At 51.7% G+C, this 71,304-nt stretch overlaps 2 protein-coding genes across 3 annotated transcripts; one reads left to right on the top strand and one right to left on the bottom strand.

Moving 5' to 3' along the window:
* Positions 1–11,222: 11,222 nt before the first annotated feature.
* On the bottom strand, positions 11,223–29,353 carry LOC142917275 (basal cell adhesion molecule-like). 2 transcript variants are annotated; one of them, XM_076061899.1, is made up of 11 exons: positions 29,265–29,353; positions 24,408–24,541; positions 23,849–23,974; positions 23,345–23,472; positions 22,335–22,551; positions 21,365–21,429; positions 19,993–20,077; positions 19,408–19,590; positions 14,278–14,489; positions 12,798–12,951; positions 11,223–12,022 (listed from the first exon to the last, which is right to left on the bottom strand). In XM_076061899.1, exons 3-11 carry the CDS (start codon positions 23,904–23,906, stop codon positions 11,727–11,729), a joined length of 1,398 nt encoding a protein of 465 aa, XP_075918014.1. In that variant the 5' UTR covers positions 23,907–23,974; positions 24,408–24,541; positions 29,265–29,353; the 3' UTR covers positions 11,223–11,726. The 2 variants fall into 2 exon arrangements, with proteins under 2 accessions (XP_075918014.1, XP_075918015.1); XM_076061900.1 differs by having other exon boundaries at positions 23,345–23,469.
* A 274-nt stretch (positions 29,354–29,627) lies between these two features.
* On the top strand, positions 29,628–70,409 carry LOC116937332 (adhesion G protein-coupled receptor L3-like). Its single transcript, XM_076061872.1, has 16 exons — positions 29,628–29,880; positions 34,938–35,209; positions 40,018–40,594; positions 52,477–52,580; positions 53,135–53,297; positions 58,160–58,263; positions 60,868–61,047; positions 62,139–62,348; positions 62,723–62,943; positions 63,281–63,347; positions 64,587–64,663; positions 66,540–66,708; positions 67,455–67,571; positions 69,073–69,193; positions 69,915–70,114; positions 70,242–70,409. Exons 1-16 carry the CDS (start codon positions 29,712–29,714, stop codon positions 70,407–70,409), a joined length of 2,919 nt encoding a protein of 972 aa, XP_075917987.1. The 5' UTR covers positions 29,628–29,711.
* Positions 70,410–71,304: the final 895 nt, after the last annotated feature.

The raw sequence follows: 71,304 nt of genomic DNA, 5'->3' as shown, positions 1-71,304 counted from the left end.
AGCCATCGGGCCATCTGCCCCCGCGGTTCCTTGAAGGTGAGGAGGAACTGCAGAGCATAATGGTCCGTGCGCACTCGACATTTCCTGCCGTATAAATACGGCCGAAACTGTTTACACGCGAAGATCACAGCGTACAATTCCTGACGGGTCACACAGTAGTTCAGCTCGGCCCCGCTCAGGGTCCGGCTGGCGTACGCAATCACCCGTTCCACCCCTTCCTGCACCTGCGACAACACCGCACCCAGCCCGCTGCTGCAGGCGTCGGTGTCCAAAATAAAGTCGGTGGTAAAATCGGGGAAAGCCAGTGTGGGGGTGTGTGTGAGGTGGTCTTTGAGGGTGGTGAAGGCCGTCTGGCAGGCCTCCGTCCACTGATAGGGGTTCTTGGGGGAAGTGAGTTGGGTGAGGGGGCGTGCAATCTCGCTGAATCCCTTTACAAATCGACGGTAATAGGTGGCGAGCCCCAAGAATGACCTTATCTCCGACAGGTTTCTTGGCTGTGGCCAATCCACTACGGCGCGTACCTTGTCCGGATCGGTGCGCACCCCCGCCTCGCTGACGCGATGTCCGAGGTACCCCACCTCGCGCTGTGCGATGTAACACTTACGCGGCTTGAGCTTGAGATGAGCCGCTCGCAGTCGCTGGAACACCTCCCGTAACCTGGACCAGTGCTCAGACAGAGATCTACTGAACACGATCACATCATCCAGGTAAATCAGGCATTGCTCCCACTGCAAGCCCCGCATCACCAACTCCATCAGCCGCTGGAACGTCGCGGGCGCGTTGGTGAGCCCGAACGGGAGTACTCGAAACTTGAATAGCCCCATCGGGGTGGTGAATGCGGTTTTTGGCCGATCCTCCTCCGTCATCTCCACCTGCCAGTACCCGGACGCGAGATCGAGGGTGGAAAAATACCGCGCTCCGGCGAGGCTGTCAAAGGTGTCGTCGATGCGCGGTATGGGGAAGGCGTCGCCGAGGGTGACTGCGTTTAGTTTGCGGTAATCGACGCAAAACCGGGTTGACCCGTCCTTTTTTGTTACTAGCACCACCGGGGCAGACCAGGGGCTCGCCGAGGGCTGAATTATGTTATCGCGGAGCATGTCCCTGACCGCCTCTTTGATCTGAGCGCGTTCGGGTGCGCCCACGCGGTACGCGGGGAGTTTTATGGGTCGGGCGGCCCCGGTGTCGATTTGGTGCTTAACGAGATCTGTGCGACCCACGTCTGAATCGTGTTCGCTGAACACGTCGGCGTACTCCCGCAGTAACCCGCGTAGCTGATCGGCCTCCCCCTTGGGTAACTCTGCCCAAGGTACGTGTACCGCGTCAAGAAGGGGGACGACCTCGGCGTGGGGAGTCGGGCCGACTCGCCAGGCCAGGTCTTGTTGGTCCTCGGGGCGACCGGGGTCCTCCGCCCAGAGTGCGAATACCGAGTCGCTGGAGTGGCGCGCGTGTAGGGGGTGCACGGTGGCTACTGTGGTGCGCCGTCGTAGTATTGCTGGGGTGCCGTGGGGGTTAAACACACGCATGAACAATCGGCCCCCATCGGCGTTTACCAACGTGGCTGACCCCACAACCCCGTATCGTTTTGCCAACTCCGGGTGAGGAGTTAGCATTACCTCCCCCGATGGTCGGTGCGCGGGGTCGGTGGAGGGTGTCGCCACAGGTACCAGCATCTCGGCGAGCGGCCCGATGGTGACGGCCGTCGTCAGGGTAGCGGCCACAGGTGTGAAGCGGGGGCGATTCGGCTCCCGTCCCAGGAATGGAATCCGTTCCCCGCTGCCTTCCACGGTGGCGCACCGCTGTCGGGGCTGCACGTTGAGCCCCAGCTTTTCCAGGAGGTCGGTACCTGCGATACACTCGTGGCACAGCACACTCGAGACGTAGAACTCCTGAGTGCACACCTGGTTTCCGAGACGGACCTCGAGGGAGATCCTTCCCAGCAACCCCATCCCGGCTCCGCTCGCTGTGTGCAGCGCGCAATCCGGGGCCGGCAGGCGGCTCACGTCAACCCCGAGCACGCTGCAGTGCGCGGCGCTCACGAGTGAGGCCACGGCCCCCGTGTCCAGTAGGATCCGGGTGCGCTGCCCGTTCACCTGTCCTTCCACCAGTGACGTGGCCCCCGTGATTCCTGCCACCAGCTCCCGTAGCCAGTCGCCCGTCCTCACCGCGTCCTTGGGTGTTGTGGCCGTGACCTGTGTGGGTGTCACTTGCTTACCATTATTATTATCGTCGTTTTGTTTCGGGACCTCGGTGATTGCACCCCTAGGTGGTCCACTCTCTAGGGGGCGTTGGCGTTTAACCCTTCGGTATATCTAGCGCGGGCGATCTGTGGGCAGTCTCTCATGAGATGCCCCTGACGGCCGCACATATAACACGCCCGGGGGGGGGTGGCGGCTCCATAGTGGGCACCCTGCCCGCTCCCTCTCCCCCCCGTGCGCCGCTGCCCAGACTCTGCTTCTAGTCGGGCTACCCTCCCAGCTAGCCCTCCCAACTCGGTCTGAATCGTCTCTACCGTAGTCTGCAGCGTAGTCATATGTGCCCGTACTTGGGTTACGTTGTTGTCGATCCCCCCGATGCCCGCCTGTATCCCCGCTACCCATCCCGGGGTGGTCTCGCGGGATACCGGAGGCCCCCTTTCCCGACCCCCTACCATCCTGGTGAGCTCCTGTTCCTCCTCTTCCTCCTCGGTGGACAGACTTGCGATGGTGCGCTCCCGTCCCAGTCCTCGGAGCTGTGCGCGTTCGCTAGAAATTCTTTCACATTTGCGCGCGCGCTCGACAAGGGCATCAAAGGAGAGGCGCGTACAGTTCACGTCTGGCTGCCACCACGCCGTGCGCATTAAGTATCGCTGGATTTTCTCTGTGGCCAGCTCCTCAATCGCTTCCGTGGTGTGCCTCGGGCGTGCGATCTTTGTTAGCTCACGCACATCCTCGGCATAATCGCACAGGTCCTCGCCGGGTTGGCGACGGCGTGCCTCTAAGGCCGCTTTTGCCTCCTCCTCATCGCGCGTACCGAAGCGCAGATCAAGTCGGCGCATCAGCTCCTCTAGCTGTGTCTGCGCGCTTGCGGGTAGGGCTTCCACAAAATCGGCTGCCCGCCCATCCAGATTCATATTAAGTTGACGTAGCGTCTGCGCGTCCGTCCACCCATTAATTTCCTTAGCCCCTAGGACGTTGCGGGCAAATGCTCTCCACGAAGGTGTACCCCGGCCAGTGAATATATGCCTTATTTTCGCGTGGGGTAACGCGGGGGTTCGTACCGCTTCTGACACCATATTGTTAGGGTCGCCGGCCCCCGGGATCTCCCCTGCCTGCGACCCTGTCCGCGAAGTACCGACGCTCCCAGACTCTCCACTAGTGTGGGAGCTGCCGCCGCCGCACTCCTCCCCTGGCGGGGAAAGGTCGTCGCGCTCCTGTTCCCCCCCCTGTGCCGTCCCCCCTCGAGTCCGGGTCTCCTGCCGGTGGGGCATCACCCTCGACCTCCCTGGGACCCGCTAGCGCTTCGCCGGCACCCAAACGCGACGCTCCCCGCCCGCGCAGTCCCACGCACCAATCACACGCGGGTAACAGGGGGTCAAAGGTCGGAGGGTAAGCGACGTCGTTCGTGCTCACTCCGACGCTTGGGGGGGTTGGTTTAAACGGGTTTAAAGGGCTATGCGATGGGCATGCGTGCGAGACGGGTATCCGCTCGCAACGCAGGAGTCCGCAGCCGACGGTTCGTAGCGCACACAATCCACGCGGTGCCGCTCCACACACGCGGCGACCACCGAGAACAGCAAGCGAACCCACGCTTCCACTCTCTTTCCACACCCTCGCAAAAACCACCACACCAGTCTGTTATGTAACGACCACCGCGACAGCAAGCGCACCCACGCTTCCGCAATAACCACACCAGTCTGTTATGTAACGACCACCGCGACAGCAAGCGCACCCACGCTTCCACAAAAACCACACCAGTCCGTTATGTAACCGCCGACGATTTATTCCACCGCGTCGGCGAGCCCTTATTTAACCGAGTCAGTCGGGATCAGCGGGGCAGGACCGATCTATCTCTCGATAGTCGGCACTACACTCTACCTGTCCTTCTCCCCTTTACCCTCTCCGGTTTTGCTCTTAAGCTAAGTCCCAACTCCCTCTCTCTCTCTCTTACTCACGGTTCGTCGTCACTGCTGTCTGGTCCTCGCGGCGCGTCGATACGTCCCATGGACGTTCGCGCGGCTGGACTCGGGAGTTGACGGGCCTGGGGTTGACTCGAGTAGCCAGAGAACCTTTTTCCTTCGCCCTGACCCGCTTTATTCTTTCTACATCAAAGGGGCTACCTGGTGCCGACTCGCGGGCCAATCAGCTCGCTGGGATCACCCGCCAATCGGTAGGCCCATCTGTACCCCAGCATCCCCCGGGCCGTTGCTTTCAGCGACGTCCGCATCTAAATTTACCTGCTCAGCGACCCTCCAGCCAGAGGGCGACCCTGCTTTCCCGCCGCTCGTGGCTCTGCCCTCCTACCTGCCTGCTGACCCGTGTGTGTTGTGTGTGCTGTCTACCCGCGGTGGCTCGGCAGCCCCGTCGTGACCATGTAATTACAACCAAAGTCACGGCGCCGCGGTGGGTGTTAGCGTCGGGGGAGACCGTCCAATTCCCTGGCTGCAGGAAACCGTGAAGATTATCCCTTTACGAGGGCTTCTGGGTGAAAACCTGTCGGCCAGGGTGTCTCCCCACGCGCTCTAATGGTGGGGGGGAGTGCGTGCGTGTGTGTTCCGGTGGGGGGGGGGGGGTGGGGAGGTGGTGGGGTGGAGCAATGTCGGCCTCGCCGCGGCGAGATCGCAGGTGGGCCGCCCGCCGATCGGCTCCGTGGCGGCGGCATCACAGCGGCACCTCGGGATAGAGTCATTATGTTGGGTGACTTCAATGCCCGAGTTGGCCATGATGCTGGCACCTGGGCTGGAGTGATTGGAGGGCATGGGCCAGATAAGCTCAATAATAATGGTAGGAGGCTGCTAGATTTTTGTGCAGCCCATGGGCTTGTAATTACCAACACGCTGTTCCGGCATCGGCGCATCCACACAACGTCATGGATGCATGCCGGGTCCAAGCAAGAACATCTGCTGGACTACATAGTGACGGACCAGCGGATGCGAGCCCATGTCCTTGACACCAGGACCGACCGTGGAGCTGATCTGCCCTCTGACCATCGATTAGTCATCTGTCAGATGCGCCTACCATTCTTCCACTCCGGTGGTGGGTGTACACCCAGGACCCCATTCCAACCTAAAGTGGTCTGGTCTCAGTTATCTGATGAAAGTTGCAAGCGAGAATTTCATCATCGCGTGTGGCTGGGATTGGCATTGTCCCCGAGTCTTCCTGATGTCGAGGGTAAATGGGCGACGTTTAGGACTGTGACTCATGCAGCTGCAATGGCTGCTTTGGGTACGCGTTCCAGACCTCCCAAGAGACCCTGGCTGACAGAGGAGGTGTTCAGGATGGTTGAGAAACAGCGACAAGCCCACTGTTATTGGCAACAGAATTCCACGTCCCTCGGAGGTTCGGAGAGCCGTGAGGCGCTGCAAGGATGGGTGGTGGTCGCGGGTTGCTGAGGAGATGAAGTCTGCCTCAGTGGCCCGCGATCACAAATCTCTATTTAACTCCATCAAAAAAGTAACCTGCAGGGCCACACCTATTACCATCATTAGGGGAAAAAACGGTGATCCAATCTCCGACCCCCAGGAACAGGTTTGTAGATTTTCTGAGCATTTCTGTGAGGTCCTGGGGGAGGGAAAATGTGGGGGCTACCGTCCCCCGCCATCACTGAATTGTCGGGGCCGTTGCCTACCGACTCCCCCGTTCCACTCATACCGCTACCCCCCGGCTGCTCTGTCAGGTCCAGACTACCGACCCCTAATGCCTCGCCCCCCTGTACCTCTGCCTGGGATGTCGACCGCGTTTGCGTAGCTTAATTAGCGGCTCGTACGCTTTACGCTCGCGATGCGCTACCCTGTTGAACGGCGGCGTGTCGCGGTGAGCGCACTCGCAAAGTAAAACCCTGTCCTGCACGGGAATAAACAAGCGCGGCGCGCCCCCGTGGGATTCCCTCCCACCCACGCTCCACGCACTTAAGCAAAAACAAACACGCCTCGATTACTTTGCTCCGATTTAACGGGCTGTTTACACAGCTGCGTATTCGCGCACGCCAGGAGCTTAATTCGCTATTAGACAATCGCTCGAGTGCGCGCCCGCCACCCCGCCACCCCGTTACACAGGCGCGCAGCGTAAAGCGCTACTGTAGGCTATTGCGCAGGTACGCGAGCGCTGGGCACCACCGAAGATATTCGTGTAGGTACGCGCGCGCTGAACGATACTGTAAACGATCGTACAGGTACCGGCACTAAGCACGTTCTACTCCCTTATTCGCTGCAAACAGCCGCGTATGCGCGCGAACACAAAACACTCTGTACACACTCGTACCGGTATGCGAACACCAAACACTCCGTCTCCCTCCTCGCACTCACAGTGACCACGACACAGCTGTATCCTATTAGTGGTTTTATTCCCCGCGAGTATCAAACTAGACTGTGTGTGTCAGTACGGACCAGCAGGACACGTCTAACCTATCTCGCTACTGCCTGATACTTAATGGACCTGTCTGCCCTCTATTTTCTCTCCGAATTTCGTTCCTTTGTCTTACCTCTCTCCCTCGTACTTACGGTCCGACCTCGCAGCGATGGAGGTCGCGGATTGATGATGCTGTAAACAGAATCTGGCTGTTCTCTGTCTCACGGACGTGTGAGTAACAGTCAGGTGACGGCTCCTCGATCCCTCCCTCCTGATGATCTCCAGTCAAATAAAATAAATGGCCCCGTGCTTGCCCAAAGTGTCCCTTTTTATGCTCCTTTCAAAGCCCTCGCACCACCCGTCCGCGGTGCATCACGGGTCAGGCCGTTAATCCGCGGTGCATCACGGGTCAGGCCGTTAATCCGCAGTGCATCATTGGTAGGGTCGTTAATCCGTGGTGCATCATGGGTAGAGACGCTAGCCCGCGGTGCACCATGGGTAGAGACGCTAACCCACACTGCCCTGGTCCCCACCTGTCTGCTGGTCCGTGTGTGTCCTGGGCATCTCCTCAATGCGGTTCTCAGCGAGTTCTCCGTGGTCATTAAATTCTAAGTTAAGCCACGGTGCCGCAGTGCCAGTTGGCCTGGGGGGGGGGGGGGGGGGGTGGCGGGGGAAGTGCTGTGATGGGAGCCGGGTGGCTTCTCGGTCGCAGCAGCACAGTGACGGCCCCGGTTTCGACGGAGCGGCTTCGCTGTTGTGGCACCACACACTCTCATCCCCACAGTCCACAGTTGTAATGCGAGCTTGTGATCTTTGCAGGTCTTTCTCCGGCTCAGACCACCTTGCCTTGCACATGAAGAGTGTTGTACGTGTAGAGGCGTTACGGGAGGGTGACACGCGGTTGTGTAACGGTGGCCACAAACACGTGTAGAGGTGTTACGGGAGGGTGACACGCGGTTGTGTGACGGTGGCCACAAACACGTCCACTACGGCCACCAGCCTGGGGGACTGTGGGGACGCTGTGATCACTCCCAGCCCCACCCCTCAGTGAGCGACAGTATAAAAGGTGGGACCCGGGGAGCTGAGGTTTAGTTCGACTCAAGCAAGATGAAGAGCCAGTAAAGAACGAAGATCGACTAGCCAGACCCTGGAACTCCTTTGGCCCGCTGCCCTTCTGAGGGCCGGGCAAGGCAAGCCAGGGTGTGACCCCAGAGCCAAGAGGGCCGATGTCCTTCTGAGGGCCGGACTCGTGTGGCTGGTGGTCGGGACCTGCACCGAAGCTGGGCCAGGTCAGACAGCCTCCCGGGAGAGGACCAGGATAGAGGGAACCAGGGAGCTAGCGTGGGCTAAGGCTCGGGTAAATAAAAAAAATGACAATGATGTAACTGCAGATACAGATAAAAGAGGCTGTGAAAAAAGAACCACATTTGTACATTACAAGTTACGTGCCTAAAGTCGTGTTCTAGGATGGACCACCGGAGTGGGCTTGAGAAAGACACTCACACCGCTTTCAGGGATGGTCAAGGCTGCTGATGGAATGGTAGCCAAAGCAGAAATGACTCCCTCAAGGATTATCACCATGGACGTGGAGTAATGTGAAACGATAACGCGCAGGCATGAGATGGATGGTATTAGCACCATCGAAAGACCATGTGGAATTGTATTAGCGTGGGAATGCTTTCATTCAGCAGTGGATATTTCTGAGCTGATGGTCTCATACTTGTTAATATTGCTCTGATATGAAGTGCATGAATATGCACATATAAAACAGTCTGCCTCAGCAGCAGGCCATGCTTCCCCACCTGATGATGGACGCTTGTGTTGCGCCCGAAACGTCGTGATTTATTTGATTTTACACCTACTACGTGACTTTACCGAAATAACCAAAGAGTATGGCTCCCATAGACTTCAATGTTAAAGTCTCCCATAGACTTCAATGCTAAATTCTCCCATAGACTTCAATGTTAAAGTCTCCCATTGACTTCAATGTTAAAGTCTCCCATTGACTTCAATGTTAAAGTCTCCCATAGACTTCAATGTTAAAGGCTCCCATAGACTTCAATGTTAAAGTCTCCCATAGGCTTCAATGTTAAAGTCTCCCATAGACTTCAATGTTAAAGGCTCCCATAGACTTCAATGTTAAAGTCTCCCATAGACTTCAATGTTAAAGTCTCCCATAGACTTCAATGCTAAAGTCTCCCATAGACTTCAATGTTAAAGTCTCCCATAGACTTCAATGTTAAAGTCTCCCATAGACTTCAATGTTAAAGTCTCCCATAGACTTCAATGTTAAAGTCTCCCATAGACTTCAATGTTAAAGTCTCCCATAGACTTAAATGTTAAAGTCTCCCATAGACTTCAATGCTAAAGTCTCCCATAGACTTCAATGTTAAAGTCTCCCATAGACTTCAATGTTAAAGTCTCCCATAGACTTCAATGTTAAAGTCTCCCATAGACTTCAATGATAAAGTCTCCCATAGACTTCAATGTTAAAGTCTCCCATAGACTTCAATGTTAAAGTCTCCCATAGACTTCAATGTTAAAGTCTCCCATAGACTTCGATGCTAAAGTCTCCCATAGACTTCAATGTTAAAGTCTCCCATAGACTTCAATGTTAAAGTCTCCCATAGACTTCAATGTTAAAGTCTCCCATAGACTTCAATGTTAAAGTCTCCCATAGACTTCAATGCTAAAGTCTCCCATAGACTTCAATGTTAAAGTCTCCCATAGACTTCAATGTTAAAGTCTCCCATAGACTTCAAAGAATATGGACACAGTAACCAACCTTATTTATTCACTCTAAGCCCTGCGCAGTTTTAATGAAGGTTATACCTGATTGTAAATCAAATGCGACATCATTTAATTTCAAAGGCACAAACCAATAATGCTAATAAAACACAATGCGGGAATATAGATGAGTTCAAAATGAAAATGTGTTTTTTCTTTGCAAGCTAACTGTATGAAAAATTATATCTGTTGAAGAAATAAATTACTTACTCAAAGGATTAAATCACCTTCCATTACTCAATGTGCATCTCAGATTACTGTTTCTGTGACTAAAGACAATGCAAGTATAATCATTGCTGAGATTTGTTGCCAAGATTTGTTCCACTTGCTTGTGTACAGTATATATATTACTTTCACGTTACTGTTTAAATAGAAGGAAGACGTCGTAATGACCCAACGCCACCTATTTCACGGCGTGACTCCACAGGTGAGCCAGGTGATAGGTTTAAGTCTTCTCGACGATTGCCTTGACCTTTGCTAAGATTAGCCAAATAAGCGGATTCTTTACTCATCCATCCCTCGAAGTTGGCTGTATCACTTGGGGTAGCTAATACCCACATTAGAATGAGCCAGCACCGTTTTTAATGACAGACAGTAAAATGGAATGATGGATTGATCCATTGATATCAATATCGATTTCGCATTTAATTAAGCATGCATTGAATCGAATATGAAAACAATCGATTATTTTTATCTGAATGTTTATGCAATGGGCCCAAATTCACTACAATGTTATAAAAAACGGATAGATGATTTTATTTAAATTGCGGCAATTCATCTAATCACGAGGTGCAACTAGTGACATCATTGTTACACCTACATCAGAGAGCCACCTTGCATTTTTTGTTTCACTTAATTTGGATTCGACCAACTCTGAGAGTGAGATATAAGTAGCACATGTCAGATGACTGACACGCATTGAACTGCTCTAATGGAGCACAGGAATGTGCTGGTTAAGTGTGACCTCTTGAAGAGATGCCAGAAGATATTCTCGTGGTGTTTCTTGTGGCATCTTTACTAATTGAGACATCGATCTGCTGCCAGTAGGAATTTCCCTGCCTTGTGTATTGGCTTCGATATTACAATTCGGAACATAAATAGTTAAGCATTCAGAAAAATAGTAAAATAAAAAATACAACTGCACATTAAACATGTGCTCAGACACATTTGGCCAATCAGGGTGGAGTCTAAGGTGAAACTGGCTGTTTACTACTGGAAAATTGATTAAGTAACTGTACTCTTTGTTTTACTGTAACCATCTCTGCGTAAAAACAAATTGCATTGTCTAAGGGTATCAGCTTTCCCTGTTCCTTGGCTGTTTGCTCAAAATGTCACGGTTAGATCCGTGTTGAAACAAATAAGAGACACTGACCTTCAAAATGTCATGGTTAGATTCGTGTTTAAACAAATAAGAGACACTGATCTTCGAAATGTCACGGTTAGATCCGTGTTTAAACAAATAAGAGACACAGATCTACAAAATGTCACGGTTAGATCCGTGTTTAAACAAATAAGAGACACAGATCTTCAAAATGTCACGGTTAGATCCGTGTTTAAACAAATAAGAGACACTGACCTTCAAAATGTCACGGTTAGATCCGTGTTTAAACAAATAAGAGACACTGACCTTCAAAATGTCACGGTTAGATCCGTGTTTAAACAAATAAGAGACACTGACCTTCAAAATGTCACGGTTAGATTCGTGTTTAAACAAATAAGAGACACAGATCTTCAAAATGTCACGGTTAGATCCGTGTTTAAACAAATAAAGAGACATTGACCTTCAAAATGTCACGGTTAGATCCGTGTTTAAACAAATAAGAGACACTGACCTTCAAAATGTCACGGTTAGATCCGTGTTTAAACAAATAAGAGACACTGACCTTCAAAATGTCACGGTTAGATCCGTGTTTAAACAAATAAGAGACACAGATCTTCAAAATGTCACGGTTAGATCCGTGTTTAAACAAATAAGAGACATTGACCTTCAAAATGTCACGGTTAGATCCGTGTTTAAACAAATAAGAGACACAGATCTTCAAAATGTCACGGTTAGATCCGTGTTTAAACAAATAAGAGACACTGACCTTCAAAATGTCACGGTTAGATCCGTGTTTAAACAAATAAGAGACACTGATCTTCAAAATGTTACGGCTCGATCCGTGTTCGCGACCTGAGCTCAAAACACAAAAGACACAAGGTGATGATGATGGTGGTGATGATGGTGGTGGTGATGATGGTGGTGGTGATGATGGTTGTGATGTTGACGACGGCGGTGTTGGCGCTGACGATAGCGATGGCGGCGGCGGCGGTGGCAAGGAGCCCGCTTGTAGGCCTGCCTCACGGCTCCGTGTGTCTTGGAGGCAGCGGCAGGCCGTCAACACCGCTGCTGCCTCGTCAGTGACGACCGCACATCTCGGCCAGCGACCTGCGGCCGTGCCTGGTGGCCGCGCCCGTGGCCCTGTGCAGCGCCAGCGTGTGGCCACCGCCCTCCTCCTCCTCGCTCACGACGAAGCCGACCGCGATCGCTGCCTCTCCTCCTCCCGATCCCTCCTCTTCCGACTCTCCCGAGCAAACGTGACGAAGGGCCAAAATGATGACGACGAGGAGGGGGACGATCATGAAGATGATGGTGAGGATGATGATGATCCACGGTAGACCACGTCCCGACTCCTCCGCTTCCTCCGCTCCTCCTGCGAGTGGAGAGAGACGGCGTGGGCAGAGAGCGCGGACAGAGAGCAGAGAGAGTGGAGAGAGTGGAGAGAGAGTGTGAGTGGAGAGAGATAGAGAGGAGAGAACGTGGAGAGTGGAGAGAGAGAGAGGACAGAGTGCAGACAGATAGAGAGGAGAGAGATAGAGAGGAGAAAGAGTGGAGAGAGGAGAGAGAGAGGAAAGAGTGGAGACAGATAGAGAGGAGAGCGAGTGGAGAGAGAGAGAGTGGTGAGTGGAGAGAGAGAGAGAGTGGTGAGTGGAGACAGATAGAGAGGAGAGAGAGTGGAGAGAGAGGTGAGTGGAGAGAGATAGGAGAGAGTGGAGAGAGAGTGGTGAGTGGAGAAAGAGTGGTGAGTGGAGAGAGAGTGGAGATAGAGTGGTGAGTGGAGAGAGATACAGAGGAGAGAGAGTGGAGAGAGTGGAGAGAGAGTGGTGAGTGGAGAGAGAGTAGAGAGAGAGTGGAGAGAGATTGGAGAGAGTGGTGAGTGGAGAGAGAGTGGAGAGAGTGGAGAGAGTGGAGAGTAGAGAGAGAGTGGAGAGAGTGGAGAGAGTAGAGAGAGTGGAGAGTGTGGAGAGAGTGGAGAGAGAGTGGAGAGAGAGTGGAGAGTGTGGAGAGAGAGTGGAGAGAGAGTGGAGAGAGAGTGGAGAGTGTGGAGAGAGTGGAGAGAGAGAGAGGCGTCTCTGCTAGTGGTATGTGAGAGAGAGAGACTCAGCGTCATCGCTGAGTCTCTCTCTCTCTCCTGCCACCCCGGTTACCTTCCACTGTGACCTTGACGGATCGCGACCTCACCAGGCTCGGCACGGAGTGCGGCGAGGTGACGCACCGGGAGCGGCCGTCGCCGCCGCTCCCCCCGGACGGCCTCGCGTGCCGCGGGGCCGGCGTGGCACCGCCGGACACCGCCTCCCCGGCCTGAGGCACGCAGAGCGCCGGGAAGGCGACGGCCGTGAGGCTCCACGGAGCGTCGAGCGCTCTCTCCGCTACACCACCCCCCCCCCCCGGAACGCTCACCGACACGCGAACGCTCACCGACACGCAACGACACGCCCACACGCGTCACCGCCAAGCGGCGGTGACGTCACCGCGGCGCTCGCGCCAGGCCGTGTGCACGTCGAGGCCACCACGTGGAGTGTCGAACGCCCGCGGGCAGGAGGTCACGAGGCAGACCCAGCAGGTGCCACGGTGCCATGGGTCGACTGAGATGCCTGGCACGGTGCACCACCTGTACCCCCTACTGTGCCACTCACCTCATTCTCATCTTCGTAAATGTCACCCACCACCATCACCACCGTCACCACCGTCACCACCACCGTCACCACCACCACCGTCACCACCACCGTCACCACCACCGTCACCACCATCACCACCACCACCACCACCGTCACCAACGTCACCACCACCGTCACCACCGCCGTCTTTGTCTCCCCCGTGCTAGCGATGTTTACTACAAGTACTCATTAGAGGTTGAGTAGACCTAGGGGAGGCCCAGGACCGGTTCAGAAAATCGCTATCACTGCTGTTGGCTGTGAGCGGGAATCGAACTCAGGTGGTGGTGGTGGCACGGTGGTGGTGGCATGGTGGTGGTGGCACGGTGGTGGTGGTGGCACGCTGGTGGTGGTGGTGACGGTGGTGACGGTGGTGGTGGCACGCTGGTGGTGGTGGTGGCACGCTGGTGGTGGTGGCACGCTGGTGGTGGTGGTGGTTGTGGTGGTGGTGACACGGTGGTGGTGGCACGGTGGTGGTGGCATGGTGGTGGTGGTGGCACGGTGATGGTGGCACGGTGGTGGTGGCATGGTGGTGGTGGTGGCACGGTGATGGTGGTGGTGGTGGTGGCACGGTGGTGGTGGTGGCACGGTGGTGGTGGTGGTGGCACGCTGGTGGTGGTGGTGACGGTGGTGACGGTGGTGGTGGTGGCACGCTGGTGGTGGCACGGTGGTGGTGGCACGGTGGTGGTGGTGGCACGCTGGTGGTGGCACGGTGGTGGCGGTGGCACGCTGGTGGTGGTGGCACGGTGGTGGTGGTGGTGGTGCTGGCACGCTGGTGGTGGTGGTGGCACGGTGGTGGTGGCATGGTGGTGGTGGTGGTGGTGGCACGGTGGTGGTGGTGGTGGCACGGTGGTGTTGGTGGCACGGTGGTGGTGGTGGTGTTGGTGGTGGTGGCACGGTGGTGGTGGCTGCACGGTGGTGGTGGTGGTACGCTGGTGGTGGTGGTGGTGATCGTGACACAGCGACTGGGTACCTCTGCGCACTTGTAGTCGGGTATCCCGGACGACGAGGGCGTGACCTGGGTCGCCCCGGCCGTGACCTGGGTCGCCCCGGCCGTGACCTGGGTCGCCCCGGCCGTGACCTGGGTCGCCCTGGCCGTGACCTGGGTCGCCCCGGCCGTGACCTGGGTCGCCCCGGCCGTGACCTGGGTCGCCTCGGCGGGGCCAAGCCTCACGTCTTCCGGGTCTGGCGAGGAGGACAGACGACAACCCCCCGCTGAAATCTCGATTTGAAGCTTTCGTGACTGCAAGGATTCATCTCCTTTGGTTCTTTCGGTAAAGTCACCACCACGTAGAATGAGAATAAAATAATAAATCGATAAAATAAAATAACGCGATAAAATTCTCACGACGTTTCGGGCACGACACAAGCGGCCTTCATCAGGTGAAGGGACGAGACTGTCTGGACTGATGCTCCTGTTGTTTGTGGAGTGACTCATGCAGCTGGAGCTCCAGCGCTGTCCTCCAGACAGTCTCGTCCCTTCACCTGACGAAGGCCGCTTGCGTCGTGGCCGAAACGTCGTGAGAATTTTCATCGCGTCATTTTATTTCATCGATTTATTATTTTCATTCTCATTCCACGCGGCGGCGGCGACTTTTACCGAAAGGACCGAAGAAGACGACCGCCCACTTACTCGCGGCCAAGCGGCGCCGTCCGCTCGCGACGTCCCCCCCGAGGAGCCGCCGGCGGAGGAATCCGCAGAGTCGCGGGGCTCTCGGCGTGTCCCAGACGTCCAAATCGGGGTCGCCTCCACCTCGTCTCGTGGTGACGACGACGACGACGACGATACAACGAGGTGGAACGGGTGGCACGAGGTGGGACGGGGTGGAACGACGATACAACGAGGTGGAACGAGGTGGAACGACGATACGAGGTGGAACGGGGTGGAACGGTGTGGAACGAGGTGGAACGAGCCTTCGCGCCCACCCCCACCGGGATTCCCCCAACGCGCGACGCGCGAGAGGCGACGGTTTAGCGCGAGGAAAGTCGTCCCCAGGCGACGTGGGTTCGACGCCTGGGCCAGGGCATCTCTCCTGCCTCGTAGCAGCAACAACAACAAAACAACAACAACAAAATAACAACAACACAACAACAACAACAAAACAATAACAACACAACAACAACAAAACAACAACAACTCAAATAGTACAACACACCATTCCGTCCCGGGATGCCACCTATTGTAGATGCCACTGGTTCTTCACGTTCTGCAGATGTAGAAGCCACTGGTTCTTCACGTTCTGCAGATGTAGAAGCCACTGGTTCTTCACGTTCTGTAGATGTAGAAGCCACTGGTTCTTCATGTTCTGTAGATGTAGATGCCACTGGTTCTTCACGTTCACTAGATGTAGATGCCACTGGTTCTTCACGTTCTACAGATGTAGATGCCACTGGTTCTTCATGTTCTACAGATGTAGATGCCACTGGTTCTTCACGTTCTACAGATGTAGATGCCACTAGTTCTTCGTGTTCTGCAGATGTAGATGCTACTGGTTTTTCATGTTCTACAGATGTAGATGCCACTAGTTCTTCGTGTTCTGCAGATGTAGATGCCACTGGTTCTTCACGTTCTCCAGATGTAGATGCCACTGGTTCTTCACGTTCTGTAGATGTAGAAACCACTGGTTCTGCACGTTCTGTAGATGTAGATGCCATTGGTTATTCACGTTCTGTAGATGTAGATGCCACTGGTTCTTCACGTTCTGTAGATGTAGATGCCACTGGTTCTTCACGTTCTGTAGATGTAGAAGCCACTGGTTCTACACGTTCTGTAGATGTAGAAGCCACTGGTTCTTCACGTTCTGCAGATGTAGATGCCACTGGTTCTTCACGTTCTGTAGATGCCACTGGTCTTCACGTTCTGTAGATGTAGATGCCACTGGTTCTTCACGTTCTGTAGATGTAGATGCCACTGGTTCTTCACGTTCTGTAGATGTAGATGCCACTGGTTTTTCACGTTCTGTAGATGTTGATGCCACTGGTTCTTCACGTTCTGCAGCTATAGATGCCACTGGTTCTTCACGTTCTGTAGATGTAGATGTCACTGGTTATTCACGTTCTGCAGATGTAGATGTCACTGGTTCTTCACGTTCAGTAGATGTAGATGTCACTGGTTCTTCACGTTCTGCAGATGTAGATGTCACTGGTTCTTCACGTTCTGTAGATGTAGATGCCACTGGTTCTTCACGTTCTGTAGATGTAGATGCCACTGGTTCTTCACGTTCTGCAGCTATAGATGCCACTGGTTCTTCACGTTCTGTAGATGTAGATGTCACTGGTTCTTCACGTTCTGCAGATGTAGATGCCACTGGTTCTTCACGTTCTGTAGATGTAGATGCCACTGGTTCTTCACGTTCTGTAGATGTAGATGTCACTGGTTCTTCACGTTCTGCAGATGTAGATGCCACTGGTTCTTCACGTTCTGTAGATGTAGATACCACTGGTTCTTCACGTTCTGTAGATGTAGATGCCACTGGTTCTTCACGTTCTACAGATGTAGATGCCACTGGTTCTTCACGTTCTGTAGATGTAGAAGCCACTGGTTCTTCACGTTCTGTAGATGTAGATGCCACTGGTTCTTCACGTTCTGTAGATGTAGATGTCACTGGTTCTTCACGTTCTGCAGATGTAGATGCCACTGGTTCTTCACGTTCAGTAGATGTAGGTGACACTGGTTCTTCACGTTCTGCAGATGTAGATGCCACTGGTTCTTCACGTTCTGTAGATGTAGATGCCACTCGTTCTTCACGTTCTGCAGATGTAGATGCCACTGGTTCTTCACCTTCTTCAGATGTAGATGCCACTGGTTCTTCACGTTCTGCAGATGTAGATGCCACTGGTTCTTCGTGTTCTGCAGATGTAGATGCCACTGGTTCTTCACCTTCTGCAGATGTAGATGCCACTGGTTCTTCATGTTCTACAGGTGTAGATGCCACTGGTTCTTCACGTTCTACAGATGTAGATGCCACTGGTTCTTCACGTTCTCCAGATGTAGATGCAAGTGGTTCTTCATGTTCTGTAGATGCCACTGGATCTTCACTATCTGTAGATGTAGAAGCCAGTGGTTCTTCACGTTCTGCAGATATAGATGTCACTGGTTTTTCACGTTCTGCATGTGTAGATGCCACTGGTTGTTCACGTTCTGCAGATGTAGATGCCACTGGTTCTTCACATTCTGTTATGTAGATGCCACTGGTTCTTCACGTTCGGCAGATGTAGATGTCACTGGTTCTACACGTTCTGCAGATGTAGATGCCACTGGTTCTTCACGTTCTGCAAATGTAGATGCCACTGGTTCTTCACGTTCTTCAGATGTAGATGCCACTGGTTCTTCACGTTCTGCAGATGTAGATGCCACTGGTTCTTCGTGTTCTGCAGATGTAGATGCCACTGGTTCTTCGCGTTCTTCAGATGTAGATGCCTCTGGTTCTTCACGTTCTGTAGATGTAGATGCCACTGGTTCTTCACGTTCTGTAGATGTAGATGCCACTGGTTCTTCACGTTCTGCAGCTATAGATGCCACTGGTTCTTCACGTTCTGTAGATGTAGATGTCACTGGTTATTCACGTTCTGCAGATGTAGATGTCACTGGTTCTTCACGTTCAGTAGATGTAGATGTCACTGGTTCTTCACATTCTGCAGATGTAGATGCCACTGGTTCTTCACGTTCTGTAGATGTAGATGCCACTGGTTCTTCACGTTCTGTAGATGTAGATGCCACTGGTTCTTCACGTTCTGCAGCTATAGATGCCACTGGTTCTTCACGTTCTGTAGATGTAGATGTCACTGGTTCTTCACGTTCTGCAGATGTAGATGCCACTGGTTCTTCACGTTCAGTAGATGTAGATGTCACTGGTTCTTCACGTTCTGCAGATGTAGATGCCACTGGTTCTTCACGTTCTGTAGATGTAGATGCCACTGGTTCTTCACGTTCTGCAGATGTAGATGCCACTGGTTCTTCACCTTCTTCAGATGTAGATGCCACTGGTTCTTCACCTTCTGCAGATGTAGATGCCACTGGTTCTTCATGTTCTACAGGTGTAGATGCCACTGGTTCTTCACGTTCTACAGATGTAGATGCCACTGGTTCTTCACGTTCTGCAGATGTAGATGCCACTGGTTCTTCACGCTCTGCAGGTGTAGATGCCACTGGTTCTTCACGTTCTCCAGATGTAGATGCCAGTGGTTCTTCATGTTCTGTAAAATGCCACTGGATCTTCACTATCTGTAGATGTAGATGTCACTGGTTCTTCACGTTCTGCAGATGTAGAAGCCAGTGGTTCTTCACGTTCTGCAGATATAGATGTCACTGGTTTTTCACGTTCTGCAGGTGTAGATGCCACTGGTTGTTCACGTTCTGCAGATGTAGATGCCACTCGTTCTTCACATTCTGTAGATGTAGATGCCACTGGTTCTTCACGTTCGACAGATGTAGATGTCACTGGTTCTACATGTTCTGCAGATGTAGATGCCACTGGTTCTTCACGTTCTGCAAATGTATATGCCACTGGTTCTTCACGTTCTTCAGATGTAGATGCCACTGGTTCTTCACGTTCTGCAGATGTAGATGCCACTGGTTCTTCGTGTTCTGCAGATGTAGATGCCACTGGTTCTTCGCGTTCTTCAGATGTAGATTCCTCTGGTTCTTCACGTTCTGTAGATGTAGATGCCACTGGTTCTTCACGTTCTGTAGATGTAGATGCCACTGGTCTTCACATTCTACAGATGTAGATGCCACTGATTCTTCACATTCTGCAGATGTAGAGGCCTCTGGTTCTTCACGTTCTGTAGATGTAGATGCCACTGGTTGTTCATGTTCTACAGATGTAAAAGCCACCACCGCCATCTATTGCGTGGCGGTTGAACTTACAACTCTCGTTCCGAACAGGCAACTGGACTTACAAACAGGTTTGAGCGTCTCTCTGAACGTTCAAAAGTCAAATGTTCATAGGTAGTGGTAGTCTCTGTGTTTAATTTGACCTTAACCCAATAAGATGGTCCGTCAGGCATGTATTTTCTGTTGTGCACATCACACACATGTCTGTTGTGCACGTCACACGCATCCCTTGTGCACCGGCGTCTGCCTGGTGTCCCGTGTACTCACAATGCAGCCCCACGTGGATCGTCTCCGAGGCAAAGGCCTCGCTCCTGCCGCCCGGCATCGTGTAGTTCACCACGCAGCGGTACCCGGCTCCCACATCCTGCTCCTCCGGTTTGTAGCTCAGGACGGATGTCACGGCGAAGGTGCCGTTGGCCTCCGTCGCTACCGTCCGCGTCACTTTCACGTCTAGCCACGCGCACGCACGCAAAGACAAAGATCCCCCGTGTGGACTTCAACAGACCGTTGGGACAAGTGCTGTTAGCGAGTGGCAGCCCGGCACGACACGCGAGGGGGTGGGCGGCCAGCACCACGCCCTGCCAGCTTTGTCCCCGCGGCGCTAGCGATGTTTACTCACTGCACCACGTAATAGTATACACTACGCAATACACGGCACTATAGCAGACGTATTCACCAACAGATACATTAACCGACAGATACATTCACCAGCAGATATATTCACCATCAGATACACTAACCAACAGATATATTCACCAACAGATACATTAACCAACAGATACATTCACCAGCAGATATATTCACCGGCAGACACATTAACCAACAGATATATTCACCAGCAGATATACTTACCAGGTGATGGCAACAGGGGCAGGGAAGCCTTGTACCAGGTGATGTGGGGCTCTGGGTAAGCGTTGTGCACGAAACATTTACCAATCTGCACGAGAGGGAAACAGACCAACACACACAACAAAGAACCCCTGTATAGCCTTAACAGACTGTAGGGGCAAGTGCTGTTAGCGAGCACCTATAAAGGCCGGAACGGTACACGAGGGGGTGGGTGGCCAGCACCACGCCCGACCGCCTTTGTCTCCCTAGTGGCAATGTTTACACACCGCACCAGGTACTCATTTGAGGCTGAGTCGACCTAGGGGAGGTCCGGGACCGGTTCAGATAATCGTCACTGGTGTTGGCCGTGAGCGGGAATCGAACCCGGATCGCCAGGTTCATAGCGCAGTGCGCTAACCGCTACACTACCGCTCCTCACTCACACAGAGACACTCACACAGAGACACTCACACAGAGAGACACACATAGAGACACACAGAGACACTCACACACAGAAACACACACAGACCAACACACACAACAAAGACAAAGAACCCATGTATAGCCTTAACAGACTGTAGGGGCAAGTGCTGTTAGCGAGCACCTATGAAGGCCAGAACGGCACACGAGGGGGTGGGTGGCCAGCACCACGCCCGGTCGCCTTTGTCTCCCCGGTGCTGGCGATGTTTTTACGCACCGCACCAGGTATTTGAGGCCGAGTCGACCTAGGGGAGGCACAGGAACCGGTTCAGATCATCGTCACCGGTATTGGCCGTGAGCGGGAATCGAACCCGGGTTGCCAGGGTAGTAGCGTTATCCACGTCGGGATCGAACCCACGACCTCCTGCGTACCAGGCGAGGTAGTCAACATCCCCCTAACCAAAACTAAACCACGTTTGAATCTACGCACGAATCGGTGGCGTCTACAGCACAGCCGTTGGCGTGCGGCCGTTTTCGCGAAGGGGACGCCGTGAAGGTTAAAAAAAAGAACAACCCTTAAATGACCGTCAGCGGACGGCGCAACAGGAATTTGAAATAAAAAAATGTCAACGTATTCTAGATTTAAAGCTTTCGTGACTGCAAGGATCTCCATACTCTTTGGTTCTATTCGGTAAAGTCACCACGTAGGTAAAAAAGTAAAACAACAAAAAATCACGACGTTTCGGCCACAACACAAGCGGCCTTCATCAGGTGAAGGGATCAGGCTGTCTCGAGGACAGCGCTGGAGTGAAACACAGCCACGCTCAGACCGCGAGACAACCTGATCCCTTCACCTGATGAAGGCCGCTAGTGTTGTGGCTGAAACGTCGTGATTTTTGTCGTTTTACTTTTTTACCTACGTGGTGACTTCACCGAATAGAACCAAAGAGAATGTCAACGTAGGCCAAGGGCTCACCTCGTGGCGCTGTCCGTTGAGCAGCACGGGCCGCTTGCTCGCCGTCACGGCCACCGTGGGGGCCGCTGGAAGGGAAGCGAGGGGAGGGGCCGTCCCGTGCGTCAATTTGTCGCGGGGCCGTCATCGGCCACTTGCTCCTGAGTCCGACCTCACTCCGAAATGTGGCCGGGTAGTGCGTCATGTATAGTAGCAGCAGTGTGCACGCCGTGCAACGCGTGTGGAATCGACGGGAGTGAAGTTGGACTTACGGGCAAAATAGACTAACGAACGTGGACCCTCTGGATCCCGGCTTGTTCGTATGTGGGTAACGTTCGTAAGAAGTAACGTCGGTAAGTAGTAGAGACCACGCAAAAATGTTCGCGAGTGAGTCACTGCAGTAACGTTCGTAAGTAGAGGCGTCACGCAGTAACGTTCGTAATGTCCACTAAGGAGTCTCCGTAGCAACGTCCGTAAGTAAGGGGAGCCCTCGTAATGTCCACTAAGGAGTCTCCGTAGCAACGTCCGTAAGTAAGGGGAGTCTTCGCAATGTCCACTAAGGAGTCTCCGTAGCAACGTCCGTAAGGGGAGCCCTCGTAATGTCCACTAAGGAGTCTCCGTAGCAACATCCGTAAGTAAGGGGAGCCCTCGTAATGTCCACTAAGGAGTCTCCGTAGCAACGTCCGGAAGTAAGGGGAGTCCTCGTAATGTCCACTAAGGAGTCTCCGTAGCAATGTCCGTAAGTAAGGGGAGTCCTCGTAATGTCCACTAAGGAGTCTCCGTAGCAACGTCCGTAAGTAAGGGGGGTCCTCGTAATGTCCACTAAGGAGTCTCCGTAGCAACGTCCGTAAGTAAGGGGGGTCCTCGTAATGTCCACTAAGGAGTCTCCGTAGCAACGTCCGTAAGTAAGGGGGGTCCACGTCGTAGGGGACGTCCCCCCCCCCCCACTGCGCATCATTCTAAAGTGAGTAGCCCCGACCGTGAGCTCGCTTACAAAACAGCCGCACTCTTGTGGTCGCCTCTGCCACGCCGGCCCGCCCCGCAAACACCTGGCAGATGAAGTCTCGCTCATCCGCGACCACCGTCGCGTCCAGCGCCAGGGCGGAATCGTCGCGTTGGGCATCAATGCGGTCCGTGTAGCCGGTATCCGCGTCGGCCACGAAGCGTCGTGAGTCGCGGTACGATATCCTCACTCGCGAAGTTGTCGAAATCTGCGCCGGGGGGGGTTTTGGCGACGGCGGTCGGGCGTATGACAGCGTGGTGAGTCTATGGGTAGCAGTGGTGAGTCTATGGGTAGTGGTGAGTCTATGGGTGGCAGTGCTGAGTCTATGGGTAGTGTTGAGTCTATGGGTGGCAGTGTTGAGTCTATGGGTAGCAGTGTTGAGTCTATGGGTGGCAGTGCTGAGTCTATGGGTAGCAGTGTTGAGTCTATGGGTAGCAGTGTTGAGTCTATGGGTAGCAGTGTTGAGTCTATGGGTGGCAGTGTTGAGTCTATGGGCAGCAGTGTTGAGTCTACGGGCAGTGTTGAGTCTATGGGTAGCAGTGCTGAGTCTATGGGTGGCAGTGTTGAGTCTACGGGCAGTGTTGAGTCTATGGATAGCAGTGCTGAGTCTATGGTGCAGTGTTGAGTCTATGGTGCGGTGTTGAGTCTATGGGCAGTGTTGAGTCTATGGTGCAGTGTTGAGTCTATGGGCAGTGTTGAGTTTATGGTGCAGCGTTGAGTCTATGGTACAGTGTTGAGTCTATGGTGCGGTGTTGAGTCTATGGGTAGCAGTGTTGAGTCTATGGGTGGCAGTGTTGAGTCTATGGGTAGCAGTGTTGAGTCTATGGGTGGCAGTGTTGAGTCTATGGGTAGCAGTGTTGAGTCTATGGGTAGCAGTGTTGAGTCTATGGGTAGCAGTGTTGAGTCTATGGGTGGCAGTGCTGAGTCTTTTGCTCACCGTACGTATCCGCCCATGACAAGTGGAGGTGTGCGGGGGGGTGGGTGGGGGTGGCAGTACTCACGATGTACCACTGGGTGACCACGCCGCTAGCCACGGAGACGTTGTACGTGCAGGGGACCACCAGAGGGCGTCCCAGTTCCACCTCGACCAGCGGCCTCACGGAGATGGAGATCGCCGCATGGCCACCTGCTACGATCACCGCACGCAGACTCCTAGTGTAGTGTATAGTGTAGTGTATAGTGTAGTGTATAGTAGTGTATAATGTAGTGTATAGTGTAGTGTACAGTGTAGTGTACAGTGTAGTGTATAGTGTAGTGTATAGTGTAGTGTACAGTGTAGTGTATAGTGTAGTGTATAGTGTAGTGTATAGTGTAGTGTAGTGTGTAGTAGTGTATAGTGTAGTGTATAGTAGTGTAGTGTATAGTGTAGTGTATAGTAGTGTAGTGTATAGTAGTGTAGTGTATAGTAGTGTAGTGTATAGTAGTGTAGTGTATAGTGTAGTATACAGTAGCGATGCCCCCGCTGTGTGCTGCGGTGTGACGACGTACACGATGGCGATTATCACCTTGCAAGGAGAAGGAGGCGAGGAGGAGGAGGAGCACCACCAGACACCATGGCAACATTTGGTCGGCACCGTCCTCGCCGCAGATTGTGGAGCCGTCAAACCACCGTGGCCTTCCCGTCGCTAGTCCTAGTGTAAGTATTAAACGCGACGCATTTCACGATACAGGTCGAGCGGTCCTCCACTCATGACGGAGATGCGTTACGACGACCCTCATCGCAGGTCTAAAATATCGTTAAGTCTAAGATGGCCCTAGCCTACCCGGGAGTCTTAAAGAATGGTGAAAATTTAGCAAGACAGAGTAATTTACAGTACCGTACTGTGTAAACTATATACTGTATTGCACAGTAAAATTCAAAGTAAAAAACAAGGTAAATTCTTAGCCTACCTATGTGAACTGCAATTTCATAGAAAGTGTTTTCAGGAAACAATCCTCTGCTATAAAAACTTTTAACATGCATTAAACGTATGTATCGTAGTAACCCTAAAATGAAATCGCTAAAGCTATGTTATCATACACGCATTGAACGTATCGTAACGTATCATATTGTACTGGACTCACCAAGATTCTGTCCGTCGTCTGCACACTTGAATGATGTTAGGTTGTTGATGGCCACATTAACTTAGTTGTTGGAAGAGGAGGATGGCGATGATCAAGTTACAGTCTCGTACCTCGTAGCACGCTGCTGCGTTTGCCTGCCACGCAAAATTAAAAATATTTTGCTATTTTGTCATATTGCTATCGCCATCGTAACTGTGGTGCCACCACAGCGGAGCAACTCCGCCGGCTATACCCTCTCCTCGCACCCCCCTCCCCATCCCACGAACGCACGCACGCCCCACTAAACACCCGCATGTACCCCCGTAGGGTTGCGAGGAGGGATCACCTGGTGCGATGGGTTTTCACCCGAGGACCCCACTAGCAGGGACGTTCCACGGTTTCCCCGGACCAGGAAATTGGCCGAGCCCCCCAGACCGGATTACATGGCGCCCCCCCCCCCCCAAGAAGGGGGCATAGAGCTTTACAGGCCGGCCGCGATGAAGCATACACAGCACGGGGGGGTGGGACCTTCAGCCAGTACCCAGCGGTAGGGTAAACAGTGGGGTGGGAGGGAAAAGCCCCTAGGCAGATAAGAAGTTGACTTAAGTTGGAGGGAACGAGGGGATTATCGATGAGTCAACGGCGAGGAACGCAGGCACAGAGACAATGGGAAGGGGGGGGATGACGCGACCCCCCCCCCCCACCCAACGGCCAGAGCGCTCAAAACGTCCGTAAAGAGGATTCGATTGGATGCGCAGGATGACGTCATGTGACCCGGGGGTTAAGGGGCTTTGGAGACATAAGGGGGCCGGAGGGGCGGATTGAATCAGAGTTCTTCTGGAGCGGCGGGAGAGACCAGCCGTCCTCAGCGTCCGTTCGACGCCTGCAGGGTGGAGCTGGAAACGGTCGGCCAGAAAAAGTCCCCGAGGCGAGCATCTTCCCCAGCCCCCATCGGGCAGCTGAAGAGGTGAGTGGGTACGGGAAAGGGGGGCCTATTCAGTCAGCTCGAGCTTGGGGGATAGACGCACTCTGCGACGGGTAAGTGATAGGAGGAAGGGTGCTGGCTGGAGGGGGCCATAAACGGGGGTTCACTATTCGCTCCGGGAAATAAATCTTAGCACAGACTGACGCTGTGACGCGTGGTGCCATGTGTGCGTCTGTGAAGAGCGGTGGGAGAGCGGTCGGCGCAACGACGGTGTGTGGGTGACTTTAATCGGCATAGGCAAGACGCGCACGAACACAAATAAATAATTAATTAGAGGGACGCTTGAACGCGCCCGCGAGCGTAGCGCGTAGAGAGTAATTAATTATTGATTCCGAGCGCCGTTGGCTTGTTGACACAATGGCTTAGCAGAAGTAATTAATTAACTCTAAACAGCCGGCCAGTCAAACCATTACGTCATCCACGCGGTTAGGCCACACGGAGTGGGGGAATCACGCGGCGCCTAATCAACCCCTAGGCGGGCTGGGCCAGCCGCTAGCTATGTCGGTCCGAGAGACACAAACGCGGAGGGGACGGGGGTGGGGGAGGCAAACACCCCCCCCCCGCGCGTGGAGGGGGAGGGGGGTACCAGCCCCCACCCATTAGACGTGGCGCCCCCCCCCCCGCTCGTGGTGAGTGAGATCAGCCCCCACGTAATGGGGAGTGGGGAGGGGGGCACTAGCCCCCACATAACATCTAAATATCGTAAGTCGGACCGTCGTAAGTCGGGGACCACCTGTATAGAGACCACACACACACACAACACATTATTATTATAGAGAGACCCCCCACACACACACATATTCTACAAACAAAATGAAGGTACCCCCATGGGTTCTCCCTTATCAGTGGTACCAAATGTTTTCAATGAGAAATTTGAAACAGATGCCATCCAGCCATCCACCCTACGTCCTTCCTTGTGGAAGAGATACGTAGATGACACTTTCGTCATTTGGCCGCATGGCCTGCCAGCACTGAACCATTTTTTCAACCACATAATTTCCATACACCCATCCATCAAATTCACCATGGAAGTGGAGAATGACGATAAGCTACCATTCCTGGATGTTTTGATCGAGGAGAGGCCTGATGGCTCATTGGGACATTGCATCTGCAGGAAAGCCATCCACACGGGTTCCTTTCTAAAGCCTGATTCCCAACACCATCCGGCCCAGAAGAATTCTCCCATTAAATCACTACACTATAGGGCAACACTGCATCTCCGACCAACATCACCGAGCCAGTGAACTGGAGCACGTACACAAGGCCCTCAAGGTGAATGGATACTCAGGCCGCACAATGAACGGGACGGATGAACGAGACGAACAGGAACAGGAACGAATGGGACTAATGAACGGGACGGATGAACGGGACGAACAGGAACAGGAACGAATGTGACTAATGAACGGGACGGATGAACGAGACGAACAAACAGGAACAGGAACGAATGGGACTAATGAACGAGACGGATGAACGAGACGAACAGGAACAGGAACGAATGGGACTAATGACCGGGACGGATGAACGAGACGAACAGTAACAGGAACGAATGGGACTAATGAATGGGAGGGATGAACAGGAACAGGAACGAATCGGACTAATGAATGAGACGGATGAACAAGGTGAACAGGAACAGGAACGAATGTGACTAATGAACGGGACGGATGAACGAGACGAACAGGAACAGGAATGAATGGGACTAATGACCGGGAGGGATGAACAGGAACAGGAACGCAGCTTTGGCGACAGGCTCCGTGACATCGCGAACGCGGTGGAGGCCGCGAGCGGCGAGCGAGGACGCAGGAGGCGGAACGACGCCGCCATTGACACAAATAAACGCGCGGCGGTGGCGAGATTGGAGATTGTATCGCCGCGGTGAAAACACTACAACTACGACCGCAACAACATCGTCAACAACAACAACGTCGTCAACAACAACATCGTCAACAACATCGTCAACAACAACGTCGTCAACAACATCGTCAACAACAACGTCATCAACAACATCGTCAACAACATCAACATCGTCAACAACATCGTCAACAATGTCAACAACATCGTCGTCAACAACATCGTCAACAACATCGTCAACAACAACATCAACAACATCGTCAACAACAACATCGTCAACAACGTCAATATCGTCGTCAACAACAACATCGTCGTCAACAACAACAACATCGTCAACAACAACCAACATCGTCAACAACAACATCGTCAACAACATCATCCTCAACAACAACATCATCGTCAACAACATCGTCAACAACATCGTCAACAACGCCAACAACATCGTCAACAACCTCGTCAACAACATCGTCAACAACATCGTCAACAACAACAACATTAACATCGTCAACAACAACATCGTCAACAACGTCAACAACATCGTTGTCAACAACATCGTCAACAACAACATCGTCAACAACATCAACAACATCGTCAACAACGTCAACAACATCGTCGTCAACAACATCATCGTCAACAACAACAACATCGTCAACAACAACCAACATCGTCAACAACAACATCGTCAACAACATCCTCAACAACAACAGCAACAACATCGTCAACAACATCGTCGTCAACAACAACGTCAACAACGTCAACAACAACAACGTCAACAACAACATCGTCAACAACAACATCGTCAACAACAACCAACATCAACAACAACCAACATCAACAACATCGTCAACAACAAGAACGTCAACAACATCGTCAACGACAACATCGTCAACAACAACATTGTCAACAACATCAACAACAACATCAACAACATCAACAACATCGTCAACAACAACATCGTCAACAACATCGTCAACAACATCAACAACATCGTCGTCAACAACATCGTCAACAACATCAACAACAACATCATCAACAACAACATCAACAACATCGTCAACAACAACATCAACAACAATGTCGTCAACAACATCGTCAACAACAACGTCGTCAACAACAACATTGTCAACAACAACATCGTCGTCAACAACATCGTCAACAACATCGTCAACAACATCAACAACAACATCAACAACATCGTCAACAACATCGTCAACAACATCAACAACATCGTCAACAACATCAACAACAATGTCGTCAACAACATCGTCAACAACATCAACGACGTCGTGAGCGGCCACAGAGAGTGGCGGCGGGACGCTCGGAGCGAGCGGAATCCGAGCAGCGACAGCTGAAGATGCCCCAAGTAGCTCAAGGAGTTGGGGGGTTGGGGGGGAGCCCGGATTGATGGCAAAGGTAGGAGCTGAATCAGACGTCAAAAATATACAGCAGCAGCAGGCATTGTCAGGGTCTGGATAGAACCCACAACCTCCTGTAGACCATGCGAGGTGGTCAACATCTCATAGCCACCGTGATAATGATGAGAGACAGACTACAAATATACAGCAGCAGTAGCAGGCATCGTCAGGGTCTGAATAGAACCCACGACCTCCTGCCTACCAGGCAAGGTAGTTAACATCTCATAGCCACCATGATGATGATGAGAGACACACAGACTATAAATATACAGCAGCAGCAGGCATCGTCAGGGTCTGGCTAAAACTCACGACCTCCTGTATACCAGACGAGGTAGTCAACATCTCATAGGCACCGTGATGCTGAGAGACACAGACTACAAATATACAGCAGCAGCAGGCATAGTCATCGTCTGGATAGAACCCACGACTTCCTGTATACCAGGCGAGGTAGTTAACATCTCATAGGCACCGTGATGACAACAACCACAAGACAACTTTAGATTAAGGCCATCAGTCTAACTAACAACAAACAGTGACGAGGTGGGGGCAAAAAAATCGCAGACGTTAGCTGAATGTGTGTCGGGGGAGGGGGGTTGGGGAGAAAGTTAATGAGTTTATATTTAAACAAACTTTGTTGTAACAACTCCGCCACCACCGCCACCACCACCGCCGTGAACTTCACCGCAATGCTGAACTACACGCGACCTAAGGGACCGCGGTGATTTGCGGCTCAATGTCAGTTTCTGAGCTCCACGCGACCCCAGGAAGTGGCCGCCCCCCTCGAGGCTTGCCGCGACCTAAGGGACCGCGGTGATTTGCGGCTCAACGCGACTTGAGCGTGGACAATGAGAACCAAGCCAAAAAACGTAACTTGTATATAAATAAATATTGTTTACAAATATAAATATTTTTTTTTGTCAACGATAGAATCTAGTATTGTCACGAGTGTGACGTACGTATAGCAAGTTTAACAGTAGTCGATACGACATTGGGGAAGTGTGTTAAAATTTTAGTCCTTGCCGGTAGAGGTCAGAGGTCGCTCCGTCTCACGCTGACGACGTCCCGCGGACGTTCACGATGGGCAGCTGGAGACTGCTTCAAGCACAGCTGCTGCTGCTGCAGCTGCTTCAAGCCCAGCTGCTGCTGCTGCTGCAGCTGCTTCAAGCCCATTTTCTGCAGCTGCTGCTTCAAGCCCAGCTGCTGCTGCTGCAGCTGCCGGGCACGAGCGGTTGGCCTCCTGCAACCGGTAACGAGGCTATTCACTATTTTTATTTTATTTAAACCAGTTAAGGCGCCACACTGAGATGTTTTTTTTAAAATATATATTGTAGCTCTCTGTTTGCACCTGGCACGCCGCATCCACACGCGCACGCACGCACATGCACACACAAAGACAAAGATCCTCCGTGTAGCCTTTAACAGACTGTAGGGGCAAGTGCTGTTAGCGAGCAGCACCTGTGAAGGCCGGTAACGGTACACGAGGGGGTGGGTGGCCAGCACCACGCCCGACCGCCTTTGTCTCCCCAGTGGCGATGTTTACACACCGCACCAGGGTACTCATTTGAGGTTGAGTCGACCTAGGAGAGGCCCGGGACCGGTTCAGATAATCGTCACTGGTGTTGGCCGTGAGCGAGAATTGAACCCGGGTCGCCAGGTTCATAGCGCAGCGTAGCGCTAACCGGTACACTATCACTCCCCACACATACACACGCACACGCGTGTGCACGCACGCACACGCACGTACACACACACACGTACACACACACGTAGACACACGCACGCACGTACACACACACACGTACACACACACGCACACAAAGATCACCACCACCACGTGACGCCCTTTGACAGGCTGCCGTGGCGAGCGCCGTCCACGAGCAGCAGCAGCAGCACGTGAAGGCCGCTACTGTGGTACACGTGGTGGGTGAGCAGCACCACCACGTGAAGGCCGCTACTGTGGTACACGTGGTGGGTGAGCAGCACCACCACGTGAAGGCCGCTACTGTGGTACACGTGGTGGGCGTGGGTGAGCGGGCAGCACCACGCCCGGCCGCCTTTGTCTCCCCCAGCGGCCGTGTTCGTACACTGCATCCAGCTACGAACTAAATGCCGAGTCGACCTAGGGGCAGGCACGGGTACCGGTCGAGGTTAATCGTCGCCGATTTTGGCCGCGAGCGAGAGAGATATTCGAGCTCGTCGTCACCGGGGGTTCACGGGGACACCTCGCGATGCCCCCCACAGCCTTCGACAGGCTGTGGGGGGCAAGTGCTCGTAGCGAGCGGCACGACGTGAAGGCCGCTACGGCGTACACGAGGGGGCGTGGGTGGAGCGGGCGGGCAGCACCACCACGCCCGGCCGCCTTTGTCTCCCCCAGTTGCCAGCGATGTTTTACTACTGCACACCGCACCGGTCAAACCAAAGGGTGGAGGCCCGTGACGGGTTTAAATAATAATCGCCGCTGCTGTTGGGCTCACGTAAGCACGAATTTAGTTTGGGGTTACCGGGTTCAAAGGTCGGCGTGCTAATCGCTTGCAGTCCACCACTGACCCCGTACACTTTTTTATTGTGTGCACCTGGCACTCCGCATCCGTTACTCTATCTCGCTGCGGCTATCGGCAACTTAATCCGGGTGCATTTTTTTCTTCGATTTAAAGCTTTCGTGACTGCAAGGATTCATCATCTTCTTTGGTTCTTTCGGTAAAAGTCACCACGTAGAATGAGAATAAAATAATAAAATAACACAATAAAATTCTCACGACGTTTCGGCCACAACGCAAGCTGGCCGTCTTCAGGGTGACAGAGCTTCAATGAACGGTGTTAAGATTCGTAGCGACTTTTAAAGTGAGGCACCTTGACAAAGGGGTTTACATATCAAATAGCTGAGGGATTAGCTTGTGACTGGTCACAGGAATGGCAATGTTAAAGTCAAAACATACACATCCACAGAGGCACCTAGTATAAATCAAACAGGAGAATTTAGCATTGAAATAGCTGAGTGATTAGCTTGTGACTGGTTATAGAAATAGCTATGTTAAAGTCAAAGCCTACACATCCACAGAGGCACCTAGTACAAATCAAACAGGAGAATTTAGCATTGAAAGAGCTGAGTGATTAGCTTGTGACTGGTCACAGGAATGACTATGTTAAAGTCAAAACCTACACATCCACAGAGGCAAACTAATCCGGGTGCCTTTTCCATTCCGCCTTGCGGACTGGAAGATGTTCGGCGTGATTACGAAACGCACAAGCGCACAAACGCACGCCCGTACCACGCCGAGCTTGAGGTAACGGCTGTCAAAACCAAACAATTCAACTGCACGTGCGCTCACCAAAAGTTATTATAAAATCGAACCGACGGGTTCCCAACAATTTTCCGGGGTTCATTGACGGCGTGGCGACTATGTGACATCGTCGTTGCCACGGTTCGCGTAATTGCCGACCGCGTTTCTGGCGTGGCCGTCTGCGCCGTGCGTTCATAAGCCTCGGAGACTGCATTGATTGCAACCGGAACTAACGCCGTGCTAAGTACGAGCGCCTCAACGAATATTGGGAAATCGTCCCGTTGTGAAATTTGATGGCGTATCGCGAAAAAATATTTTGCGGCAATCCCAGTAACAACACCTTCAGTCGAAATTCGTTTAGGCTAAGCCTCGGCGCGTCCTGGGAAACCCCACAATTCTCTGCATGCTAGCTGTTTCTGTTGCAACAGCTGAATTGCCTGTGTCCACGACGGGTTTTATTTCACCCGAGTATTTACAGTGAGGGAAAAAAAAGTATTTGATCCCCTGCAGATTTTGTACGTTTGCCCACTGACAAAGAAATGATCAGTCTATAATTTTAATGGTCGGTTTTTTTGAATAGTGAGAGACAGAATAACAACAATAAAATCCGGAAAAACGCATGTCAAAAATGTTATAAATTGATTTTCATTTTTACTAGGGAAATGAGTATTTGACCCCTCTGCAAAACATGACTTAGTACTTGGTGGCAAAACCCTTGTTGGCAATCACAGAGGTCAGACGTTTCTTGTAGTTGGCCACCAGGTTTGCACACATCTCAGGAGGGATTTTGTCCCACTCCTCTTTGCAGATCTTCTCCAAGTCATTAAGGTTTCGAGGCTGACGTTTGGCAACTCGAACCTTCAGCTCCCTCCACAGATTTTCTATGGAATTAAGGTCTGGAAACTTCTTGAGCCACTCCTTTGTTGCCTTGGCCATGTGTTTTGGGTCATTGTCATGCTGGAATTCCCATCCACGACCCATTTTCAATGCCCTGGCTGAGGGAAGGAGGTTCTCACCCAAGATTTGACGGTACATGGCCCCGTCCATCGTCCCTTTGATGCAGTGAAGTTGTCCTGTCCCCTTAGCAGAAAAACACCCCCAAAGCATAATGTTTCCACATCCATGTTTGACAGTGGGGATGGTGTTCTTGGAGTCATAGGCAGCATTCCTCCTCCTCCAAACACGGCGAGTTGAGTTTATTCCAAAGAGCTCCATTTTGGTCTCATCTGACCACAACACTTTCACACAGTTGTCCTCTGAATCATTCAGATGTTCATTGGCAAACTTTCACACGGGCATGTATATGTGCTTTCTTGAGCAGGGGGACCTTGCGGGCGCTGCAGGATTTTAGTCCTTCACGGCGTAGTGTGTTACCAATTGTTTTCTTGGTGACTATGGTCCCAGCTGCCTTGAGATCATTGATGCCAGTTAAAAAGGGTAAAACCTATTACTATATCCTCCCGTGTAGTTCTGGGCTGAATCCTCACCGTTCTCATGATCATTGCAACTCCACGAGGTGAGATCTTGCACGGAGCCCCAGACCGAGGGAGATTGACAGTTCTTTTGTGTTTCTTCCATTTGCGAATAATCGCACCAACTGTTGTCACCTTCTCACCAAGTTGCTTGGCAATGGTCTTGTAGCCCATTCCAGCCTTGTGTATGTCTACAATCTTGTCCCTGACATCCTTGGAGAGCTCTTTGGTCTTGGCCATGGTGGAGAGTTTGGAATCTGATTGATTGATTGCTTCTGAGGACAGGTGTCTTTTATACAGGTAACAAGCTGAGATTAGGAGCACTCCCTTTAAGAGTGTGCTCCTAATCTCTGCTCGTTACCTGTATAAAAGACACCTGGGAGCCAGACATCTTTCTGATTGAGAGGGGGTCAAATACTTATTTCCCTCATTAAAATGCAAATCAATTTATAACATTTTTGACATGCGTTTTTCCGGATTTTGTTGTTATTCTGTCTCCCACTGTTCAAATAAACCTACCATTAAAATTATTGACTGATCATTTCTTTGTCAGTGGTCAAACGTACAAAATCAACAGGGGATCAAATGCTTTTTTTCCCTCACTGTAACCGACGTGCGACGATGAATCAGTCGATGTATGCCACACGCTAAGCTCCCGATACACATGCCACATGTGCATGTTTAAGAAACGCGATCGTTCCCTGTGGACATTCGGCTTCATCAGGCTCTGCTGCGATGCAGACGGCACCCATGTTAACATACGCCCATCAGTACACGCATGCAAACGGTGGCGGGGTGTCAACTTTCTCGCCTGGTATACAGGAGGTCGTGGGTTCGATCCCAACCCTGAGGCTTGTATACTTGGAAGCTTGCACGTTAACCCTGTGGTCATGTGGAGTTCTCGCCGGGTCCTCCAGTTTCTCCCTCCGCGTGTAGAATCAACATCACGCATTGCGAGTATTTGGACACTGCTGTGCATTTCCACATGATAAGAAACTTTCGTTGATCTGTCAATTGTGTGGCCAAGTTGCTTCGGCGAAAGAGTTTCGTGGCTCAGTGGGCCTTACCTGCTCAAATATTAAAAAAAGTTTTAATTTTTTTATTTAAAGCTTTTGTGACTGCAGGGATTAATATTCTTGGTTCTTTCGGTAAAGTCACCACATAGAAGGGAAACAATAAAATAATAAAAATATAAAACAATAAACTTCTCACGACGTTTCGACTGCAACACAAGAAGCAATCATCATCAGGTGTGAAAACCACAGCAAGAAAATTTGAAAAAAGTGGCGGTTATTTTTTTTTCAAATTTTCTTGCTGTGGTTTTCACACCTGATGATGATTGCTTGTGTTGCAGTCGAAACGTCGTGAGAATGTAATTGTTTTATATTTTTATTATTTAATTGTTTCCTTTCTACGTGGTAGTGACTTTACCGAAAGAACCAAGAATAAAAAAACCGTTTTCAGTTGATAGAATATCAACTTAGGGAGCAGCCGCGAATCCCTGACCCGACCGTTCGTTCATTCGTCTGTCCCTCGTTTTCCCTGGGCAGTCTTCCCGTGCCCGGGCAGCGTCCTCCTCATTGGCGAGGCCTCGCACCTCCTGGAGGCGAAGCAGCAGGCCGGCTCGTGGTGCCGCGACCCGCTGCAGGCCACCGACAAGGTGTACGTCATGCCGTGGACGCCGTTCCGCACCGACAGACTCGTGGAGTACGCCTCCCTCCAGGACATCCTGGCCAGGCGACCGCTCACCAACTACAAGCTGCCGCACCGCGTCGATGGCACGGGCTTCGTGGTGTACGACGGAGCTGTGTTCTTCAACAGGGTCGGTGCCCGGCGCCGGGGGGGGGGGGGGGTTCCGCGTGAGCACCAGTGGGATGATGGACGGCAGATGGCGGTAGGGGTGGTAGGGGCGGTAGGGGCGGTCGGGGCGCCCCGGTGGAGAGATGTTAACTACCTCGTTTAGAATCCACACGCTTTTAGAGTAATTGGCCGCTATTACTTTGCCACGTGAGAAGCCACTTGGTTGAGCTGTCATTTTGTGTGGCCAGCTCGCTTCTGGAAAAGAGCTGTATGGCTTGGTGGACCTTGCCTGGTACGACAGAGCCGTGATGATAATGATGATGACGATAGGGGCCGTAGGGGCGGCGCGGTGGAGAGATGTTCACTACCTCGCCTGGTATACAAGAGGCCATGGGTGAAACCACTTGGCAACGTCGCCCCTTCCCCCTACTGGCAGCGTATACCCGTCTGTGAAATGGCGCCTTCATTCGTGATGGCCCCTGCGGTTCTCAGATTGGCGCGAATACCAAATGTGTTGAATTATTAATCGTGTTCATTACCCGAAGTATAGGACGGCGGTGGGGAGAGAGCTTTTGCCAGAGGGCTGGATAGAACTTTGATTTCTCTTTCCAGGTGGGGGCACCCACACATACGCTGACACTAAACTTTTATCAGGCTAGGGACTGTTGCAATGACTGGTGGAGAGATATTTTTATTATTTTATTGTTTCCCTTCTACGTGACTTTACCAAAAGAACCAAGAATATGGTGGAGAGATGTTTACGACCTCGCCTGGTATACATAAGCTCGTGGGTTCAATCCCGACCCTGACGCCTGCTGCTGTATATTTGGAGTTTGCGTGTTCTCCTCGTGGATTTTTCCTCTGGGTCTTCCGTTTTTTTCCCTCCACGTTGAGAATCGACGTCACGCGTTCAGAGTATTTGGCTGCTGTACATTTCCACTCCGTTGAGCCATCATTTAGTGGCCAGGTCGCTTCTGAAAAAGAGCTATCCCGGCTCAGTGGTCCTGACCTGTAAAATAAAAATAGTTAATAGTTTTATAGTTTGTAGACTGAGCTCAGAACTCCAGTAAACATTGCAGTTGCTGAATGCATTAACTGGGGAGCGAGAGCCCTCCAGTTGTGAGCTGTATATACAACAACAACCGCCTTTCGCCACTAAGTGGCGGTGACGTCACCATGACGCTTGTGCCAGGCCATGTGCACCTTGAGGCCACGTGAAGTGTCGAATGCCCGCTGGCAGGAGGTCACGGGGCAGACCCAGGTGCCATGGGTCGACTGACTGAGATGACCGAGATAACCGGCTGATGCACCACCTGTGCCCCCTACTGTGCCAACTTGCTGTGTTTTAGCCACCCGGCGCTCCGCTCGTTGTTGTGAGCGTCGCTCCTCAACCCTCTGTTGTTGTTGGAGGGCGACTGCCTACAACTGCCCAGTAGCGTCCTTCACAAGCCTCCTCCACAGAGGCCGATCTTGACACCGCTGGTACCAGTCATTGGCAAGTCCACTCAGCTCCACATCCTCCTGTACCACGTCACTCCATCTCTTCTCTAGCCCGTGCTGCGCCCGTTTAGCCACCTCGATCCGGCCGAACAAAAGCGATTTGGGCATGCGGTGATTGGGCATGCGGGCTACATGGCCCAGCCAACGCAGCCTTGCCTGCCGGAGGAGCTCACCGATGGGACTTTGTCGAGATCTTTCGAGGAATTGTGAACTCCTCACACAATCCAGTCTGGTTAAACCCAGGATGGATTGTAGGCAGGCCAGCCTAAATGTTTCTAACTGGCGAAGGTGTTCCATTAGGGGTGTCCACGTTTCGCAAGCATAGAGAAGGGAGGGATTGACTGTGGCAGAGAAGACCTGAAGCTTCTTGCGGAGTGACAGACCAGGTAGCTTCCACACAGCTTTATGCAACGATGAAAAGATATTGCCGCTCGACTGATTCGGAGTGAGACCTCTGCTGTTAAACCGGAGCCTGTCATGAGCACACTGCCCAGGTATGGGAAACTCTCCACTCTCTCCACAACTGCCCCATCACCGATTGGGAGTTGTGGGGGTGGAGTGTCCGATGGTACAAAATACCCAGGCAGGTGCTTAGTTTTGGTGGGGCTGATGGTAAGGCCCCACAACTTCATGGCACACTCAAGTTTCAGCAGCAGCGCCTCCAATTTCTCCTCTGAGTGAGCTGCTATTACCAGGTCGTCGGTATACATAACTTGGTTGACCAATAGGGAGCCATCCCTTGACCGCACCCGGGCATCAATCAGCCTCCCATTCTACCTGTACCAGATGGAAATTCCTCGGGTACAGCTACTGAAGGCTTCACGAACTACGTGGTCGAAATAGATGTTAAATAATGTTGGAGCCAGGGGACATCCCTGTTGCACCCCAAGGTGTACAGGGAATGGCTCTGACTCCCGGCCACGTAGTTTTACCTGGGCCCGCTCACTATCATGAAGGTCCTTAATGATCATGAGCAGAGGCTCAGGGATTCCGAAAATACGAAGAACAACCCAGAGCCCAGGCCTATTGATGGTATCATAGGCCTTGACCAGGTCAATGGAGCAGAGATGCAGGTCTTGTTGGAATTCCCTACACTTCTGCTGTAGCACACGGGCAGAATATATGGCATCTGTTCAGGACCGCCCTTTCCTGAAACCGTATTGGAGCTCCGCCAGCCTCTCCTCAGTGTGCCTAGCAAGGCGATGTTGAATAATCCTTGAGATTCCCCTGTAGTTGTTACAGTCTGTGCGGTCCCCCTTCTTAAAGAGGGGGACCACCAGGGCATCCTTCCAATCCTGCAGAACCCATCCAGTGGTCCAGACTGTTGTTATGATGTCATGTAGGGCAGTCTGTGCACAAACGCCACAATCCCTCAGCATTTCGCTTGGGAGATCATTTCTGCCCGGTGCCTTTCCTGGTTTCAGGCTCTGGATCGCCTTCAGTACTTCCTCAATGGATGGCACATCAGCCAGCCACTCACAGGGGGTGACTTCTTCCTCCAATATTTGAGGCACCGCAGCCTCAGCAGGGTCATCCCCACTTTGTCCCATGATGTTTTCCAGGCTGAGGGATTCCCCCTCCCCCAGGACCTCACAGAAATGCTAAGCAAATCTGCAAACCTGTTCCTGGGGGTCAGAGATCGGATCACCGTTCTTTCCCCTAATGATGGTAATAGGTGTGGCGCTGCAGGTTACTTTTTTGATGGAGTTAAATAGAGATTTGTGATCGCGGGCCATTGAGGCAGACTCCATCTCCACAGCAACCCGCGACCACCACCCATCCTTGCAGTGCCTCACGGCTCTCCGAACCTCCGAGCGAAGGATGCGGTAAGCCTCCTCATTCTCCAACGTGGGATGCTGTAGCCGATGAGCGTGGGCCTGTCGCTTTTTCTCAACCATCCTGAACACCTCCTCTGTCAGCCAGGGTCTCTGGGGAGGTCTGGACCGCGTACCCAAAGCAGCCATACACACACACAAAGATAAAGATCCCCCATATAGCCTTAACAGACTGTAGGGGCAAGTGCTGTTAGCGAGCAGCTATGAAGGCCGGAACGTTACACGAGGGGGTGGGTGGCCAGCACCACGCCCGACCGCCTTTGTCTCCCCAGTGGCAATGTTTTTATCCACCGCACCAGGTACTCATTTGAGGCTGAGTCGACTTAGGGGAGGCCCAGGACCGGTTCAGATAATCGTCACCGGTGTTGGCCGTGAGAGGAAATCGAACCCGGGTCGCCGGGTTCGTAGCGCAGCGCGCTAACCGCTACACTATCATACACACATACACACACACATACACACACACACTCAGACACTCGCACTCAAACACCTTTGTACCTTCACCTCCGCTCTCCCTCACACACTGTGAGGAGCGCCCCCACGCACTTCACTTGTGCTCATCAAAGACCAAGATCCCCTGTAGAGCCTTCAACAGACTGTTGGGGCAAGCGCTGTTAGCGAGCAGCACCTATGATGGGCAGGCGCAGCGTACGAGGGGCTGGCGTGGCCATCACCACCACCACCACGCCCGGATCTTTCATGCTCACACCTTCACCCACTCATACACGCACACACACTCACACTCTCCTCTCACGCTCACCTTTCCTCTCCCCACCCCCTCTCCCTCACACACTCACTCACTCACCTCTCTCCACACACCCACCTCTCCCCACACACTCACTCACTCACCTGTCACACCCACACTCACCTCTCACACCCACACTCACTCACCTCTCACACCCACACTCACTCACCTCTCCACCACACACACACTCACTCACCTCTCACTCTCACACTCACTCACCTCTCCACCACACACACACACTCACTTAACCTCTCACACCCACACTCACCCACCTCTCCACCACACACACACTCACTCACCTCTCACACCCACACTCACCTCTCCACCACACCCACACTCACTCACCTCACCACACACTCACTCACTCACCTCTTACACTCACTCACCTCTCCACCACACACATACACACACACTCACCTCTCACACTCACCCACCTCTCCACCACACACACCCACACTCACTCACCTCTTACACCCACACTCACCTCTCCACCACACACACACACCACACTCACTCACTCACCTCTTACACCCACACTCACCTCTCCACCACACACACACCACACTCACTCACTCACCTCTTACACCCACACTCACCTCTCCACCACACACACACCACACACTCACTCACTCACCTCTTACACCCACACTCACCTCTCCACCACACACACACCACACACTCACTCACCTCACCACACACTCACTCACTCACTTAACCTCTCCCTGCCACCCACGCTGTGCGCCGTCGCAGGAGCGAACGCGCAGCGTCGTCAAGTTCGACCTGCGCACGCGCGTCAAGGGCGGCGAGGCGTTCATCCCCAACGCCAACTACCACGACACTTCGCCCTACCGCTGGGGCGGCAAGTCCGACATCGACCTGGCGGCCGACGAGCACGGCCTCTGGGTCGTCTACGCCACGGAGCAGAACCACGGGCGCATGGTGGTGAGCCGCTTAAATCCGCGCGCGATGCGCGTCGAGGCCTCCTTCGAGACGGCCTACGTCAAGCGCTCGGCCTCCGACGCCTTCATGGCGTGCGGCGTCCTCCACGTCCTGCGCTCGACTTACGAGGACGACGGCGACGGAGGGGCGGACGCCGCGGGAGGAGGAGGAGGAGGAGGAGGGGGAGGAGGGGGGACGAGCGACCGCATCGACTACGTGTACGACACCGACTCGCGGCGGGACGCTCGCGTCTCCGTCCCGTTCCCCAACCCGTTCCGGTTCATCACGTCGGTGCAGTACAACGCGCGCGACCGCGCCCTCTACGTGTGGAACAACCACCACGCGCTGCGCTACGCGCTGCGCTTCGGCACGCGGGACCCCGCTGCGGGTGAGCGGGAGGGTGTCGGTGGGGTTGGTTGTGGGTTGGGGGGAGCGGGGGGGGTGGGGTGTGGAAGAGTGGGGCGGTGGGGAGAGGTTGGATTGGAGTTTGAAAGTCCGCTTTGTCTTCTTTGGTTCTTTCGGTAAAGTCACGTAGAATGAGAATAAAATAATAAATTGATAAAATAAAATAACACAATAATATTCTCACGACGTTTCGGCCACAACACAAGCGGCCTTCATCAGGTGAAGGGACGAGACTGTCTGGTAGGACAGCGCTGGAGTGAAAAAAAGCCACGTTTAGATCACGACCTTTAAGCTGTGTCAGAAGAAACAAAGCGCCTTGACAAAGGAATTAGCATATAATTTAGCATTGAAATGGCCGAGTGATTAGCTTGTGACTGGTCACAGAAATGGCTATGTTAAAGTTAAAGCATACACATCCGCAGAGGCACCCCTTGACAAAGGAATTAGCATAGAATTTAGCATTGAAATAGCTAAGTTAAAGCATACACATCCGCAGAGGCACCCCTTGACAAAGGAATTAGCATAGAATTTAGCATTGAAATAGCTGAGTGATTAGCTTGTAACTGGTCACAGAAATGGCTATGTTGAAGTCAAGGTCTACACATCTGAGCTATTCACAGTAACTGGGTATACAATACAATGTATAATGAATACTATATAGTGAACCAATAAAAAACTAAAATATAAATTACCTTAATGTTATCAATAAACTCTATATTCTCCAATCAGCTAAGCTACCAACAATAAGTCGTTATATATCACAATGCTATATGGCGAAAAAATGGGTGGATTCTTACCCTCAACTTTAGCAACACGGATAGCTACGGGCACCGTTCAGACGGACGAGTTCATCCAAGGTCGGAACAGAGGAGGGGAGAGAGACAGCTGCGAGGCGCTATTATACTCCATGTTGTAAACCATACCATTAACCGTGGTGTGAGAGGTATTAAGAGTCAATGCTGGTGAAAGAGCTGCGGTCTGAAGGTCATCGTAAAATACAATTAATTAAGAACGGAAATGGTTTAAAACATCTTTCCAATGGTTACTAAGCCAGAATCCATCTTCTCGGTTGAAATTGTCTCTGTGCTTGTATATGTGAATGGCCTCATGAACGAATCTCTCATGGTAGCCGGTTGGTTTGCAAAGAACCTCCGTCTTGGAGAAGTCAATGTCATGTGAGCCCACTGAATTATAACAGTGATCTGCCACAGCAGAGGAGTTCGTCCTACCGTGTTTCAAGTCTGCTTTATGTTCACGGATGCGGTCCGAGATATGTCGTTTGGTTTCTCCAATGTAGCTACTACCACAGAGGCACTTTAGTTTGTGAATGCCCGGGTACTGTATGTCTGGAACAGCATCTTTTACAGATGGAACTAGATCACGGATTTTATGTATTGTGTTGAATCGGACCTGGATCTTGTGTTTATTCAGGATTTTGGAGATCTTTTTAGTGACCCCTGCAATGTAGGGTAAGGTGATGGTTTTGAGTGGCTCCACAAGAGAATCCTTCTTCATGACTGGAGTGATGGCTTTGCGGATTGTGTAGTCGGAGTAACCATTAGCCCTGAGAGCCTGGTGTACGTGCTTGAGTTCACTGGTAATGTGTTCCTGGTCGGAAATGCATTGGGCTCTATGGTATAGAGTCTTGATGAGGGAGTTCTTCTGGGATGGATGGTGGTGGGAATCCGGTTTCAAGTGAGCATCTGTATGGGTGGCTTTCCTGTAGACAGAGTGGCTCATTGAACCATCATGTCTCCTTTTTATTACGACATCCAAAAAGGGTAGTTTGCCATCTTTTTCGACCTCCATGGTAAATCTGATGGTTGGGTGTATGGAATTGATGTGGTCGCGGAATTGGTCTAGAGCAGGCTGGCCATGTGGCCAGATGACAAAGGTGTCATCCACGTACCTCTTCCATAAGGTCGGGCGTAGAGTGGCATTCTGGATGGCGTCAGTTTCAAAATTTTCCATGAATACGTTGGCTACAACCGGAGATAGGGGGGAGCCCTTTGGGGTGCCCTCAGTTTGTTTGTAGAAAGTTCCATTCCAGGTGAAGTATGTGTTGGTTAAGCAATGTCTCACCAGGGGGGGTACATCAGTGTGCAGTCCTTGATGAACCAGGTCTTCAATGATAGCGATGGTGTCAGGTACCGGGACTTTGGTGAACAAGGACACCACATCAAAACTGACAAGCAGGTCGTCTGGAGACAGGGAAATGCCTTTGATTGTCGATACCAGGTGAGTAGAATTTAGTACCGCAGAGGTGGTTTTTCCAGTGAAAGGTCACAGTATATGAGCAAGAAAACGTGCCAGTTTATAGGTGGGGGAGTTGATAGTAGAGACGATGGGACGAAGGGGTGTATCTTCTCTGTGTATCTTTGGAAGGCCATATAATCTTGGTGGTCTGGCAGCAGAGGGTTTCAACGAGAACTGTTTGGTCTCATCAATTAATGCTGTTGAATCAGAAATGATTTTGTTCGTTTTGGTAACCAGGCTGTTGGTGGGATCTCTTTTTATTTTTGTATAGCTGCCATCGTTGAGTAGTTCTTGAATTTTGTTGTTATATTCTGTTTTGTCCATGATGACAGTGGCATTGCCCTTGTCGGCTGAGAGGACGACAATATCATCCCTCTTTTTTAATTGAGATAATTCAAAACGTTCGTCTTTGCTGATGTTGCTGGGTGGCAACTTAGCGTTTTTGAGGGTTGCAGTGATTTCAGATCTTGCTACGTCTGCAGCGATGGGACTCAAGCCCTTGAGTGCAATGTCGACATGGGCAATGATATCATTAACCAGTAAGTGTCTCGGTGTGACAGCAAAGTTTAGACCTTTAGCTAAAACGGATTTCAGACCATCAGAAATGGAACTGTTACTGCGATTAATTACGACTTTGTTGACGTCTATCTTTTCGGTGTGTGGATCCGATTTTTAGCTGGAGAGGTGATTGAATTTGGAAATCAAATTGTCCCTACATTTGGTCGACATAGTGGCAGCCGAAGAGGTAGTCATATTGTCTACATGTTCCCAATCCGATGTAGACATTGTTGCTGTCAATGTTAAGTGTGATTTGTAGAGTGTCTTGTCTAACTGATCGAGTTCGGTGCGTGTAAGTCTGATTTTTTCCGAGATAAGAGCGAAGCAAGTTCTAGCTACAATTCGTTTTGCATTGAGAGAAGTTGCAACAGCAGGGGTTAGTGTAAATGCGGTTGGTATTACCTTAGAGTTGCGGCATCTCTTCAGAAAGGTGAGAGACTCGATTAGTTGAGCCTTCTTATCCCGGAGTCTGTTGAATGATCTTAAGGATGTGTGAAATCCCTCCCCGTAGAGGCGGTTAAATTTCGATTTAAAGCTTTCGTGACTGCAAGGATTCATCTTCTTTGGTTCTTTCGGTAAAGTCACGTAGAATGAGAATAAAATAATAAATTGATAAAATAAAATAACACAATAATATTCTCACGACGTTTCGGCCACAACACAAGCGGCCTTCATCAGGTGAAGGGACGAGACTGTCTGGTAGGACAGCGCTGGAGTGAAAAAAAGCCACGTTCAGATCACGACCTTTAAGCTGTGTCAGAAGAAACAAAGCGCCTTGACAAAGGAATTAGCATGTAATTTAGCATTGAAATGGCCGAGTGATTAGCTTGTGACTGGTCACAGAAATGGCTATGTTAAAGTTAAAGCATACACATCCGCAGAGGCACCCCTTGACAAAGGAATTAGCATAGAATTTAGCATTGAAATAGCTGAGTGATTAGCTTATAACTGGTCACAGAAATAGCTATGTTTAAAGTCAGAGCATACACATTCACCGAGGCACCTAGTACAAATCAAACAGGAGAATTTAGCATTGAAATAACTAGGCGAATTTAGCATTGAAATAACTGAGTGATTAGCTAGTGACTGGTCACAGAAATGGCTATGTTGAAGTCAAGGTCTACACATCTGAGCTATTCACAGTAACTGGGTATACAATACAATGTATAATGAATACTACATAGTGAACCAATAAAAAACTAAAATATAAATTACCTTAATGTTATCAATAAACTCTATATTCTCCAATCAGCTAAGCTACCAACAATGAGTCGTTATATATCACAATGCTATATGGCGAAAAAATGGGTGGATTCTTACCCTCAACTTTAGCAACACGGATAGCTACGGGCACCGTTCAGACGGACGAGTTCATCCAAGGTCGGAACAGAGGAGGGGGATAGAGACAGCTGCGAGGCACTATTATACTCCATGTTGTAAACCATACCATTAACCGTGGTGTGAGAGGTATTAAGAGTCAATGCTGGTGAAAGAGCTGCGGTCTGAAGGTCATCGTAAAATACAATTAATTAAGAACGGAAATGGTTTAAAACATCTTTCCAATGGTTACTAAGCCAGAATCCATCTTCTCGGTTGAAATTGTCTCTGTGCTTGTATATGTGAATGGCCTCATGAACGAATCTCTCATGGTAGCCGGTTGGTTTGCAAAGAACCTCCGTCTTGGAGAAGTCAATGTCATGTGAGCCCACTGAATTATAACAGTGATCTGCCATGGCAGTGGAGTTCGTCCTACCGTGTTTCAAGTCTGCTTTATGTTCACGGATGCGGTCCGAGATATGTCGTTTGGTTTCTCCAATGTAGATACTACCACAGAGGCACTTTAGTTTGTAAACGCCCGGGTACTGTATGTCTGGACCAGCATCTTTTACAGATGGAACTAGATCACGGATTTTATGTGTTGTGTTGAATCGGACCTGGATCTTGTGTTTATTTAGGATTTTGGAGATCTTTTTAGTGACCCCTGCAATGCAGGGTGAGGTGATGGTTTTGAGTGGCTCCACAAGAGAATCCTTCTTCATGACTGGAGTGATGGCTTTGCGGATTGTGTAGTCGGAGTAACCATTAGCCCTGAGAGCCTGGTGTACGTGCTTGAGTTCACTGGTAATGTGTTCCTGGTCGGAAATGCATTGGGCTCTATGGTATAGAGTCTTGATGAGGGAGTTCTTCTGGAATGGATGGTGGTGGGAATCCAGTTTCAAGTAAGCATCTGTATGGGTGGCTTTCCTGTAGACAGAGTGGCTCATTGAACCATCATGTCTCCTTTTAATTAAGACATCCAAAAAGGGTATTTTGCCATCTTTTTCGACCTCCATGGTAAATCTGATGGCTGGGTGTATGGAATTGATGTGGTCACGGAATTGGTCTAGAGCAGGCTGGCCATGTGGCCAGATGACAAAGGTGTCATCCACGTACCTCTTCCATAAGGTCGGGCGTAGAGTGGCAGTCTGGATGGCGTCAGTTTCAGTTTTTTCCATGAATACGTTGGCTACAACCGGAGATAGGGGGGAGCCCATTGGGGTGCCCTCAGTTTGTTTGTAGAAAGTTCCATTCCAGGTGAAGTATGTGTTGGTTAAGCAATGTCTCACCAGGGGGGGTACATCAGTGTGCAGTCCTTGATGAACCAGGTCTTCAATGATAGTGATGGTGTCAGGTACCGGGACTTTGGTGAACAAGGACACCACATCAAAACTGACAAGCAGGTCGTCTGGGGACAGGGAAATGCCTTTGATTGTCGATACCAGGTGAGTAGAATTTAGTACCGCAGAGGTGGTTTTTCCAGTGAAAGGTCGCAGTATATCAGCAAGAAAATGTGCCAGTTTATAGGTGGGGGAGTTGATAGTAGAGACGATGGGACGAAGGGGTGTATCTTTTTTGTGTATCTTTGGAAGGCCATATAATTCTTGGTGGTCTGGCAGCAGAGGGTTTCAACGAGAACTGTTTGGTCTCATCAATTAATGCTGTTGAATCAGAGATGATTTTGTTCGTTTTGGTAACCAGGCTGTTGGTGGGATCTCTTTTTATTTTTGTATAGCTGCCATCGTTGAGTAGTTCTTGAATTTTGTTGTTATATTCTGTTTTGTCCATGATGACAGTGGCATTGCCCTTGTCGGCTGAGATGGCGACAATATCATCCCTCTTTTTAATTGAGATAATTCAAAACGTTCGTCTTTGCTGATGTTGCTGGGTGGCAACTTAGCGTTTTTGAGGGTTGCAGCAATTTCAGATCTTGCTACGTCTGCAGCGATGGGACTCAAGCCCTTGAGTGCAACGTCGACATGGGCAATGATGTCGTTAACCGGTAAGTGTCTCGGGGTGACAGCAAAGTTTAGACCTTTAGCTAAAAGGGATTTCAGACCATCAGAAATGGAACTGTTACTGCGATTAATTACGACTTTGTTGACGTCTATCTTTTCGGTGTGTGGGTGTACCCCCCCTTGTGAGACATTGCTTAACCAACACATACTTCACCTGGAATGGAACTTTCTACAAACAAACTGAGGGCACCCCAATGGGCTCCCCCCTATCTCCAGGTGTAGCCAACGTATTCATGGAAAATTTTGAAACTGACGCCATCCAGACTGCCACTCTACGCCCGACCTTATGGAAGAGGTACGTGGATGACATCTTTGTCATCTGGCCACATGGCCAGCCTGCTCTAGACCAATTCCGCGACCACATCAATTCCATACACCCAGCCATCAGATTTACCATGGAGGTTGAAAAAGATGGCAAACTCCCCTTTTTGGATGTCTTAATTAAAAGGAGACATGATGGTTCAATGAGCCACTCTGTCTACAGGAAAGCCACACATACAGATGCTTACTTGAAACCGGATTCCCACCACCATCCATTCCAGAAGAACTCCCTCATCAAGACTCTATACCATAGAGCCCAATGCATTTCCGACCAGGAACACATTACCAGTGAACTCAAGCACGTACACCAGGCTCTCAGGGCTAATGGTTACTCCGACTACACAATCCGCAAAGCCATCACTCCAGTCATGAAGAAGGATTCTCTTGTGGAGCCACTCAAAACCATCACCTTACCCTACATTGCAGGGGTCACTAAAAAGATCCCCAAAATCCTGAATAAACACAAGATCCAGGTCCGATTCAACACAATACATAAAATCCGTGATCTGGTTCCATCTGTAAAAGATGCTGTTCCAGACATACAGTACCCGGGGGTTTACAAACTAAAGTGCCTCTGTGGTAGTAGCTACATTGGAGAAACCAAACGACATATCTCGGACCGCATCCGTGAACATAAAGCAGACTTGAAACACGGTAGGATGAACTCCTCTGCCATGGCAGATCACTGTTATAATTCAGTGGGCTCACATGACATTGACTTCTCCAAGACGGAGGTTCTTTGTAAACCAACCGGCTACCATGAGAGATTCGTTCATGAGGCCATTCACATATACAAGCACAGAGACAATTTCAACCGAGAAGATGGATTCTGGCTTAGTAACCATTGGAAAGATGTTTTAAACCATTTCCGTTCTTAATTAATTGTATTTTACGATGACCTTCAGACCGCAGCTCTTTCACCAGCATTGACTCTTAATACCTCTCACACCACGGTTAATGGTATGGTTTACAACATGGAGTATAATAGCGCCTCGCAGCTGTCTCTCTCCCCCTCCTCTGTTCCGACCTTGGATGAACTCGTCCGTCTGAACGGGGCCCGTAGCTATCCGTGTTGCTAAAGTTGAGGGTAAGAATCCACCCATTTTTTCGCCATATAGCATTGTGATATATAACGACTTATTGTTGGTAGCTTAGCTGATTGGAGAATATAGAGTTCATTGATAACATTAAGGTAATTTATATTTTAGTTTTTTATTGGTTCACTATGTAGTATTCATTATACATTGTATTGTATACCCAGTTACTGTGAATAGCTCAGATGTGTAGATCTTGACTTCAACATAGCCATTTCTGTGACCAGTCACTAGCTAATCACTCAGTTATTTCAATGCTAAATTCGCCTAGTTATTTCAATGCTAAATTCTCCCGTTTGATTTGTACTAGGTGCTTCGGTGAATGTGTATGCTCTGACTTTAAACATAGATATTTGTGTGACCAGTTACAAGCTAATCACTCAGCTATTTCAATGCTAAATTCTATGCTAATTCCTTTGTCAAGGGGTGCCTCTGCGGATGTGTATGCTTTAACTTAGCTATTTCAATGCTAAATTCTATGCTAATTCCTTTGTCAAGGGGTGCCTCTGCGGATGTGTATGCTTTAACTTTAACATAGCCATTTCTGTGACCAGTCACAAGCTAATCACTCAGCCATTTCAATGCTAAATTATATGCTAATTCCTTTGTCAAGGCGCTTTGTTTCTTCTGACACAGCTTAAAGGTCGTGATTTGAACGTGGCTTTTTTTCACTCCAGCGCTGTCCTACCAGACAGTCTCGTCCCTTCACCTTATGAAGGCCGCTTGTGTTGTGGCCGAAACGTCGTGAGAATATTATTGTGTTATTTTATTTTATCAATTTATTATTTTATTCTCATTCTACGTGACTTTACCGAAAGAACCAAAGAAGATGAATCCTTGCAGTCACGAAAGCTTTAAATCGAAATTTAACCGCCTCTACGAGGAGGGATTTCACACATCCTTAAGATCATTCAACAGACTCCGGGATAAGAAGGCTCAACTAATCGAGTCTCTCACCTTTCTGAAGAGATGCCGCGACTCTAAGGTAATACCAACCGCATTTACACTAACCTCTTCTGTTGCAACTTCTCTCAATGCAAAACGAATTCTAACTAGAACTAGCTTCGCTCTTATCTCGGAAAAAATCAGACTTACACGCACCGAACTCGATCAGTTAGACAAGACACTCTACAAATCACACTTAACATTGACAGCAACAATGTCTACATCGGATTGGGAACATGTAGACAATATGACTATCTCTTCGGCTGCCACTATGTCGACCAAATGTAGGGACAATTTGATTTCCAAATTCAAGCACCTCTCCAGCAAATAATCGGACCCACACACCGAAAAGATAGACGTCAACAAAGTCGTAATTAATCGCAGTAACAGTTCCATTTCTGATGGTCTGAAATCCGTTTTAGCTAAAGGTCTAAACTTTGCTGTCACACCGAGACACTTACCGGTTAATGATATCTTTGCCCATGTCGACGTTGCACTCAAGGGCTTGAGTCCCATCGCTGCAGACGTAGCAAGATCTGAAATCGCTGCAACCCTCAAAAACGCTAAGTTGCCACCCAGCAACATCAGCAAAGACGAACGTTTTGAATTATCTCAATTAAAAAAGAGGGATGATATTGTCGTCCTCTCAGCCGACAAGGGCAATGCCACTGTCATCATGGACAAAACAGAATATAACAACAAAATTCAAGAACTACTCAACGATGGCAGCTATACAAAAATAAAAAGAGATCCCACCAACAGCCTGGTTACCAAAACGAACAAAATCATCTCTGATTCAACAGCATTAATTGATGAGACCAAACAGTTCTCGTTGAAACCCTCTGCTGCCAGACCACCAAGATTATATGGCCTTCCAAAGATACACAAAGAAGATACACCCCTTCGTCCCATCGTCTCTACTATCAACTCCCCCACCTATAAACTGGCACGTTTTCTTGCTGATATACTGCGACCTTTCACTGGAAAAACCACCTCTGCGGGACTAAATTCTACTCACCTGGTATCGACAATCAAAGGCATTTCCCTGTCCCCAGACGACCTGCTTGTCAGTTTTGATGTGGTGTCCTTGTTCACCAAAGTCCCGGTACCTGACACCATCGCTATCATTGAAGACCTGGTTCATCAAGGACTGCACACTGATGTACCCCCCCTGGTGAGACATTGCTTAACCAACACATACTTCACCTGGAATGGAACTTTCTACAAACAAACTGAGGGCACCCCAATGGGCTCCCCCCAATCTCCGGTTGTAGCCAACGTATTCATGTAAAATTTTGAAACTGACGCCATCCAGACTGCCACTCTATGCCCGACCTTATGGGAGAGGTACGTGGATGACACCTTTGTCATCTGGCCACATGGCCAGCCTGCTCTAGACCAATTCCGCGACCACATCAATTCCATACACCCAGCCATCAGATTTACCATGGAGGTCGAAAAAGATGGCAAACTACCCTTTTTGGATGTCTTAATTAAAAGGAGACATGATGGTTCAATGAGCCACTCTGTCCAGGTCCGATTCAACACAATACACAAAATCCGTGATCTAGTTCCATCTGTAAAAGATGCTGTTCCATACATACAGTACCCGGGCGTTTACAAACTAAAGTGCCTCTGTGGTAGTAGCTACATTGAAGAAACCAAACGACATATCTCGGACCGCATCCGTGAACATAAAGCAGACTTGAAACACGGTAGGACGAACTCCTCTGCCGTGGCAGATAACTGTTATAATTCAGTGGGCTCACATGACATTGACCTCTCCAAGACGGAGGTTCTTTGCAAACCAACCGGCTACCATGAGAGATTCGTTCATGAGGCCATTCACATATACAAGCACAGAGACAATTTCAACCGAGAAGATGAATTCTGGCTTAGTAACCATTGGAAAGATGTTTTAAACCATTTCCATTCTTAAATAATTGTATTTTACGATGACCTTCAGACCGCAGCTCTTTCACCAGCATTGACTCTTAATACCTCTCACACCACGGTTAATGGTATGGTTTACAACATGGAGTATAATAGCGCCTCGCAGCTGTCTCTCTCCCCCTCCTCTGTTCCGACCTTGGATGAACTCGTCCGTCTGAACGGAGCCCGTAGCTATCCGTGTTGCTAAAGTTGAGGGTAAAAATCCACCCATATTTTCGCCATTATAAAAATATAAAAAAAACAATAAAATTCTCACGACGTTTCGACTGCAACACCAAGCAATCGTCATCAGGTGTGAAAACCAGAGCAAGAAAATGTTCTTGCTGTGGTTTTTTCTTGCTGTGGTTTTCACACCTGATGATGATTGCTTTGTGTTGCAGTCAAAACGTCGTGAGAATTTTATTGTTTTATATTTTTATTATTTTATTGTTTCTCTTCTACATGGTGGTGACTTTACCAAAAGAACCAAGAATATGAATCCCTGCAGTCACGGAAGCTTTGAATCAAACCTCCTGTGTTATTGGCAGAAAGGGCTAAAACCTATTCTTATCTTTCAATACTTTTGATACTGGCAAAACAATATTTCCCGATGGTGTAGCTGCTCACCCCCGAGATATCAAGGCTCCGATAGTACCGTTGTCCTTGTCCTGGTCACCTTTCGGCATTCTCTGGTGAGACACTGATGGGACTGGGCCATTAAGACGGCTGTCTCTGGTGCAGGCCAATACGTTTCAAAGACAGTGCATCACATACTACCAGAGCGTGATGTTTCCGTTTGCAAGTTCACCACAGATATGTGCGCGGTTATTTCGGACGTGATTGCTTGTGTGAGGTTTCGTCTGTTTTAGTGTTTGAGCATCTTAACACCTCCTGTTTTAGTGCCAGAAAGGGGTCAAGCCTATTCTTGTTTTTCACACGGTGACCGACTTTGTTCGACGGTAGCGATCGGGGCGGTACGTTGGAACTTTCTCTCGCGCCCCGCGTGGCCGACTGCGCTAATCGGAGGTGCGTGAGGAGGCCTCCTCCTTGGCTTTTGTCTCTGACGTTGCGCTCGCCAGCTGCCCCCCCCCCCCCCCCCCCCCCACGGGTCGAGCATGAGGCCAGAAAACTTTGAAGCGGCTCAAGCTTTGAGCTCTTTGGGACACCGGGGATGGCCTTCCTGAAACCGGGGAACGTTCGGCCAGTGCAGGACGTTTGGTAGCCCTGCGCCGCTGCGCTTGGGTTGTGAATGTTTGCACGTTGAACTTTTTCCGCGCCGTACGTAGCCGATCGTGCCAATAGGCGGTGTCGAATGGAGCGGCCGGCCGTCGCTGCTCTTGCCGCCGTCGACTGTGTAAATGTTAGCCGGTCGCGCCCGTGTCATCAATGCGGTCGTTTTGTTCTTTGCGTTTCCCACAATGCAGTGCACGAGATTTCGACGTCGGGGCCTTCCAGCGGAGGCGGCACCGCAAGTCCTCCGCGGAGCCGCGTGGCGACGGTTCCGCCCATCCCTGTGCAACTGCCGCAGGTGACGGTGGTGGTGACGGTGGTGGTAGCAGCAAGAGTGTTGGCAGTAGTGGTGGTGGTGGTGGTGATAGTGGTGGGGAGCGGTGGTACGGCGGTTAGCGCTACGCCGCGCTATGAACCCGGCGACCCCGAGTTCGATTCCCGCTCACGGCCAACACCGGTGACGATTATCTGAACCGGTCCTGGGACTCCTCTCCTAGGTCGACTCAGCCTCAAATAATTAGCTGGTACGGTGCGTAAAAACATCACCGCAGGCGGTCGGGCATGGTGCTGGCCACCCATCCCCTTGCGTGCCGTGCCGGCCTTCATAGCTGCTCGCGAACAGCACTTGCCCCTACAGTCTGTTAAAGGTTATACGGGGGGGTGGGGGATCTTTATATTTGTTGGCAGTGGTAGTGGCGACTGTGGTGGTGGCGTTGTTGTTGCTGATGGTAGTGGTGGTGAGCGGTGGCGGTTGGCGCACCGCACCTCCGATTAGCACGGTTGGCTCTGCACGGTTGGCGAAAGAGGTTCAACACTTGCAACGCTGCGCTCCACTCTTTAACGCCACCGCAGGACACGACCGACATGAAACCGGGAGACGCGGCGCCCGCTGACGGCGGCGAGGGCGGCACCCGCGAGCCCGCATTCTGTCCCCCCACGCTCGCCCACGCCGTCCAGTGGCCCCAGCTGCCGCCGGGCAAGACGGCGGAGAGGCCCTGTCCTGCGGGTGCCGTCGGTGAGTCCGCCCGCCCTCCGCCTCCGCCCGTCTCCCTCTGTCTCCCTCTGTCTCCGAGTCTCTATCTGCGTCTCTGTCTCTCACGTCTCCCTCTGTCTCCCTCTGTCTCTGGGTCTCTAGCTGCGTTTCTGTCTCTCACGTCTCCCTCTGTCTCCCCCTGTCTCCGAGTCTCTATCTGCGTCTCTGTCTCTCACGTCTCCCTCTGTCTCCCTCTGTCTCCGAGTCTCTATCTGTGTCTCTGTCTCTCACGTCTCCCTCTGTCTCCCCCTGTCTCCTGGTCTCTATCTGCGTCTCTGTCTCTCACGTCTCCCTCTGTCTCCCTCTGTCTCCGAGTCTCTAGCTGTGTCTCTGTCTCTCACGTCTCCCTCTGTCTCCCCCTGTCTCCTGGTCTCTAGCTGCGTCTCTGTCTCTCACGTCTCCCTCTGTCTCCCCGTGTCTCCGAGTCTCTAGCAGCGTCTCTGTCTCTCACGTCTGCCTCTGTCTCCCCGTGTCTCCGAGTCTCTATCTGCGTCTCTGTCTCTCACGTCTCTCTCTGTCTCCCCCTGTCTCCGAGTCTCTAGCTGCGTCTCTGTCTCTCACGTCTCCCTCTGTCTCCCCCTGTCTCCGAGTCTCTAGCTGTGTCTCTGTCTCTCACGTCTCCCTCTGTCTCCCCCTGTCTCCGAGTCTCTATCTGTGTCTCTGTCTCTCACGTCTCCCTCTGTCTCCCCCTGTCTCCGAGTCTCTATCTGCGTCTCTGTCTCTCACATCTCCCTCTGTCTCCCCCTGTCTCCGAGTCTCTATCTGCGTCTCTGTCTCTCACGTCTCCCTCTATCTCCGTGTCTCTGTCTCCCAAATCTTCCTCTGTATCAGTGTCTCTATCTGCGTGTCTGTTTCACATCTTCCTATCTCCATCTTTCTTTCTATTTATCTGTGTGTGTGTGTCTGTGTGTGTATCTGTGTGTGTGTCTGTGTGTGTATCTGTGTGTGTGTGTGTGTCACTGTGTGTGCGTCTGCGTGTGTATCTGTGTGTGTTTGTGTGTGTGTCTGTGTGTGTCTGTGTGTGTGACTCTGTGTGCGTCTGTGTGTGTGTCTGTGTGTGTGTCTGTGTGTGTCTGAGTGTGTGTCTGTGTGTGTGTCTGTGTGTGTGTCTGTGTGTGTGACTGTGTGTGTGTCTGTGTGTGTGTCTGTGTGTGTGTCTGTTTGTGTGTCTGTGTGTGTGTCTGTTTGTGTGTCTGTGTGTGTGTGTCTGTGTGTGTGTGTCTGTGTGTGTGTCTGTGTGTGTGTCTGTGTGTGTGTCTGTGTGTGTCTGTGTCTGTCTGTGTGTGTGTCTGTGTGTGTCTGAGTGTGTGTCTGTGTGTGTGTCTGTGTGTGTAACTGTGTGTGTGTCTGTGTGTCTGTGTGTGTGTCTGTTTGTGTGTCTGTGTGTGTGTGTCTGTTTGTGTGTCTGTATGTGTGTGTCTGTGTGTGTCTGTGTCTGTCTGTGTGTGTGTCTCTGTCTGTGTGTGTGTCTGTGTGTGTGTCTGTGTGTGTGTCTGTGTGTGTCGCTCTCTCTGCCCCCCGTCCCCTCGCTCTCCGTTTTTGCGTCTCATGCTTTTATTTCTGTAGAACTCTCTCTGTCTATCTCTCTCTACCTATCTATTTTCTCTGTCACCCTATCTCTGTATCTTTATCTCTTTGTGCCTCTCTCTCTATCTCTCTCTACCTATCTGTTTTTCTCTGTCACCCTATCTCTGTATCTTTATCTCTTTGTGCTTCTCTGTCTATCTCTCTCCGGTTGTCTATCTCCTGCTTATCTCAGTCTCTCTTTCTCTCTGTATCCACCCCCCCCTACCCATCTCCCTTTGTCTCGCTGTCTCAGTCTGTGTCTGTGCCTCCCTCCGTGCGGGGTGGGGAGCGGCGGTGCAGCGGTCAGCGCTACGCTGCGCTACGAACCCGGCGACCCGAATTTGATTCCCGCTCACGGCCACCAACAGCCAGTGACCATCATCTGAACTCGTCCCGGGCCTCCGCTTGGTCGACTCGGCCTCAAATTAGTACCTGCAGCGATTAGTAAAAAAACATCTCCACTGGGGAGACAAAGGCGGCCGGGCGTGGTGCTTGCCACCCACCCCTCTCGTGTGCCTTGACGGCCTTCATTCGTTGCTTCTCGCTAACAGCCACTTGGTGCAACGGTCTGTTAAGGTTACACGCGGGGGTCCTTTTGTCTTTGTGGAGTGTGGGAGGTGGTGAGACGTGGCTAGATGGGATGTGGGGCTCAAGCACCGCTCAGCAATGTTGCCTTGAGGATATCACGTGGGAAAACCACATCCAATCACACACATTCTCACCAATAGTGGAGTTTTTTTGGGGGGTTAGATCGTGTAAATGTATCAGTGTGTGTCCTTAAACGCGCCACCACCCGACGCAACCAACTAGTAAGGGTTGTCACGTCACTTGCCAATTCGTCACTAGTACAGCACTAGTGTGTAGTGTATAGTGTAGTGTATAGTGTCGTGTATAGTGTCGTGTATAGTAGTGTATAGTGTAGTGTATAGTGTAGTATATAGTAGTGTGTAGTGTAGTGTATAGTAGTGTAGTGTATAGTAGTGTAGTGTATAGGCTCCAGAGGATTATTTGTGTGTGTGTGTGTACTAGGGAGACAATGGTCTATGTAGGCTACAGAGGGATCTGTGTGTGTGTGTGTACTGGGGAGACAATGGTCTATGTAGGCTACAGAGGGATCTGTGTGTGTGTACTAGGGAGACAATGGTCTATGTAGGCTACAGGGGGATCTGTGTGTGTGTGTACTAGGGAGACAATGGTCTATGTAGGCTACAGAGGGATCTGTGTGTGTGTGTACTGGAGAGACAATGGTCTATGTAGGCTACAGAGGGATCTGTGTGTGTGTACTAGGGAGACAATGGTCTATGTAGGCTACAGAGGGATCTGTGTGTGTGTGTACTAGGGAGACAATGGTCTATGTAGGCTACAGAGGGATCTGTGTGTGTGTACTTAGGGAGACAGTGGTCTATGTAGGCTACAGAGGGATCTGTGTGTGTGTACTAGGGAGACAATGGTCTATGTAGGCTACAGAGGGATCTGTGTGTGTGTGTGTGTGTACTAGGGAGACAATGGTCTATGTAGGTTACAGAGGGATCTGTGTGTGGGTGTGTGTACTAGGGAGACAATGGTCTATGTAGGCTACAGAGGGATCTTTGTGTGTGTGTGTACTGGGGAGACAATGGTCTATGTAGGCTACAGAGGGATCTGTGTGTGTGTGTGTGTACTAGGGAGACAATGGCCTATGTAGGCTATAGAGGGATCTGTGTGTGTGTGTAATGGGGAGACAATGGTCTATGTAGGCTACAGAGGGATCTGTGTGTGTGTGTACTAGGGAGACAATGGTCTATGTAGGCTACAGAGGGATCTGTGTGTGTGTGTGTACTAGGGAGACAATGGTCTATGTAGGCTACAGAGGGATCTGTGTGTGTGTACTGGGGAGACAATGGTCTATGTAGGCTACAGAGGGATCTGTGTGTGTGTGTATACTAGGGAGACAATGGTGTATGTAAGCTACAGAGGGATCTGTGTGTGTGTGTGTACTGGGGAGACAATGGTCTATGTAGGTTACAGAGGGATCTGTGTGTGGGTGTGTACTTGGGAGACAATGGTCTATGTAGGCTACAGAGGGATCTGTGTGTGTGTGTGTACTAGGGAGACAATGGTCTATGTAGGCTACAGAGGGATCTGTGTGTGTGTGTGTACTAGGGAGACAATGGTCTATGTAGGCTACAGAGGGATCTGTGTGTGTGTGTACTGGGGAGACAATGGTCTATGTAGGCTACAGAGGGATCTGTGTGTGTGTCTGTGTGTGAACGCGTGCGTGTGTGGGTGTTTGTGCACACGCTGTGTGTGCGCGTGGATCAATCACGTGAGGTGGGGAGCGGCGACTCCACTGTTGGCGCACTGCGCTTCGAACCCGGCGATCTGAATTGGATTTTCCAGCCGCAGCATCGGTGGCGATTGATATCTGACCAGAGTCTTGGGCATCCCTTAGGTGAACTCAGACTAAATCGATGAATTACCTATATGTGCAAATGTGTACGATTGTGTATTGTGCGTGTAAATGTGTGTGCCTTCTTGTATATTTAAATGTGCGTGATTGGATATTGATTATGTGTGAGAGTGTGTATGTGTGATTGCATATTGATTATGTGTGAGAGTGTGTGTATGTGTGATTGCATATTGATTATGTGTGAGAGTGTGTGTATGTGTGATTGTATGTTGATTACGTGTGAGAGTGTGTGTATGTGTGATCGTATATTCGTATGTGTTGGTGGGCTATGAACCCATTGAACTGAGTTTGATTCCCGCTCGTGGCCAACATTGGTTCCGAACATACGAACCTACCCTGGGCTCCCCCGTGGTCTAGACGTTAACCACCTCGCCCGGTGGTCGTGGGTTCGATCCCAATGCTGACGCATTGCGGATTGAAGTTTGCATGTTTCTCTCCCCGTGGTCCCGTGGATTTTTCCCCGGGTCCTCCGGTTTTCCCCTCCACATTTGAGAATCGCCACGCATCGTTTGGGGCGTTTGGCCGCCGCTACAAATTCCCGCGCGGTGATCCACTTTCGCCAGAGCCGTCATTCGTTTGCCAGGTGACTCCTGAAACAAAGGGGCTGTACAGCTCAGTGGGCCTTACCCGGTGAACTGCTGCAGACGTTGTTGGCGGTAACGCGGCGCGCTTTGTAAACAGCAGCACCGGAGATGCAAAGGCGACCGGCCGCCCGCCCTATCGTGTGCCGTGCCGTCTCTCAGAGGCGTTCGCTAATGGCACTCGGCCCAGTGGCGTCTGTCAAGGGCCGCACGGGGGAACTTTGTCTCTGTGCGCGTGCACGCTTCAGGCACGGCGCTCTACACCTGCGATGCCGTCGCTGGAGCCTGGTCTGCCCGAGGGCCCGATTTGAGCAACTGCACTTCCGCCTGGGTGAACAGAATCGCGCAATGGGTGAGCCGTCAACTCCCTGCTGCCTCCTTCACTGGCCTGCCTCTCCTCCCTGCCTCACCTCCCTCCCTCCCTGCCTCTCCCTTCCCCCCATGTGAGACACCAATCGAGTCGTCATCATCGTCGTCACGGCCGTCGCAATGCCCGCAACGCCCCCCCCCACCCACCATCTCGTCTCCTCCGCTCCGTCTGTTCGGCGGTCTTCACCCCCCGCCTCGTCCGTCGCCTTCGGCTGCCGCCGTTCCGTCACGCCCGGCTGTCGCTCATCCGCCGGGCGTCGTTCCGTCACGGGGATGGCGTCCGTCAGCGAGCCCGTTCGTCCACTCCAAATCGAAATCGGACGCCTTCCGTGAATGATGAGAAAGTGAATCTTAAGAGAAGAAAAACTGTCTGAGCCGGCTAAACTATAGGGGATAGTAAACCTGATACAGCCACCGCGTTCAGCTTCACTCTGAGCTGGTGGTCTAGACAAGGCTGAGAACACCGTGACGTGCACCCGGGTGCACGTCACGGTGTTCCGTCAATCACGCTCCATGTTCCGTCAATCACGCTCCGTGCCGTGTTGTGCAGCAATGCACTGCACACCACAGGGCTCCGCTCCATGTTCCGTCAATCACGCTCCGTGCCGTGTTGTTGAGCAATGCACTGCACAACACAGGGATCCGCTCCATGTTCCGTCAAGCACGCTCCGTGCCGTGTCGTGCAGTGCACCTTGCACGCGCATCATAGAGACTCGTTACGTGCGGTCAGAGACTCCGGAGGGAGCGATGGTTGACAACCGGGACCGGTCAAACGGAAACCGGGCAGCTGGCAAACAAAGCCCGATTGCTCGTCGGCAGCAGCAGCAGCTGTTGTTGTTGTGTTGTTGTTGTGTGCGAGTCTGGAAATCGCGCGGTGTCTTTATATAATGCCACCTTCCCCCCTTACCCGCTCCCCCTCCTTTATGCCCCCCTCCCCCCCCAATCTCTTCACTCTCAGCTGCTCTGTGATGACGACGACGTTCCCCTGCTCTGTGATGACGACGTTCCCCTGCTCTGTGATGACGACGTTCCCCTGCTCTGTGATGACGACGTTCCCCTACTCTGTGATGACGACGTTCCCCTGCTCGGTGATGACGACGTTCCCCTGCTCTGTGATGATGACGTTCCCCTGCTCTGTGATGACGACGTTCCCCTGCTCTGTGATGACGACGTTCCCCTGCTCTGTGATGATGACGTTCCCCTGCTCTGTGATGACGACGTTCCCCTGCTCTGTGATGACGACGTTCCCCTGCTCTGTGATGACGACGTTCCCCTGCTCTGTGATGATGACGTTCCCCTGCTCTGTGATGACGACGTTCCCCTGCTCTGTGATGATGACGTTCCCCTGCTCTGTGATGACGACGTTCCCCTGCTCTGTGATGACGACGACGTTCCCCTGCTCTGTGATGACGACGTTCCCCTGCTCTGTGATGATGACGTTCCCCTGCTCTGTGATGATGACGAAGTTCCCCTGCTCTGTGATGATGACGACGTTCCCCTGCTCTGTGATGATGATGACGTTCCCCTGCTCTGTGATGACGACGACATTCCCCTGCTCTGTGATGACGACGTTCCCCTGCTCTGTGATGATGACGTTCCCCTGCTCTGTGATGACGACGTTCCCCTGCTCTGTGATGACGACGACGTTCCCCTGCTCTGTGATGATGACGTTCCCCTGCTCTGTGATGACGACGTTCCCCTGCTCTGTGATGACGATGTTCCCCTGCTCTGTGATGACGACGTTCCCCTGCTCTGTGATGACGACGTTCCCCTGCTCTGTGATGACGACGTTCCCCTGCTCTGTGATGATGACGATGTTCCCCTGCTCTGTGATGATGACGTTCCCCTGCTCTGTGAGGATGACGTTCCCCTGCTCTGTGATGACGACGTTCCCCTGCTCTGTGATGACGACGTTCCCCTGCTCTGTGATGATGACGACGTTCCCCTGCTCTGTGATGACGACGTTCCCCTGCTCCGTGATGACGACGTTCCCCTGCTCTGTGATGACGACGTTCCCCTGCTCTGTGATGACGACGTTCCCCTGCTCTGTGATGACGAAGTTCCCCTGCTCTGTAATGATGACGACGTTCCCCTGCTCTGTGATGATGACGTTCCCCTGCTCTGTGATGATGACGACGTTCCCCTGCTCTGTGATGATGACGACGTTCCCCTGCTCTGTGATGACGACGTTCCCCTGCTCTGTGATGACGAAGTTCCCCTGCTCTGTGATGATGACGACGTTCCCCTGCTCTGTGATGATGACGTTCCCCTGCTCTGTGATGATGACGACGTTCCCCTGCTCTGTGATGATGACGACATTCCCCTGCTCTGTGATGACGACGTTCCCCTGCTCTGTGATGATGACGACGTTCCCCTGCTCTGTGATGATGACGACGTTCCCCTGCTCTGTGATGACGACGTTCCCCTGCTCTGTGATGAAGACGTTCCCCTGCTCTGTGATGACGGGGTGGGTGGGGGGCGGTGGGGGGGCACTGGGGGAGGGGGGTTGTGAGCTTGGGGGTCGTTGTTGAATGACGAGTTGGGTGCCGTCCTCCTCCTCCCCGTACACCACCCCCCCCCCCCCCAGACGTTGGACCACTTGAGCCCCAGCTGCTCCTTCTGGAGCTACTCGTCCCACACCACGAGGGGCAACTGGTCGAGCCACGGCTGCGAGCCGCTGCCCAGCAACAGCAGCAGCGCGCACGCCGCCTGCTCCTGCGGCCACCTCAACAACTTGGCGGTGCTCGTGGCGAGGGGCCACGTCGAGGTGCCCAGAGATTCGGGAGGGGGGGGGTGATGGTGGTGCCCCTCGGCCCGCTGGTGGTGGCGGTGGTGATGGTGGTGGTAAAGTTTAGATGTAGTGGTGAGGGTGGTGAGGGTGGTGATTGGAGGTGATGGTGGTGTTGTTGGTGGTAAAGAGGTGGTGATGAGGGTGGTGATTGGAGGTGATGGTGATGATGGTGGTGGTAAAGAGGTGGTGATGAGGGTGGTGAGGGTGGTGATTGGAGGTGATGAGGGTGATGGTGGTGGTAAAGAGGTGGTGATGAGGGTGGTGATTGGAGGTGATGATGGTGATGATGGTGATGGTGGTGGTAAAGTGGTAGTAAAGAGGTGGTGATGAGGGTGGTGAGGGTGGTGATTGGAGGTGATGGTGGTGGTGATGTTGGTGGTAAAGAGGTGGTGATGAGGGTGTTGAGGGTGGTGATTGGAGGTGATGGTGGTGATGTTGGTGGTAAAGAAGTGGTGATGAGTGTGGTGAGGGTGGTGATTGGAGGTGATGGTGGTGATGGTGGTGGTGAGGGTGATGACGGTGGTGATTGGAGGTGATGATGGTGATGTTGGTGGTGGTCAAGTTTGGATGAGGAGGTGGTGGTAGTTGACTTGATAGTGGTAATGTTTATGTTGTGGGGGAGCGGTGGCCTGGCGGTTAGGGCGCTGCGCTACGAACCCAGCGACCCGAGTTCAATTCCCACTCACGACCACTAACTAATTATCTCAATCGACTCGGCCTCAAATCAGTAACTATTGCGGTGTGTAAACATCGCCACTTGGGAGACAAAGGCGGCCGGGCGTGGTGCTGGCCACCCACCCCCTCGTGTGCCGTTCCGGCCTTCATAGCTGCTAGTCGCTAACAGCACTTGCCCCTGCAGTCTGTTAAGGGCTATATTTGAAATCTCAATTGACAACTAATTTCTTTAAGCACTTTTTTCCGTTTAGTTTCCTTCCCCCGCACCCCCCACGAGCACGGCCGGCTACGGTACTTGGCCAAAGAAGTTCCCGATGCGTGCGTACGGCTGCCCACGGCACCCTCACACCCCTCCGTGTGTCCCGTGCCCGCGTATTGCCCGTGCGTGCCAGTACGGGCACCGCGCCCACGAGCTGCTGCTGCTGGTGATCACGTGGGTGGGCGTGCTGGTGTCCCTCGTGTGCCTCGCCGTGGCCACGTTCACCTTCTGCTTCTTCCGCGGCCTCCAGAGTGACCGCAACACCGTTCACAAAAACTTATGCCTCAACCTGCTACTCGCCCAGCTGCTGTTCCTTGTGGGCATCGACAAGACTCAGTACACGGTGCGCCCGCCCGCCCCCCGCTCACGTTTAGTCACTTGCTTACCACTTTCTCTATTTTGCACTCGCTCCTGAAACAAATTGTTTAACAGCTCGGGGGGGGGGGGGGGGGGCTTTGCCTGGGAAAATAAAAAAATAGTTCATTTTTGTTCATGATTTGTTTACCTTTCCTCTACTTTGCACTCCTACCGCATTGTGTTGCTTTAAGTAAACTCGCTGACACCTGTGACCCCCCCTAACCGGTGGACGTCTGTCAGAAAAGAGCTTCTTGGCTCATCGGATTCCTCCCTCCACGTCCAAATAAAGATTCAGATTCAGTGTAACGCCACCGCCGCCCGCCCGCCCGGCTGCCCCCCGCCACCGCGCCGGCTCCGCAGGTGGCGTGCCCCGTGCTGGCGGCGCTGCTGCACCTGCTCTTCCTGGCGGCGTTTGCGTGGATGTTCCTGGAGGGCGTGCAGCTCTACCTCATGCTGGTGGAGGTGTTCGAGGGGCGCCGCTCTCGCCGCAAGTACTTCTACCTCCTGGGCTACGGCCTGCCGCTCGCCGTCGTCGGGGTCTGCCTCGCCGTCGACCGCACGGGCTACGGCACCGAGCGAGCGTGAGCCCCCTGTCGTCCCTCTTCGCCGCCGGGCCGGCCGGCGCACCAGGCTTACTAACCGGAGCGCGGTGTCGCCGGTTCACGCCTGGTGTTGCCACCTGGCGCCCGGGCTTACTAACCGGTGCCCGGCCTTGCCGGCTGGCGCCCGGTCTCACCAGGTGTCCTCGCATACAACAAATGACACAAATGTCCCCCAATGTTACCAGATGGGTGCTCAAGTGCAACTGAACGGTGGCAAATGTTACCAGATGCCGGCAAATGAAACCGGATGCATGGACGCGCTATCCCGGCCTGTCAGGCTAACCAGGCGATCGTTTGTCCTCTGTTCCGCCTGCAGCTGTTGGCTCCGGACCGACAATCATTTCATCTGGAGTTTCCTTGCGCCCGTGGCCACCATCATCCTCGTGAGTTCCGTGCGTGCGCGTCGTGCCGGGGGTGGGAGATGGGCGGGCGGGTCGCCGTGTCTGCTGCTCGACATGCGCATAGCGTGACGGGTCCCGCGATGAATCTGATGCGATTCCCACGTTCGTCTTGAGCGTGAATTCCCGAAATCGTCTCGTGCCAAAATCCCGTCTCGTGCCCAAATTGCAGGCGGGCACCTCCGATTGCCACGCTAACGCCAGTACGTACGTACGTGCGTTGAACTTCTTTCCCACCGTACGTAGCCAACCGTGCTAGTCGGAGGCGCTAGCCCGCCTGCAACAGTCCGGCGCACGTGCGCGCGCGCTCTGCTTCGTGCGCGTGTCTGTTTCCCGTCCCATTTGTCCCCATGTTGATGCCTCCCTGCCGGTTCTAAAATTGTGACGTGAGCGTATCGTTGGGGGACGAGTTGCAGACGTGCCAGCAGCTTTCGTGCCTGTGGGGGTGTTTCGAGGATGCAACGTCGCTCCGTGCGGGTAGGGAACCAGAGAACCCGGAGAAAAACCCACCTTGTATACGACGAGGGGATAATGCTGCAACAACAACAAAACTCAACGCCACACGGGTGGATTCAATCCACTTGCACTCTACATCTGCAGAACGTGAAAACCACAGCAAATTTTCCTGCCGTGGTTTCCGCACTTGACGATGATTGCTTGTGTTGCGGTCGAAACGTCGTGAGAATTTTATTGTTTTGTATTTTTATTATTTTATTGTTACCCTTCTACGTGACTGTTCATGATTATTAATGAGGGGGGGCTGGTCAACGTGGAGTGACGTCACGAGCGTTACCGGCAGACATGATTATTGTAGGTAGAGGCATCCACTGATATTTACATCATTAAATTCACCCCCCTCTGATATTCGCACCTGATATGCTCAGTGACGACATCACCTCTACGCCTCCGTTTAAGACCAAAACAGCAGGAGGAATCCTCCGCAATTCTGGCTATCGCCTGACGATGGTGGCTGTTGTTGTTGTAATTACTGGCGAAACGTCACCCTGCTCGAATTGTAAATGTTGCTGTGGGTTTACTCTCGAACACACCGGTGCGCTGAACTAGCGACGAATTGTCAGGTTCTGTTTACGCGACAAAGCTTACTGATTGTCCGTGGTCGGGTGGGGGTGGTGACGGGCTTAACGACACGTAATCTAACCCAACAAAAAACAACGTCTTATGGACTTGTTGACTCGTATGCGCGGTGCGTGTGTGGTGTCACAGGTGAACTTCGTGTTCCTGCTGATGACTCTGTACAAGATGGTGCAGCATTCGGCGCCACTCAAGCCCGAGAGCATTAAGTGAGTGAGGTGGCCGGGTGTGGGGGGGGGGGGTTAGGGGGGAGAGGGGCGAGGGGGGGGTTCATCACTTAAAGCGACCGCATTTTCTGTGAGGTTCAGCCGGGACACACGGTGGGTGAAGCTGGCTGTTCCCGCGCCAGCCCACTCTTCACATTAGGGCCCTCCCTTGCCTTTTCGTTTGACCAACTGGGCCCCAGCCACCCGTGATTGCACCTGGAGTGTTCCGGTGTCGCGAGCGAATGTTGGTGGTTCTCAGCCGCGGTTGCCAATGACCCCTGCGCAAAAATGTAATTGTCGTTTAAAATTCGGGTTTCGCTTTTAACGAGCTCCGTCCAGCTCTCGGGGGACCATCGGTTCGCTTTGACCCACCGTGTAACGATCGCCCTTTGCAAGGGATTTATAAATCACGCGCCTGCTTGCATTAGTTTAAACCTTTCCCGTTCCGGTGATGTACGTAGGTGTAACGTCATCCGGTTTTTCTTCCGATTCCGTTCCCATGACCTACGTGTGTGTCGTCAAAACGAAACCGAAAGAAAAACTAAAATAAAATAACTTTATCGAGACCGTTGCTCCCACCATCCATCCCTTTGTCCATCCAATCCGTCTGACTCATCATCCAACCCGTCCCATGTAGCAAATGAGCTTTCCTGCACAGCAACAGAACTCCACGCAGTGGCGATGTCGGAGTGGGCCCTCGGTGCCCATAGATGATGCCCTCTCAAAAATGCTCGCGTTCGGTGACACCGACTGACAGCGCTGGCATTCCCACTGGCGGTGTGACTCCCGTGTCTGTGGGGCAGATGGTTTAATCGCTCCGTATGCGTTCGTCTCTCCAGCCATGCATCTGTCCGTTTGTCTGCTCGTTCATCCGGCGATCCGTCCATTTAACTGTCAGTCTGATCCACCTCCCAAAACGTCAATCTGTCTGTCCATCCATCGTGGTGGCTAGGAGATGTTAACTCCCTCGGCTGGTATACAGGAGGTCATGGGTTCGAACCCGACCCTGACATTGCCTGTTGCTGCTGCTGTATATTTGGAGCTTGAATGTTCTCCCTCTGTCTCATCATCATCATCAGCACGGTGGCTAGGAGATGTTAACTCCCTCGGCTGGTATACAGGAGGTCATGGGTTCGAACCCGACCCTGACATTGCCTGCTGCTGCTGCTGCTGTATATTTGGAGCTTGAATGTTCTCCCCGTGGTTGCGTGAATTTTTTTCTCGGGGTCCTCCGTGTCTTTTCCCTTCACATTAAGAAGCGTGTGCTTAGAGCGTTTGGCCGCTATAAATGTCTACGTTTTGCTCATGTGACAAACCTTACCAATTGGCTTGTCTTACTCATGGACTTTTAAATTTTGATTCTAATCTCACTTCTTCAGAACTGCATTTTTGTGTTTTTAGTTAGTTAGTTAGTCCTTCCCCCGCACCTCCGATGAGCACTGTTGGCTATGTACGGCGCGAACGAAGTTCAACGTTCAGAGCGAAACCTTGGATTGCGAGTAACTTGGTCTGCGAGTGTTTTGCAAGACGAGCAACACATTGTTTAAATATAAATATTCACTTGATGAACGAGCGAGGGTCTTAGCAATACGAGCGGCAGCACGTGTAGACGCTTCGTACTGCCGAGCGTCACGTGATCACAACTGACGTACGAGTGCTTTGGATTACAAACACGTTTCCGGAACGAATTGTGCTCGCAATCCCAAGGTTTTACTGTACGTCGATACGCACGTAACGTGTCGCGTGGGTCGGTAAGTTCACGACGACGACGATAATAACGACGATGACGACAACGCTACGCGATGGCAAATATTTACCACGGCGCTCGCTTTTTTGCCGGCCGTTGTTATCGTTCGTTTTTGTTCTTCCTTGCCCACAGGTCCTGCGCGCTGGGGGGCGTGGCGCTGCTGTGCCTCCTCGGCCTCACCTGGGTGTTCGGGTTCCTCTTCATCGACAAGGCCACTCTGGTCATGGCCTACCTCTTCATCATCTTCAACTCCTTCCAGGGCATGTTCATCTTCATCTTCCACTGCGCTCTGCAGATGAAGGTGCCCAACCCCCTCTTCCCGTCACGCCGTTTTTTTTTTGCTTCGACGTGGAAGTGCGCCCAGAAATCTTGACAACTCGTGAGGCCCACTGAGCTCTGTGGCTCTTTTTCAAAATCTTAAACAATTTTAAACTGGAGGCGGAATCCAAAGAGCCACAAAGCTCTTTCTCGCAGATGTCCAGTCATGGCACGGGGTCAGAGCATGACAACGCAAACTCCAAATATGCAGCAGCAGCAGCAGGCGTCGTCAAGGTCGAGATCGAACTCACGACCTCCTGTAGACCAGGCGAGGTAGTTAACATCTCATAGCCATTGTGATAATGATGAGAGAGACACAAAAAACTCCAAATATACAGCAGCAAGCGTCGTCAAGGTCTGGATAGAACTCACGACCTCCTGTATACCAGGCGAGGTAGTTAACATCTCATAGCCACCGTGATGATGATGAGAGAGACACAAAAAACTCCAAATATACAGCAGCAGCAGGCATCGTCAGGGTCTGGATCGAACCCACGACCTCCTGCGGACCAGGCGAGGTAGTTAACATCTCATAGCCACCGTGATGATGATGAGAGAGAGATGCAGACTCCAAATATACAGCAGCAGCAGCAGAAGCGTTGGCAAGGTCTGGATCGAACCCTGACCGTAACCCCTGACTCTAAAACGCAAGCTTCAACACCGTATAACCCTAACTCTAGGCCTGGCTTGAACTCTGACCCCCAACCCCTCGCCTCTTACCCGTGCAAGGTGTGCAAGGAGTACAGAAAGTGCTTGGGGCACGCCGAGTGCTGCCGAACCTGGGGCGACCACTTCTCTTACGACTCGTGGCTCTCCAGCAGCAAACGCTGCTCTTCCAACGTGCAGGTACGCACGCACGCTGCATGCACTACACACCATACACACACTACGCACACTGCAACAACAACAACAACCGCTGCTCTCCCAACGCGCAGGTACGCACGCACGCTACACGCACTACACACCATACACACACTACGCACACTGCAGCAACAACAACAACAACCGCCGTTCGCCACTAGGTGGTGGTGACGTCACCACGGCGCTTTGTGCCAGGCTTTGTGCACCTTGAGGCCACGTGAAGTGTCAAACGCCCGCCGGCAGGAGGTCACGGGGTAGACCCAGGTGCCACAGGTCGACTGACTGAGATGAGTGGCTGATGCACCACCAGCTGTACCCCCCTACTGTGCCATTTGCTGTGCTTTAGCCGCCCGGCGCTCCGCTCGTTGTTGTGAGCGTCGCTCCTCCCCCCTTCGTTGTTGTTGGAGGGCGACTGCCTCTAACTGCGAATAGTGGTTGTTGTTGTTTTGGCCCTGTTTGTTTTGGTTCATGTGTTGTATGTACAGTGCGTTGAAGTTTTTTCGCACCGTATGTATCCAACCGTACTAATCGGAGGTGCGGGGGAAGGACAACAAACTAACACAACGTGTCCGTCTGTGTGTCAGTTGGATGTCGGTTCGTGTATCGATCTCCCTAACCCTCAATTCCTCGATCCCTCTATGCACACCGGCCTACGAACCCAGTGACCTGAGTTTGATTCCTGGTCTCGGCCAACATCAGTAGCGAGTGACATCTGGGCCTCCTTTTAGCTCGACTCGGCCTCAGGCGAGTATTTGTCGCGGTGTCGTCTAAACATCGCCACTGGGGAGACGAAGGCACCGGGCGTGATGCGGGCCACCCCACCCCCATGCCGGCCTTCATAGGTGCTCGCTAACATGATAAATAGTTCACAACTTGTGGCAACCCACCGTCGTTGTTGTTGTGAAGCCGATTCACTGTTAGCAACTGCCCGACAGCGCCGGTTGCGCGCAGCTACCCGCGGCACGTCCGCTGCCCGTTTTTATTCGGCGTCTTGCGTGGATCGCTCGCCAACGGCGACGAGATCACCGGCGGTGCTGCCGAGGCAGCGATAAATTGGCGGCGTTTGTTCACTACAAGAGAGAGGTTTTGTTAAATTGCGTGTCGTTCCGAGTGGAGGGAGGGTGCGTGGCGCAACGCGTTACACGTGCGGCGATCCGACCCCCTTGAAAAATCAATCACGGCGGCTTTGCGATGATATTCTGCCCACTGTTTTTTGTCGAAACTTGTTATCAACGGAGGTGTGATTGTTGTTGTTGTTATTATTGTGAGCATTACTATGATGATATACCGTGGACTGAGTGGTTCCGGCTTGACGCATCCCACACCGATCCCGTGCGCCTACTCAAGATTGCGCTCGCACACTTTCCCCCTCCCGCCGTTGTTGATATTACTGTGAAATTGTGATTCTTGTTTAAACCTGTATTTCCTATAAACAAAAAGATAAAATTAAGCGCGCTGTCGTCGTGAATTCCCACGTGCGGTCAAGGGAGCGACGGAGAAAGATCAAGAGCTTTCCTTTGATATTAACTCCGTAATTGTGGAGAAAGATCAAGAGCTTTCCTTTGATATTAACTCCGTAATTGTGGATAACGCGTGTACAACGGAGAGTGAGGCACACACATTATAAATGTGGATTACATTCCCAACAGCATATGCGAGCGTATTATACAGTGACGTGGCAGCGATTTTGTTGGTTGTTGCGGATGTCCGGGTGTATTGCTAAGTCTAACAAAAGGGTCAGAGCCAGGGTCAGAGTTCAAGTCAGGGCTAGAGTTTAGGGTTGTGGTGTTATGGTTGGCGTTTAGGGTTAGGGTTCGAGTTGTAGTTGGTTATGGTTAAAGTAACGGTTCGTGTTGGGGTTAGAGTTAGTATCCGACTGGAGTTAGGTTTAGGGTTAATGTTAGAAACTAAACTAAATTATTTTAAATTTTGATTTAAAGCTTTCGTGACTGCAGTGATTCATATTCTTGGTTCTTTCGGTAAAGTCACGTTGAAGGGAAACAACAAAATAATAAAATACAAACAGTCATCATCAGGTGACTGATGATGACTGTTTGTGTTACAGTCGAAACGTCATGAGAATTTTATTGTTTTATATATATTTTATTATTTTGTTGTTTCCCTTCAACGTGATTTTACTGAAAGAACCAAGAACGTAATTTATTTTATTTTACCAGGTAAGGCCCACTGAGCCGTTTCAGCTCTTTCGCAGAAGAAGCCTGTCCATCACAAACGATGGTTCAACTAAGCTGCTTATCGCCTATCACGTGGACGTTTATAGCGGCAGCCAAATACCCCGTTACTTTTATTTTTTTATCTCCCCCCCAGATCGTCTGGCGACGGGCCCGAGAGACGCCGGCGCCCTGGCGATCGCGCCGCACAACGGCGTCGCCCGCGGCGGCGGCGGCGGCCACTTCCGCCTGAGCGGCCGCGACTTCGCGGCCGCTCAGGCGGCGACGCCAAGCCGAGAAGGAGGAGGACGACGAGGAGGAGGCGTCGGAGGAGGAAGGTATGCCAAAGCCGAGGGGGTGAAAGCAAGCGAGCCGACGAGGGTCGACGTCGACATCGGCGGCCGTGGCGGCGGCCGTGTTGGCAGCCCGATCCGGATCCCTCTGCCCCGGCTCGGGCGCTCCGCCGCCGCCGCCGCCGTGACAGACGGACGCGCTCGCTGGCGCGGGCTTCCCCTCCGCCCCCGCCTCCGCCCTCGGCGATCGTCGCCAGGGAGGACGTCCTCCCTCCTCCTCCTCCTACTTTCCCCTGCTCGCACCGCGCCAGGCGGCCGAGCTCTACGCTAGGCGGAGGGCGGCGGCAGGGGACGCGTAAATGTCTCGCGCTGATGATTCACCGGTGACGTTACGCAAACGACGCATTTACTAATGCAGACGTGTGTGCGTCGTTACGGGACACGTTGTACGTGATTGTACGTGAAGAATATTCAGAACGTTGGGAATAATGTCTTCTATTTATATATAATCGTTTATGTATATAATGTGCACTACCTCACTGCATTATGTCGTGTGTCCTGCATTGCGCAGTTAATATTGGTAATTGCGTACAAATGCACATTTTGCATTAACCAAGCAAGGGGTGGTAACTATTGCAAATAATGCGTAATTACGTTAAATAATTCACGTTTACAAATTCAATAAAGTACCAAATGACAGTTTGCAAATATTTGATTGATATTGATTCACTTTCAAATTCTTGAATAGACACTCATTGTATATGGTTTCATCAATATCAGAAATAAGTTTAAACTGATTGCATTGTCCAACATATTGCACGCTGATCAGATGATGCACAACTACTACGCCTTGCAATAAATCACGACCGGGGAACGGTCCGTTTGCGGCACTTCACTACGAACCTCGTGGCCTGAGTTCGAGTCCAGGTCACGGCTAACATCGGTGGCGAGGGATATCTGAACTGGCCCTGGGCTCCCACCTTCACCGACCTGCAATGTCACTCATGGGGAAATATGAATACAGTGTAATTTTAGTCTGGGCAGGCTATCGGCCATTCCGAAACTTTCATCAACCAGCAGTGTGTTTGTTTTTAAGGTCTCGGCCCTTCTGGGGCTGATCAGAAGCGTCACGCTCGCTCAACACGCGCTGCTGGCTTTGTGGTTCGCATTGTCGTGATGCGCTCCCTCAAATAAAATGATGAGGCCCTGTCAGCACAAAACAACCAGACGATGTTTTGTCACGATTTATGACCC

Source organism: Petromyzon marinus, unplaced genomic scaffold (genome assembly GCF_048934315.1).
Source record: "Petromyzon marinus isolate PM22_M1 ecotype Great Lakes invasive population unplaced genomic scaffold, UKy_Petmar_22M1.pri1.0 PM_G_Scaffold_44, whole genome shotgun sequence".
Taxonomy (NCBI): domain Eukaryota; kingdom Metazoa; phylum Chordata; class Hyperoartia; order Petromyzontiformes; family Petromyzontidae; genus Petromyzon; species Petromyzon marinus.
The sequence above is the reverse complement of the archived record's forward strand: the minus strand, read 5'-3'. Positions and strand labels throughout refer to the sequence as shown.

Coding starts and splice junctions, on each gene's coding strand:
- LOC142917275 (XM_076061899.1), bottom strand. CDS start 23,906: ATGTTGCCATGGTGTCTGGTGGTGCTCCTCCTCCTCCTCGCCTCCTTC. Junction 22,552..23,344: donor TGGTCACCCAGTGGTACATC/GTGAGTACTGCC, acceptor CCCCCGGCGCAG/ATTTCGACAACTTCGCGAGT. Junction 20,078..21,364: donor TCAACGGACAGCGCCACGAG/GTGAGCCCTTGG, acceptor CCTCTCGTGCAG/ATTGGTAAATGTTTCGTGCA.
- LOC116937332 (XM_076061872.1), top strand. CDS start 29,712: ATGGGCAGCTGGAGACTGCTTCAAGCACAGCTGCTGCTGCTGCAGCTG. Junction 35,210..40,017: donor GAGCTGTGTTCTTCAACAGG/GTCGGTGCCCGG, acceptor GCGCCGTCGCAG/GAGCGAACGCGCAGCGTCGT. Junction 63,348..64,586: donor CCGTGGCCACCATCATCCTC/GTGAGTTCCGTG, acceptor GTGGTGTCACAG/GTGAACTTCGTGTTCCTGCT.